Consider the following 71,875-nt stretch of genomic DNA (forward strand, 5'->3'; position numbering starts at 1 on the left):
ATAAAATGAAAGGGAGATTCCCCCTGCCGTTGAAGGAGGGGTGAGCAAGCACTTCTTGGCAGTGGGCTCATTTTAGAATTTGTAAACTGCAAATCCCCTTCACCTAGCCAGCTCTGCAGCTCCCTGGGGAATCAACTGGGCCCACAGAAAGTGCAAAGCCAAGTTGATATGATGTATGGAAGTACAGCCTTGGAAATAACAAGTGTATCCTAACTGTCAGACCCTGGATCCCTTTCAGCAGGCTTTGCAGTGCTGGGTTTCCAACATTCAGATCATTAAGAAGGAAGGAACAGATTGACTGATATGCCAACTGATGAGTAATCTAAGATCTAGAATCGGTACCAGCCATACTCATTTCACCATGATGCCCTGGGTTCCTGAAAGGGCTGTGTCATTTTATAAGCTGCTTTACCTCCACAATTTTCTTTCTCTTGTAGGGGCAGGGAAACCTTTTTGTCTGCCAGGGGCCATTTGGATACCTATAACATCATTCACAGGCCATACAAAATTATCAACTTAAAAGTATTAGGCTTAAAAAATAGGTGAAAAAAATTAGATTCCTTCAACTTCGATTCCAATCTGTGGTTGCCTTGGCAGGGCCAGAAAAAAAAATTGTTTTGTGGAAGTTATTTGGGTCATGGGCGAGACATTCCCAATCCCAGTGATTTAAAGGATGGTAATGAAAGGCAGCATTGATTTTCAACCTCACACTTCTTTGTAAAGTTCAATCTTTTTTAAAAAAAAATTTTGTTAGAGTGCTCCTCCAGTTTTCATGAAACAATGGATTCTGTTTTGCCAATTGTAGCCATCATGAAGGCATTACTACTTCCTCTAACATTCTCTCCAAATGGCAACTATCTCTAAAAGGAGTCTTGCAGTTCTGAGAATGAACTAAGAAGCACTTCCAGGCTAAATATCAATGTTTGCAGTAAAAAAGAATGACTTGGTACCTTTCTGGGAAAAGAGCACTTATCAAAATGTGCTGTTTCTCATTTAACATTTCAAGGTAGATATAACTTCATTGCTAGCAGCATCATTGCCAGTTTTGTAAGTGAATACAATTCCTATCATCCCCAAGGTTATTCCAGTTTTTAAGTTGAAGATTTTTACTAGCTATCATTGGCATCATATAATTTTGAAACAAACCTAAAGGAAAGTTGGAAACATAATACAGATAAATTCCTCCATAAATGATATTTGCTGTTGTTTATGTTAAGGTTTCTTTTTTAAGGCAAAGTGGACAAGGAGAGAGAGAAAGAAAGAAAGAGAGAAAGGAGAGAAAGGAGAGAGAAAGAGAGAGAATCTGTCTGTTAGTCTGCTCCCCAGCCAGCTGGGGTTATAATTCCATCCAGATCTACCATTTGGGTAGCTGGGACCCAAAAACGTGGACAATGTTTAGCTGCTTCTCTTGCTGCATTGGCAGCAAGTTGGATCAAAATCAAAGAAGCTGGGACTTGATGCGTTGCTCTGATTTGGGATACCAGCATTGCAGACGGCAGTTTAAGTCACAACACTGCCCACCTCACAAATGATTTGAAAGTATCCACCCTCACTCTAGAATATACCTATAAAGATCATTGTCTAACATCAGAACAACACAACCAACAAAAACCCTCAAATAATAACACTGTCATTCCACCATCATGCTCAGTTTTTCTGGGTGTCACAATAATTTCCTTAATAACAAAAAAATCAAATTCATAATTATTCATTTTGACTCTTCACAATGGAATTTATGTGAGCTTCTAAAAAATGTTTCATTTATCTTGTCAAACTATGGGAACTATGACATTTCACAGACATCTAGCTAGACAATTCTGTATCTTGACATTTGAACCAAGATGTTGTTGAAATCTAAGAAACTAAGCAAGACCTAGGTCTGCTAATAAGAGAGCTGGAAAAAAAAAAGCTTAAAGTGGTGGAGGACCAACACTTGGTGCTGAGATAAATCACTGTGAAACAAGTTATCTGGTTGGCTTTGGGATAAAATGCACATCAGTGTGTGCATGGGCAGTTTTAGAAGTGTCAATGCCAATCAGAATTCAGAAGATTTAGGATCTCAAACAGAAGATGCCAAACATAGGACTGGCATATGTCTCATGTGTTTCTGAACTCCTATCACCCCACACAGAGCACAGCACATATGGATTTACACCCATGATGTGTTAAGGTGCATATACATAAAGATACAGCTAATGTATATTAAAATAATGTCATATAAATTCTTGGTGAGCATGCGTCTAAATTTTGTTTTAACCCGGCTACAATTTCTAACAAGTCCACTGCAAATAATTCTTTGCTGTTGGGAATGGTTTTTTTGTTTTTGTTCTTGTTTTTTGTTTGTTTGTTTTTGCAGAAAAGGAATCTATTGAAGAAACAATGATAGATTAAGTTCAAAAACGAAATACTTTTCAAAGGTAGCTAAGTTCCTCACAGGACAAATGGCCGAATGTTCAGGCTGGCTCTCAGTTTGTCAGGAAATCACTCAACTCTGTTATCAGAAATGGTACTTCCCAGAAGAACATAATTATCACGTCAAACAGCAAACTTCTGACCAAGATTACCATGTTTTAGGCACATCTTTCTCTCAGGGTTGCAAGCTTAACAATTGTCAAGTTCAAAAAATAAATAAATAAAATAAAACAATAGCAAGTTAGCGGGAAGAAGTTACAGTGCTACTGGGGGAAAGTTAAGGCACAGAGATGCTAAAATGCTATCTAAATAGGACCTGAATGGAGTGACACAAATTGCAGTGGCAAAGCTTGGTGTCAGAAAATCTTACAAAAAGAGATGGCGTTTATAATAGCTGGCTATGAAGGCTAGTGGTGGAGAGTGGAAGTTTGCCAATGTTCACTTTGCTCATTTGAGCTGATCAAGTTGATGAAATCCAAATGTGTAAGGCTGAGATTAGTGAGTGGCAGAAAGATGGTGTCATTGTCACATAGATTGTTCTCTCACTCATACTATATTATATGGTCCTCTATTTCTGCCATATTTTATCCAGACTATCCTAGACTTTGACTCCCCAGCCTGTCTCTGCCTCCCCTCACACCCCACACCACACACACACACAGAGTTACCTTATAACCGAAATAGTTTCTGTTTATCAGAGTCTAGACTCAGGAGGAAGGGGTAAAGGATCAGAGGAAGAACTGGTGAGAAATAAATCACCTTCTCTCATTTATGTGGCTTCTCATTCACCAGCAGCCCCTAATCCCAAGCAGCACAGACGTTGGAAAGGAAGATGAAAGAAAGGCATCACGAGGATCGGATGCAAAAATAGAAAGTTAGGCAAGGATAGTGGCATTGTGGAGATCAAATTCAGGAGAACCCTCCAGTGAATTCTGTTATTATTGATTTCTTTTTTATGATTTATTAACTTTTATTTAAAAGTTACAAGGAGAAGGAGAGATAAAGAGATCTTCCATCCCCTGTTCCCTCCCCAAATGGCTGCAATGGATGGAGCTAAACTGGTCAGAAACTGGGAGTCTGAGCTTCTGGGTACAGGGACCCGAGGACTTCTGCCATCGTCCACTTTCACTGCTTTCCCAAACACATCAATAGAGATCTGGATTGGAAATGGAGCAGCCAAGACTTGAACCTATGCCTATATGGGATGCCGGTGGCTCAAGTAGAGGCTTCACATAACCACACCAAGCACAAGCCCCTTATTATTGCTTTCAAGCAATAAACCATTGGTGCTCCAAGACACGCTTGGCACAGTGAGTATGAGAGTGCATATTGGAGGACAAAAGTTTAAAAAAAAAAGTCTCTCTAATAAAACAAAAGGTTCATGAATGATGATAAAATAATGTTGAGGAATACGTGCAGAGAAGGAATTAATATAGAATGAAACGAGGTGCTTCGGCAGAGAAACTCAATTACAACTTCAACGAAATATAAAACCTCTTTTGCAAATACTTATTATTTGTAATTTGTTTTAAAATACTAAGCCATCTCCCCAGCATCCCACAAAACTTGAGTAAAATTCTCAACCCTTTTTCGTGCATTTTGGAATTGAAAAAATTCTGAGGATGTGTTACAGCCTTATTTATGATTTGAGGACAAGCAGGAAGCATGTTTAGTCCAGGAATTTCATGCTTTCTGTCTCAGCTGCTACTGACCTCTTGATTATTTCATTGTCCATTCACATCCTCACTAGGGATGTGCAAGAAAGTGAATTTTGAATGAAAGAATTTTACTTCCATCAAATACTGACAGAACACCTGCCATGAAGTAAAACATTAAGTCAGAATTCAGTTAGAGATATTAAAAGTGAAGACACAGTCCTCCCAGGATGCTCATCATCTACTCAAAGAGCCAAAAAAATGGGTACTTGAGGGGGCCTGGCATAGTGGTTGAAGTCCTCGCCTTGCACGCCTGGGATCCCATATGATTGCTGGTTCTAATCCCAGCGGCCCCTAATCCAGCTCCCTGCCTATGGCCTGGGAAAGCAGTCGAGGACAGCCCAAAGCCTTGGGACCCTGCACCTGCGTGGGAGACCCAGAAGAGCTCCTGGCTTTGAATTGGCTCAGCTCCAGTCATTGCGACCACTTGGGGAGTGAACCATCAGATGGAAGATCTTCCTCTCTGTATATCTGCCTTTCCAATAAAAATAAATAAATCTTAAAAATAAAAAAAAAGAAAAGAAATGGGTACTTGAAAGGGGATCTGACTGCTCGTTTCTGCACAGATCCCTTGCATGATCAAGCTTGCCCTGCCCAATGCAGCTGGCACCACATGAAAGCAGCCTCACTCTCTCATCTCCTCTAGAGGAGCCATGTGCTCAGCTGTGTACTCTCAGAACCCAGATCTGAAGAGTGGAGACATCTTCACAATCTTGGACGCCAGGGTCACGAGCAAGGTGAAGCCAGCTGATCTGTTGTTTACATCTGTGATATTCTGTTAGGTTTAGTCAGAGATTCGTCCAGGTTTTTGGTGGCCTGATTCTTTCTGTCCTTTACCTCTTAGACATGGACCTGAGATGTCCACCTAAGGTCCCTCAATTTAATTTTAAAAAGAGACTTTCATTTACTGTTTCAAAGATAGCAAATGAGAGAGAGAGTGAGTGAGCAAGAGAGAGATCTTCCATCCACTGGATCACTGCCCAAATGGCCACAACAACAAAAACTAGGTCAGGCCAAAGTCAGGAACCAGCAGCTTCAGCTGCGTTTCCCATGTGGGTGACAAGGGCTCAAGCACTTGGAGCATTTTCCACTGCTTTCCCAGGCACATAGCAGAGTTAGATCAGAAGTGGAGACAGAGGCCCGGTGCGGTGGCCAAGAAATTTGAACGTGCTGAGATCCCATATGGGCGCCGGTTCTAATCCCGGCAGCCCTGCTTCCCATCCAGCTCCCAAAAACTTGAGACCCTGAACCGACGTGGGAGACCTGGAAGAGCTCCTGGCTCCTGGCTTTGGATTAACGCAGCTCTGGTTGTTGCAGCCACCTGAGGAGTGAATCAGATCATCCTGTCTCTCTCTCCTCCTATCTGTATCTCTGGCTTTCCAATAAAAATAAATAAACCTTTTTTAAAAAAAGATTGAAGTGGAGACAGGACTCTAAACAGTACCTGTAAACAGCTACACTACAACAAAAACCTTCACAATTTACTTGCTAAACACTCATGCGCCCTTGGGTACATCATTAGGTATCACCCCATTCACAAAATACATGGATCCAGGAACAAGATGTTCTGCCCAGGACCTCGGAGATGTAAAAACAAATGAAGAAGAGCTCTGCTCTCAAAGACTGCAATCTAAATGTGTGACTTGGGTGGCAGGGCCAGAAAGGTTCCCAATGAACTGAAAACACATCAGTCCAATTGATCATTCCCAAGAATAGCTAATAAACTGCTGGAAGACATTCTGGAGCATGTGACTCTTCTATCCTCATTTATCCAGTGGACGGTGGGAGTATTGCCCTGGCAGTAATGCCTGCATTACTGCTTGGCATATGAGAACAGCTTAGGTTCTGCTTCAGTAGGTACTCTGCAAGCAGTGTTCTTCCTCTCAAACTGGTGCTAGTAGAATGCTGCTGCAAATTCTACGAAATCTACAGGTGCATCCTGTTATTGTGGCACCGGGTTGAATTTCTACAGTTTGTAATTTCCACCAGAATTTACTAGATGGGGCACAGGAGTCCTGTGGAAAACCAAAATCCACTATGAATCACATAAACCACCCATGCTCAAATGTCTAGTTCCCAAGGGGCTATTTGACTTGTGAATTACTCTACTCATCGAAACAATGGGACAGAAGAGTTGTTTTGTTTGAATCATAAATAGTCCTCCATCCCTGACAATTTTAAATAGACTTTATCCCCTCCACCCCTACTTTCTGACTGATGGTGACAGATTCGTGTACCCTTTTATGTTTGAGTGCAGAATGTATTTGCTAGATGTGTCCCAGCACCAGCTCCCTCATTTCTATAGATTTAAAATGAGTTTGTCTCTCATACCAGTGATGATGATCAATGGCTGCCCAGAACAAAAATCCCAGGGCTCCAGATGAGCTTAAGGGGCTTCCTCACTTTTTGTTTAAACATCTACAGACCTCCCAGTTGGCCTTCCTGATGCTAATATATCCCCTCATACCGTTTTCCTTTTTAAAAACATTATGAAAGTAGGTGGAGAGAGAGTGTGTGTGTGTGTGTGTCCAATGTTCTGGCCCACTGCCAAAATGTCTATAATGGCCCTGGCTTAAGCAGGCAAAGTCAGGAGCCAGGAATTCAATGTAGGCCTGCAACATGGGTAGAAGAGACCTAACACCCCCGGTGCCTTCCAGGGTTCATATTACAGGAAGCTAGAATCAGAATTTGGAGCTCGATTTCAAATCCAGGCACTCTGATGCCCACACGGGCATCATAATTGATGCCTTAACCAGCAAGTTAAGCACTTTCCCATTGCCTCCAATTTAATCCACTGGTGTTTTGCCTTTTCTTATCTGAAACTTAGAGTTTTAGGAATTTCATAGTGTCTTTTAAGTGAAGCACAAATGCCTTCAAGATCTTTCATAATCTGCCCTACCCTACCACTTCAACATGGATATTCAACTGATTTTCTTCATGTTGTCTTTCTTACCATACCAAACTAAACACATACATAACGCAATATAGTAAAACTCTTTAACTATTCATTATTCACCAAATATGAGTTCCTTTTTGTATTCCATGTTGAATTTATACCTCCAGTCTGATTTACATCTTCAGATCTATCTTAGGGGCCAGTTGTAATCCATCTCCCTGCTAACGCACCTAGGAAAGCAGTAGAGGATACCCAAGTGAGAGCCACTCACACGGAAGACCTGGAACAAGTTCGGAGCTCATATCTTTGGCCTGGCCCAGCCTCAGCCATTGCAGCCATCACAGAAATCAACCCGTGGGTGTAATGTACCTCTCTCCATCTTTCCACCTCTTTCTCTGTCACTGCTGCCTTGCAAATAAATTAAATAAAGCTTAGAAACTAAAGTCCAGCTCAAATTCTATCTCCTAAAAGAAGTCAACTTATCCCTCCATCTGAAAGCGCTCTCTTTCCTTCGAACCTTATCAGCAGTTCAGTAATAGTGAAAATAATCACTAGCATGGATGAAACACATACTGCGTGGCAGGCACTGTGTTGATCATTTGGTATGTATTATTTCACTGACTTCTCACAGCAATCTGATAAGGCAGATATACTATCACAATTTCCATGTTACACATGAAGACATCGCGTCTCCTTGTGGTTGTAAAACACCCACACATAATTCATTAGGACTGGTGTCGTGTCTAGGTCTCAGGTCTAACTAAACTTTAAACATACCACTATTCCATCAGCAGCAGGGCACTTGCCAATTTGTGAAGGTGTTTTAGCTCTCCAGAGACACACATCCTCATTACAACTAGACTCTATGTCTCATTAAAGAAAGAATGTGCCTCTTAGTCATCCTTTTATTCCCTAGCACAAAAGAGATACTCCCTAAGTATCTGTTGACTGAATTGTATAGAAAACCCTTTGCAGAGTGTAGCTTTGAGATATGTAATGAAAAGGATGTTAACCTTAACTCTATTTCATCAAGTTTTTTACTTTAAGGAACTGAATATGAGGGGTGGGGGGAAACTCCATGAATGCCTGAGTCTAGACTCAATAATCATGCAATATGTTGGAAAAGGCTTGACTGAAGCTCTCCACGGAGATGCGTATTTGGCAAAGCAGTTAGGACATTTCTTGGGCCATCAGCATCCCATAACATGGGCTCTGGCATCTTGTTCCAGTTTTGCCTCCAGATCTAACATTTTAGGGAGAAGAAGATGGTGGTTCAAGTTCTTGCATCCCTGCCACTCACATGATTTCTATCTGCTCTGTAATCCTGGCTTCAGCCTGGCCTAACCCCAGCTATTTTGAGCATCTAGGGAGTTAACTGGTGGATGGAAGAATTCTGTCAAAAAAAAATTAAATTCAAAAACATTAAATTTTTTAAAAGTCTTCAGTATCAATCGATAACAGTTGTCAGTAGGATCAACCATGAATCCAAGGACTTGGATGCTATTGACCTGATGGTGCAGATTTATTTAGGAACACAGTGTGTTGCTTTCTTTGACTCTGAATTTGGCTCTTTTTAAGATCAGACTGGCCCCAGGAAGAGAAATGGGCAGAATTTGTCACCAGTTTCACAGGAAAGGGGCAGGTGAGGAGCTACAGTATTTCACTTCTTCCTCATTTTAAGCTCTGGTAAACTTTTATCTATCCATAAAAATTCAGCTTTTGCCACATACTTCTAGTGTGATTTGATGAAACAAAAACAAAACAGGGACTTTCTGGGTAACGAGGTCAGGGTATTGTTTCATAACAGGCAAATTTTTTCGCATGACAGCTGGAGGATTAAAATAGAACAAAAGAGCAAGCCACCTGTCAGTAGGCCTGAAGAACCCAGAGTGACATTATCAAGTGGTTAAATTCATGGAATCCAAGTATCTGTTTCATCAGACGTGACCAGATAGATATTAACAATACCTTGAATTGACGAAATTAGTTTTTTCTGAGAAGTCTGAAAGTTTTTAAGTTGAGTGCGCTCATCTTTTTTCCTCCCCAACCCTTTGGCCGTTTCTTGTTAAAAGATGAAGAGATTAGGCCCTGTGAGACTACATGTGTTTCATCCATGGTGGAGACGGGACATATTTCTAGTTCTCTCCTCTATTTTTTTTTTTTTAAAAACTCATCCTTCTGTTATGACCCATATCTTCCCATGTTAGTGATCTGTGTGCTGATGTTACACAAATCCTCTTCTGCTGCAGTGATCATGGGTATACTATTACCACCATTTGTTGATTACCTACTCTGTGCAAGATATACAAGCACTGGTGCTAGTGAGAACAAGGCAAAACCTCCACCATGAATGTGACCGTTAGTTGGGGTGAGACAGCCAGCCAGTAAGCAATGAAATAATAGTGTAAGGTTTCATGTTAACGAGTGTTAAAAAGAGAAATTATGCAGATAACAGAGCATATCTGTAAAGGAGTGGAATGGATGCACTGTCGGGTGGGGAAGGTAGAAAAACCTTCTCTGAAGGATTTTTTTAAACAGAGATCCGGATGATGTAAGGGAAGAGGCAGGTCACTATGTGGAAAAAGGTGTGCATGCCTGAGCTGGGAGTGAGCTCAGTGTCTGAGAAAGAGGGAGCCTGCTGGCGGAGTGGAGGCACCGGGGTTAAGTAGGAGGTACAGGTTGGAAAAGTAAGCAGGTCAGAACATTGGGATTTTGTTCTGGGTTGATGGGAAAGCTGTAGGAAGGTTCTGCGCAGAGGAATAAAGCACTTGCACTTGGTTCTTTCAAGTGTCCACATGATAGGTGTGTGATCTGAGCTACAGCTGTGGAAATGATGGCTACTTAGAGATTTATCTTAACAACAGAGTCCAAAGAACTTGCTTGATTGATTGAATTATGGATGTAAGGAAAAGAAAAGTATAGAGACTGTCTACATATTTGGCTGGACTATTCAGATTTTTCTGGTTAGGAAAAAATAGGAAAAATCAGTAGAATTTAGCTTGTGATATGAGATGTCATTAAGAATTGTATTGGGGAACCAGAATTTTGATGTATCAGGTTGACCCACATCCTGGGATGTTTGCATTCCATATGAATGCTACTTCAAATCCCAGCTCCCTGCTAATGTAGCCGGGAAAGCAGCAGAAGATGGCCCAAGTATCACTGCAACCATTTGGGGAGTGAACTCATGGATAGCATATCTCTGTCTCTCCTTCTCTCTGATTTTCAAATAAAATGAATGAATGAATGAATATATAAATATATATTTTTTAAAAATATGTTTTGGCCATTGTAATTGGAATATAAGTGGAGATATTATTTAGATGTTGAAGAAATATCTCATTTGAGGAACTGCTATAAAGGAAAGCAGAAAATATACAAGTAAGGCAGGAGCATCAATGAGGAGTTGTGAGCAACTAGCAGAGTTTTGAAAAATGGATTTCCTTGGGGACCGATGCCGCAGCACAATGGGTTATGCTGCAGATTGGAGTGCTGACTTGAGTCCTGTTCTTATTCGGCTTCCTGATAATGCACCTGGGAAAGCAACAGAAGACAGGAGATGAAAATGGAACTCCTAGCTCCTAGCTTTGACCTAGCAGAGTCCTTGCTGCACTGGACCTGAAGATCAGCTGGGAAGGAGGCAGCTCACCATGCTTAGTGGCAGTAGCAGGGAGGAAGAGCAGGTCAAAGGAGACCGAGAGTAAGCCAGTGGAGTAAAGATCTCTCTATCACTTTCTGCCTTTCAAATAAATAAATAAAATGTGATAAATTTTCTTTCCAGAGTATCTTAGGTACACAGTAAACTTGAGTGAAAGATAGATTTCTTACATCCCGCCTGCCCCCACATATGCATAGCTCCACCATTACTGACATCCTGCCACTTGGTACAATCCATGAGCCTACATGGACATAACATCATCAACAAAGAGCTACAGTTTACATCAGTAACAGACATTTACATTGATGTCAGACATTCTATGGGCTTGAATAAATGCACAAATGACCTGTATCCACCACTACGGAATCATGCAGTTTCACTACCCTAAAATTCTCCCGTGCTCTGCTTTTTCACCCCTTTTCCTTTCAACCCCCTAAGAAAAAAAGATGACATCTTGAAATGTTTTCCAAGCTTTTGAAAAATAAAGTTTACAGAAAAAATGAGGTAGAGGGAGAGACTTAGAGAGAAGTCCTTCACCCACTGGCTCACTTTCCAAATGGTTGCAATGGCCTGGACTGGGCCAAGTCAAAGCCAGGAGTCAAGAACCTCTTCTACTTCTCCCACATGGGCCATCTTCCACTGCTCTCCCAGGTGCATGAAGATGGAGCTGAATCAGATGTAGAGCAGCTGAGACTGCAACCAACACTCATATGGGATGAGGCAGGCAGTGGCTTTACCCACTACACTAAAATGCTGGTTTCTGATGTTTATTAATTTTTGTTTGCTTGCTTGCTTATTTTCTATGAAGGGAATTATTACGGCATCGTGACATACTGATGAGAATTCTGGAGAAAATCAAGGAAAAATTTCAAGATCAAAATATTTGAGGAAGGGCCCGGCGCTGTGGCGCAAGTGGTTAAGGTCCTCGCCTTGCACGCCCGGGATCCCATATGGGCGCCGGTTCTAATCCCGCAGCCCCGCTTCCCATCCAGCTCCCTGTCTGTGGCCCGGGAAAGCAGCAGAGGACGGCCCAAAGACTTGGGACCCTGCACCCGCGTGGGAGACCCGGAAGAGGCTCCTGGCTTCAGATCGGCATAGCATCGGCCGTTGCGCTCACTTGGGGAATGAATCATCGGACGGAAGATCTTCCTCTCTGTCTCTCCTCTCTGTATATCTGCCTTTCCAATAAAGAAAATAAAAAATAAAACTTTAAAAAAATATATTTGAGGAAGACTCCAGAGGCTGAGATCATCCTTCTCCTGTGGCAGGTGGAAAGGCATTGCTCCCTCCTACTCATACCATAGAAATAGGCTGAACAGAAGTGTTGGTGGGAGGTGAGATGATTCTTTTCTGATTTCTTAATTTCCTCAGTAAGGTGAAAGTCAAGGTGGGATCTCATCCAGAAAGTTCATTGAGCAACTGCTAAGTGGCCAGTCACCATTTTGGGGTTCAAGGAAATAGCAAAGAACAAGATCATGCCCTCATTTTTATGAAATTTAGTTCTAAGGAGGTAGAGATGTGGTTACTAATTTTTCTGCAGTCACTACCAGTTCCAAAGCTTATGTGACTTACAACTGAAAAAAGCTTATTTCTCACTCCTACTTTGTGTGAACTGAGGATCTAGAGCTCTATACTGAGCATGAGACTGTGCAACTTAGACTAAAATTTCAACAACTCGGGCTTCTTAATTCTCAGTTTCCAAATAAGAAAAGACAGTCTTTGTCTAGCATATGTCAGCCTTGTGACCCAAGGAATTGAGCTTGAGAATTCAAGGAAACAAACAGCACTCATATCACTGCTTGATTTAGCAAATCCCATTCCATTCCACTAAGTGAAACAAGTCACGTGGCTCAGCAGGTCACCAATAGGTGGACAAATAAACTCATCCGACAGGAAGTATTGGAACTGAGCGTTGCCAGTTAAGTCACCACCTGCAGCATTCCATGTGGATGCCAGTTTGAGTCCTGGCTGCTCCACTTCTGATCCAGCTCCCTATTATTGTGCATGGGAAAGCAGTGGATGATGTCCTATGTGCTGTTCCCACATGGGAGACAGGAGAAGTTCCTGGCTTCAACCTGGCACAGCTCCAGTCATTGTGGCCATTTGGGGAGCAGAAGTTCTCTCTCTCTCTCTCTCTCTCTCTCTCTCTCATACATACACACACTTTGAAATTAAATAAAATATTTTTTAAAAGAAGAAATATAAAATGAAAGTAATCATCATGTGTGGAAGGAAAAGTGTGAAATATACAGATACCTGAGAACTGGCTGACCAGGGACTTGGAAGGGAAAATATTGAATAATTGGAGACAAAGTGCTTTGAAGTAAGGTGCGTGGGTAGGCAAATGGAAATGGATAAAATGTATGAAGATTTAAACAACCAAGCAGACAAAATGACTCAGCTACCTTTGCCATTAGGCTACCTGAAAATGGCTAAGTGGACTCACCAGCACAGACTCCACTTTCAGAATTCTCTGAATATTCCATCAGCCTGCTGTAGAGAGCAGTGCTGAAGACAGCAAAAAGCTGCTTCCCAAGTTAAGGGCCCACATGTCTAAGGGACCACAGGTTATTCAGAAGACAACGAAAGAATGCATCCTTTTATTTGGAGTTTGTTTTTTACAATTGCCTAGTACAAGGCCCATGCCACAACCACTTCCCAGATCTTGCAAATCCTCAAGGCGCAGTAGGACCCTTGCGATCTAACACCGTCAGGCATTTGCGTTCTCTCCCTCCTCCTCCTCTTATCGTTCTTACAGAGAGAAGACACAGTGGCTAATTTACTTTATAATAACCACTTTTCATATTTGTTTAAAACTACAGCACTCTCCCAAAACCACAGAGACATTTTATGCTCCCTTCTTTCCATCCTTGGCTTTATCCCACTCTGAATCCTTGGCACCACCATTCTCTGCTCTTATCCAAAAAATCCATTTCATATTCTCCCCTCTTGATTTGACCGTTCTTGATTCTTGTTCCCCAAGTGTTTCTCACATCACCATTGACCTCATCCTGGTCAGCGTTGAAGACCAGCTCCATGGGCAGACATCGAGTATAATAGCACAGGGTCCTGTGATCTAAAGGGGCTCTGCAAGTGAGCTCTAATGTTCTGTGGAGATACTGTTAATTTCTTAGTGAAGTCTTGGGGGACCATGGAACAGTACCCAGGGACCTGGTTCCTAAACTCATACATGGCCCTGCTTTCTGCTACAGACTACTGGACCAGTGTCGGTGGCCTGGCCACTCTGCCTCCAGTGGAGGCTTGGACCCTTTGAAGAAATGGGAAAGAGCTGCACACATGTGTTCTGTTTGGCAATTCACAGGAAGTGTCTGTATTAAGCCAGCAAATATCCTCCTCTTTATCTCTCTCTTTTTTTCTGAAACTGCCTTCTTTAAAAAAATGAATAAATCCTTTAAAAAGTAGGCAGGGGGTTGTGGTGCAGTGCAGTGGCTTAAACTTCCACCAGCAATGCTGGCATCCCATATGGGCACTGAATCAAGACTGCCCAGCTGCCCAGCTGCTTCAGTTCTAATCCAGCTCCTGGACAACTTGCCTGGGAAAGCAACAGAAGGGAGCCTAAGTGCTTGGATCTCTGTCACTCATGTGAGACACATGAATGAAACTCCGGATTTCAAATTGGCCTAACCCTGGGAGAGACAGCCATTTGATAAGTGAATCAGCAGATAAAAGTTCTCCTTCTTTCGCTCTATCCTCTTCCTGGTAACCACCTTTCAAATAAAATAAATAGGTATCTTTTTTTAAAGGACATTGAAAATGACCTCATTGCAATTTGAAGAACTCCTAGTAATAGCTAAAAGACTTGATAATTAATCAACAAGGGGATACACTACATGTCCACATTCAGTGTTATCTTTGTGTAGAGTAGTAAGCAACAAGGCTACAAATCACTTTTCCCATAATGACCCTATGATATAAAACTTACTCTCTCTTAATACACAGTAAATATCTCCCTTGCCCATGGCTGAGGTTTCCTTGTTTGCCATTGCAGTTCACTTAAGAAGTCATGTTAACTGAGGTCTTCCCAGCATGGATAGCATCCTGACTTAGGCCCCTGCAGGCTTCAAACCCACATGTGTAAAAGGAAGAATAAGAATTGAAGAAATGAAAAAACTGGAGTTTGTGGCACTATCAGCAACTCTTGATAATATATTTGACAAATTTTTTAGAGTTATTTTATAATCTCTCCTTTCAGTAAATTATCTTGAGCAAAAAAAAAAAAAAAAAAAAAACTTAGACTAACTGGATAAGCAAAATAAGAACACAGAATCAAAACTATAAAATATCATATTTATACATACATTACAAACCCCACACATTTCCCTGCTAGACACACATGTGCGAGAGCATGTGATTTTGGTGTTTTTTTTTGTATATATATATTTTTTATTTTAACAATCGTTACATGGTTAATTTGAGCAAAGGATCAAGGGCTACAGGAAAGTGGGTAAGACTATTATTTCCAAATTGTTTCCTTCATATATCTGAGGTAGAGGGGGATATTGAGGGAGAAGCCCCACCTGGTTTCCCACCCACCCCAAGTCCCGCATGTGGGGCATACTCCGAGATACTCGTTGAAGTGGTTTCAATAGGTCACCAGTTTTGAAATTACTGCCAATCTTGCCTCTCCAAACACGATGAGGTTGTTGAAAAACCAATTAATTGACATTGTCCATCATAGCGTCTCTATTTGCCCGGTATTTTGTTGCCAACCTATAGCTGAGGTGGTTGAATAACTTGTTCCATCTTCCGTCCCTTCATGGTTAGGGTTCTGAGTCTGGCATTTCAATTGGGGAGATCACCAAAGAAACTTCGTCTGAGGTGTTCCCAAGCCAGATACTTGTATGCACCAGCAAGCACAGGGCCCAGCACAGTCCACCACCAGGTCAGCTGGTAGTTTCAATTGCTGGGTTGGTTCCGTTTTCAGCCCCGCCTTCTACTGGAACCAATGGGTGTTGCAGTCCAGCCTGGTTCTGCACAGCACATACTCGGTCTTCACCTAAACCAGTGGGAGCTGCATCCTGATGAGAGCGGCCCACAATAACCCCCACCAGGCCAACCCCCTACCCTGGTTTGCCAATATGTGTGGCCAGGGTCGCGCTCCACCCCAATCCCATCCGCCGCCCAATGAGAGCGGCGGGTGGGCCTGCCTAGCCCGGCTCCAGAGACCTCCCCCCTCGGTCGGTGTACTCACCCCGAAGGAAGCAGCCTTGGAACCCGGGCAGGCCCAAGCCCAGGTCACCATATACCCATGATGGCAGGCATATGGGATCTGGGCATGAGACGCCCTGTCCCGGGACCCACCCGCTGCCGAGAGGCGATGGGAAGTGTAACCTCAGAGCATGTGATTTTGACATGGGGCCTAGAGTAGCCCAGGAATTAGGGGAAAACGAGCTGGAAGTTACTCCCACAGTTTGTGTCTCTAGTCCTACACCTTAACCCTACCCCTTAAATGACAATCCAGTGCTCCCACTTTCCGTGATGCACCTGTGTCCCTCTCTCTGGGAAGGAGGCAGTGCCATAATGGACTTAGGTGAGCTCACATCCACACAGAGATGCTGTGAAGCTCCCAGCAAACCTCACCCCACCAAGTCCAACCCAAACTGCACTCCAGTAGTATATTCAATTAGGGTACCAGTTCTAGCCCATAAGGGAACCACTGGAATTGGTGACGTTCCTTTTGTAGTCTTCTCTCACATTGTCTTCCTGAATAGTTCTCTTCAGAGCTGCTCACATCTGAGCGTATACTAATGTCCTGAATTTACCCAAGTCCTGCTCTCATTGTTGCACATTTTGTAAGCCTCTGCTTTGAATTCTTGATTCATGTGGAGACAGGCATTCAGAATAAAAATGAAGCGCGTTCCTACCACACTTGTATGATGACACTTGTTTCTGTTTTGTATTTCATGTTCCCCTGTGCTTTTCTACATATTTCTTCCCTACTCCAGCCTGCCAATGGGTAATAAAACTTGAAACTTTTGCTAAGCACATGTAACAGTCACACAGTTTTAAGGGTAACTTCCTTAAAAACCCTGAGAAAGTTGAGGTGCGTGAAACAAGAATAGAAACTGATGAAACCCATATTAATAAAAAACAAAGTCAAATCAGAAGTCACTTTCTACAGTCTCAGGATATGGAATTAACTTGCAGTTACTGCTCAATATATATTTGTTGGAATAAATTGATCTTCCTTAGCTCTTTGGCGTGTGAGAAGCAGAGAGATAAAAAAAATAAGACTCATCATCCATTCTGCTCTGCTATTTTTCTAGAGGAGGGGACAAATTTGAAGATCTTTTCAATGATGCTAATGACCAGGCCAGTGTTGCTTTGGACATATGGTACTTGTCCCACCTTCGGAACAAGCCTAAAACTTCCCAGACAAACTTGTATGCCAATTACTTAGTTCAGTGGGTTTCAAGCATTGTTTAAAACAAGAAAACTTTCTTCCTCTTTACTATTTTGATCATTTCACTTGGTGAAAAACGCAGAACCAGCTGCCTGAAGATAAGTCAGTACCAAAGATTACAAGACAGCACTGAGAAGCCACACCCAATTCTAAAAAGCAGGCCTGATGAGAAAGAAGTAGGGAGGCTGGTGGCATGAGAAGACATGCATATGCTTGAACATGTATCGCTCCAAGAACAGAAGCAGTCAGGAAATATTCGGGTAGCAATAAAATCCATATTCATAATATAAATGGTAATATAAATTGTGAAGCATAGATACAATTGCAGATGGAGAAAAATCTTTCAGAAATTTTATTGTTTATTTTTATTTTAAGATTTATTTGTTTTTAGAGAGGGACGTCCAGCTTCCCAGGGTTGACCTTTTGGGCATGGAGGACGACCAGCACAAACCTCAAAAATGGGTGATGTTGAGAAAGGCAAGAAGATTTTGTGCAGAAGTGTGCCCAGTGTCACACCATGGAAAAAGGAGGCAAGCACAAGACCGGTCTCTTTGGGTGAAAGACTGGGCAAGCCGCCGACTTCTCTTACACAGATGCCAACAAGAACAAAGGCATCACCTGGGGGGAGGACACTCTGATGCAGTACCTGGAGAATCCCAACAAGTACATCCCGGACACCAAGATGATCTTTGCTGGCATTAAGAAGAATGAGAGGGCAGACTTGATAGCTTATCTCAAAAAAAGCCACTAAAGAGTAATGCTTGGCCACTGCCTTATTTATTACAAAACAGAAATGTCTCATGACTTTTTTACTGTCCGCTGTGATTTAATTCTCCTATACCAGAATTCAGATCATGAATGGCTGACAGAATATTTTTGTTCGGCAGTCCTGATTTTAAATAAGATTGCCTTGTGTGGTTAAATAAAAAAGCGATTGGGTTTGCTGAACAATAAAAAAAAAAAAAAGATTTATTTGTTTTCACTTCAAAGTCATAATGACACAGAGAGATGGACAGATGCAAAGGGCTCCTTCCGTCTGCTGATTTGCTTCCCAAATATCTGCAACCACTAGGCCTGGGACAAGCTAAAGTCAGGAGTCACAAAACCCATCCTGAGCCCCCAAATGTATGGTAAGGTCCTTAGATCTTTGGTCATCATCTGCTCTCTCCCCAGCTGTGGCAAAAGAAAGCTGGATCTGAGACAGAGCAACTGGGGCTCAAACTTGCATTCCTATAAGATGTCTTGGAATCATTCGGTGGCAGCTTAACCAACTGTGCCACAATGCCAGCCCCGGATTATTCAATTTTTACAATGAGATAAATGGTGCAATCCTCCACCTCTCAAGTTTGAGCTTCAAACTTCAAAATTTATCCTAATCACCTAACAGGTGAATTAAAACCACCCATGCCCAGGTCCAATGCCGAGTCACAAGTTCCTTGCATGTGGCATGTGGCACACCTTAGACTTTCATGTTTGCTACATTTTCTTCAAGTTCTCAAAGGATGCTCAGGCAGCTGGTCCAGGGACTTCACTTTGGGAATATCTTGTGCTATACAATTCCAGAAGAGAAAAAAATGAGTTAAGATAGGAGTAGCAAAAATATTTCCTCTTTTTTTTCAGAGGCTTTTTTGTTATAATTTTAGTCTTGTATAATACCATACCTGTCACAGTGTTATCTGTTGTAAAGCTCAAGATAGTGAATGGGCTCAAAACTGTTCATTTGCGCACCTATATATGTTCAGTTGAGAGAAGAAGAGCTGAGATAAAATGTTATTTATTTATTTATTTATTTGAAAGGCATAGTTATAGAGAGGGACACATGCCCAGAGAGAGATGTCTTCCGTCTGCTGTTTCACTTCCCAAATGGTATGATGGCTGGAGCTTGGCTAAAACCAGGAGCCAGGAGTTTTTTCTAGGTCTCCTAAGTGGGTGCAGGGACCCAAAGACTCAAACCATCCTCTGCTGCTTTCCCAAGCTATTAGCAGGGAACTGAATTAAAAATGGAGCACTCAGGACTTGAACTAGCACCCATTTGTTGCTGCAACTTAACCTACTATGCCATGGTGCTGCCTGCCGCCTTCTTCTCCCCAATTCCACCCTGGATTTCCCTTTCATTTAAAGAATTTTCCAGATGTGTCAACTGTCCAGATATGGATAGCTCCTGGAAAATGTGTCTGACTGCTAAACTATGAAGTAGCAGTTATCACCTTCTCTCCCTTTTCATTGGCTTTTTCTCAAGAGGAAACCATGATCACCAGGCTAGTGAGATAGCAAGAGTCCAGTGAATGTTGGTCCCCAATTCTCTCTTCAATCAGGAGACTATGCGGAGAGTAGCCTGCAGGCTCTGTGCCCTGAAAGGATATAGTCAGGCCACTGCCTCCATAGAACATCAGAGCGAGATCTTATCTGCCAACCAACTCTCTCCATGTAGATTTCAGGCCGAGGTTGGGTTCAAACCTCAGATTCATCATGTATTCCAACCTGGCTGTATCAACACTAACATTAATATTTCAGTCACTATGCTGTTTCTCCTTTATTTCTCAACAGCTTCAAAGCTCAGACAGGAAAGAGAGAGGACTGTTTAGTGCCTTGAAGGCTCCATATTGTGGGTGTAATAGGAAAGATTTAAGCATTATGTAAGGTGATGTGCCTACAGTTCCTTTCAGCCTAAGGTTATAACATTGTGTAGGGGTTATTCCGTTTCATCCCCTTCTCTCCTTAAAAAACAAAAAAAGCATAGAATTACTCAGGTCCATCATCTCTGAGTTTTTACAGGGAGAGGACCCAGAGAGGGGTTGGAGGAAGTTGTTTCAGATCTGCTTTCTTTTCTGAGATGACATTCAGGTCTAGATAAGCAACATTTCTGACTTTAGAGCAAGGAAAACTATCATAGAAAAGGCTATGGGTAGACACATTTAAATTTTTTTAATAGGTGTACTTATTTTTTCTCAAAGAAATGTTTGATTTAAAAAAGGAAGGAAAAAAGATTATCTGTGTCGGGGACAGCAGTAATAAAAAAAAAAAGAATTCTCTAGCACTTTTTGTACTGTTTCTCTGAAGGTCACGATCGCAGATGTTTTGATAAAGACATCTTCTGTAGTGAGTGTGGTCTTTTTGCATGGCATAAAGTTGGCACTTTTGGCCACGGATCCCTGAAATGCAGTGGCAGGGAGGAAGTATGGAAGCAGAGGCAGTTTTCGTTTCCCACTTGTGTGGGAGACCTGGCTTCAGAGTGGTCTAATCATGGCTATTGTAGGCATTAGAAAATTAAATGAACCAGCAGACTGAAGATACCTCTGTCTCTCTTTCTTCCCATCTTTGAAATAAAATGGAAATCAACAAATGAGACCTCCCCCCCCCAAAAAAAAATATATTGTCATCTGAGGTCAGACAAAGTCGTTAGAAACTTGATGGAGACCAATGTCGCTGTGTCCTTCATCTCAGGGATCTGCAAAGTATAGCCTGGGGTCAGATCTGATCTATTTCCTACTTTCATAGCTTTTGGGCTAGCAGTTCTTATATTTTTTAATGGCTGAGAAAAATCCGAAGAATGACATATTTTAATAAGTGAAAATTATATGCGACTCAAGTTTCAGTGTCCATAAGCTGTATTCAAACTCAGAAGTGTTCACTCCTGCAGATTGTCTATAATTGCTTTTGTGCTACTATGGCAAAGTTGAATCAAAGTTGTAACAAAGACTATATGACTCAGAAAGCCTAACATCTTTACCAATTTCTCCTTTAGATCCTTAAACATGGCACTAATTTTTGTTGTCCTCAATAAGTGAGATAGGATACCATGTTTGATGCTCTATCTTGGTTTTTTTAGGAGGGAGCCCCAGAATCTTCTTTGTAATCTTTCCCAACTATGGTACCACCACACCAAAGGCCAAGGATTCCTGCTGGGGAATGCGTGCATTCTCAAGAACACTGATTTTGATGGAACCTTCAGAAACTGCAAAAATGAACCAATAGCTAAGTTCATGTCAGCTATAGCTAAGTTCATATCACCTAAACGCTGGCAAGGACTCTGTTTTACTATCTGCCTGCTTATGCCTCCACTGTATCAAAGAGGCCATGGTGACAAATTTGGTCTAAAGATATCCATGATTAAAATAATTCTTAATTTTCTTGGTTATCATCTCTTTCACTGATGCAGTTGCCCAAACAATAAGCCACAGGCTTCTTGGTCAAATGACTGAGGGGAATTTTTATTAGGTAAGCGTCTATTTGTGTTTAGATACCTGCCTCCTGGGTAGAAAGAGGCTCTTCTTTTGTAAATGGATTCTGGGGCTGACAACAACTTTAGATGGGAATCATGATTTTAATTGGCATGACTTCCCTGAGCCATCTGGTCAACATCCTTCATCTGAAAAATGGGACAGTCAGACAAGGACCTTTTTTCTCTGCCCACAGAAATCTGTTGATAAAATGGAGATGATAGTTTTGAAATGGGTGCCAGGTGGCAGCTCTGACTCACCGAGAGACAGGGGAATTCAGTGACCACAGTGAATAGCAGTATCACTGAGTGAGTGTCATGGCTTGACCTGTAAAGATAAATATTTTATCCTCCAGTGCCCAAATCCTTGGCTTGGTCATGCTGTTTCCCCACCCTAGTAACAAGCCTAATGGCCTGGCCCAGCGCAATAGGCTAGTGGCTAAAGTCCCTGCCTGGCATGCACCGGAACCCCATATGGGTACTAGTTCATATCCTGGCTGCTCTGCTTTCCTTCCAGCTCCCTGCTTGTGATGTGAGAAAGCAACAGAGGACAGCCTGAGATCTTGGGACCCTATTCCCACATGAGAGACCCAGAAGAAGCTCCTGGTTTCGGATTGGTTCAGCTCCAGCTGTTGTGGCCACTTAGGGAACGAACCGGCGGATGGAAGTGCTTTCTCTCTGTCTCTGCTTCTCTCTGCAAATCTTTCAACAAAAATAACTAAATAAAACACACACACACACACACACTTTATTTAAAAAAAAAAAAAAGTCTAATGGCCCCAGGAGATAGATGGGAGAAGATTCTGTATAGCCCCTATTGTCTTTCTGGATAAAAAGCCTTTGTATCATCTTAAAACAAGGGGCAATGGCAGCTGCTCAGTTTTCAGCTATGCCCAACTATGTGTTAAATAGAAAAGAGCCCTTCTGCAAGCTACTGGGGAATTCCTCAGACTCTCAACTTTCAGTGGCCTGCCTCACACCTGTAGTCTTTGATCTTGTTGTTATAGAGTGTTGGTGGAACTTAGCAATAGCCATCTGTTTTTAGTCTGTTTTCGGTTGCTATAACAGAATTCCTAAGACATGGTAACTCACAAAGAAGACAAGCTTATTATGGCTCTGCAAGCTGGGAAGTCCAAGATTGTAGTGCCAACATCTCCTTGGCTTCTGATGAGGGATTCAATGTGGAGAAGTGGGCGTGTGTTGTGAGAAAGTGCACCAAGTTTGTAAAGCATCCACAGTCACAGTAACCAAGTCAGCCACTCAGATACAAAGAACGGAGCCCCCAACCTACTTACCTCTTAAAGATCTCACCAAATTTCAACACCGTTACACAGGGAACTAACATGAATATTAATGGTGACAAACGGCATCTAAACCATAGCACCCTCCAACCCTTTTGCCCTTATGAATTAGGATTTTCCCTGTACATCTCCAATACCTAATACACTAGCTAGTGAATCCCTTTCCACTCATTCCTTTACTGATTCACCTAAAATGGCTTCTACCATTAACTGTCATGGCCATTCAAGTTTGCCATCCAGAACTTCCTGTGTCTTCAGCTGCGTCTATTTTCTGAGGTGCTTCTTTTCCAGAGCTCTACTCTCATTGGCCGAGTCCTATAGCCTCACTCTCACCTCCTTTTCCTGCCGCATCTTCACTTAAATCTCTGTTTTGAACATTATTTTATAGAGTGTTGCTTCATTACATTGAAGAAAACATAGGGGTCAGGGTTGTGGCAGAGTGCGTTAAGCCCCTTCTTGCAATACCCACATCCTGTATCTACATGCCAGTTCAAGCTCCAGCTGCTCCACTCCTGATTCTGCTCCCTGCCACTGAGCCTGGGAAAGCAGTGGACGGCAGCCTAAGTGTTTGGACTCCTGCCACCCACGTGAAAGGCCCAGATGAAGCTCCAGGCTCCATAGCCCTTTGTGGCCATTTGAGGAGTGAAACAGCAGATGGGAGATCTCTCTCTCTCTCTGTGTACCTCTCTGTCCCAGTGCCTTTCAAATAAATAGAATACAAAACAAATAGAAAATCATAATAGTAGACCTGATTCTAATTTTGCCTGTTCATTGCCATTTATTTCTTCCCCCTTCTATTTTGGCCTCTGCATGCAGCACAATTTTGTGTTGATTTATTTGTTGGGAGTGGCATTTGTTATTTTTGTAGATAATCAAAGAGTCAAGTTCTCCCTAAAAACATTGGTTACAGAGGGCATGGGTAGAGACTGTAGAAGAAATTCTTAGAGGCATCTCATGCATGAGTCTGTTCTTAGAACCTTTATTTCAATCCAACCACTGCTATAAGAGGACTCACGCTGTAGTTTCTCTCCATACAGGTCTGCTGCCTACAGAAGTGTGTTCCTCGGTCACCCCCTTCTCCTGCAGGGGCACACCACAGGTCCACGGCTCAAACACAGGGATGCTGTGTTCTTGTGTCTGAGGAGTTCAGCTGCACGAAGCATTGTCCTGTTCTGCTTTTCTTGTCCCTCACGCAGTAACTCTTCCAGCTCAAAATCAGAGATAAATGGTGGCTAGAGGTAGAGTCTGCACTTCTACTTCTTATCTGTAGCTTCAGTTGACATCTGAGAAGGTAGAAATGTCACACCTAAGGGGCTTGTTATATTCTGGTTATGATGCTCAATGACAAATCAGGATGACAAATCTCTGTAACACTATAGAGGTACTTCTGCAATAACTGTAATATGGAGCTAGCATGAGTTTCTAAGAAACTTGACTCAGAAAATCCAATATGGCATCCAATGAAACCTAAAGAATTGTTGCAAATGTCACAGTGAGCCTGGTCCTTACGAATATTTCATCAAGTTGGAGTAAGTGTTCTAAGAGGACTCACTCTGGAACTATGGAGCTCTGAGCTCAGAAACTTACACCTTTGGACAAATAGCTTCTCTAAGCTGTTCCTCCATCATACATGAGGTAGATCACAGCTACCACACACAACCCTGGGGAAGAATCAATTACATAAATTTGTAAGTCATACCCCAGCACCTGCAGAGTGCCTGGCATATTTGCCAGTCGACTAACGGGAGAGTTCCAGTGGCACTGGGGAGACCAAACTGCCCAGTCCAGCACAAGAACTCATCCAAAAGCAGCTGCTTCCTAGTTGTGTGACTTCAACAAAATCCCTACCTTCTCTGAGCCTCAGCTTCCTGTTCTGAAGAACAAGCATGATAACACCTGATTCACGGAGTAACTGGGGAAGGGATGAGATTGTGCACGTTAAGCTTCCTTGCATATGCTTGGGTGGTCATTCTCTCCTACCGTTCCAGGACTGTTTAACCTCTATGCTGAGATATTGTCACTGTTTTTGTTTTTTGCTCTTTTTTTGCAACATTTTCGCGCCATGGTAAAAGAGAGCAGCTATTAATTCTTTGTAACCCTCAGATCATAGTGATGCCACATAAGCCAATGATCTGGTTTGGCTGATCTGCTCATACAGTTGAGGGCCACATTCAGGTTGTGACTCAAAGTGGAATTCCTGATCAAACCACTGCAGCAAGGCTTACGTCAGCCCTTTCTCTAGAGTTGCACTAGAAGACACAATGGAGGGACCTGGCTTGGTAGCCCAGCGGCTAAAGTCCTCATCTTGCATGCACTGGGAACCCATATGGATTCCAGTTCTAATCCCAGTGGCACCATTTCACATCCAGCTCCCTGCTTGTGGCCTGGGAGGGCAGTCGAGGACGGCCCAAAGCCTTGGGACCCTGCACCCATGTGGGAGACCCGGAAGAGGTTCTGGGCTTCTGGCTTCGGATTGGTGGAGCTCCAGCCACTGCAGCCACTTGGGGAAGTGAATCAGTGGATGGGAGATCTTCCTCTCTGTATATCTGATTTTCTAATAAAAATAAAGCAAATCTTAAAAAAAGAAGAAGAAGAAGACACAATGGAAGGAAAACAGCTCACAATAGAGGCAGAGTCAAGCTCTTGGTTTCAGTGCCTAAAAAGAGGGAATCTCCCAGTTGGAAAGAGATGGCCATATGTCAATTTGGTGTTTAAAAAATATCCACACAAGAACCTGGCACCATGGCTTCAAATGGCTAGATATTACTTTGCAAGTGCCAGAAACTCTAAGGGTACTGATTCATATCCAGGCTGCTCCACTTCCTATCCAGCTCCCTGCTTGTGGCATAGGAAAGCAAAAGAGGATGGTCCAATGTCTTGCGACCCTACATCCACATGGGAGACCCAGAAGAAGCTCCTGACTCCTAACTTCGGAGCAGATCAGCTCTGGCCATTGCTCTATTTGCGGAATGAACCAACAGATGAAAGACCTTTCTGTCTCTTCCCTGTAAATCTGATTTGCCTTTCCAGGAAAAAAAAAAAAAAAAGAAAAATATTTAAACCATTTTTTAAAAGTATCCAAATAAAAGGCATAAAACATACATAAAATTTAAGTATTTATATACTTACTCTGTGTCCGTTTAAAATGAAATATATTTATAAAACAAAAAGAAAAAACACAAAAAGTAAATTCCTTAGTAAAAAATTTAATTTTCAACTAAGTTAAGAAATTTTAAATCTTAATGAAAAACTTGCAGCACAAACAGAACACAGACTAGCTAATGGAAAACTGACAAAATTCAGAAAATTTTCTACATGCAAGGTGTCCATCAACAGGAAACTGGAGTGGGTGGAGCTGGGACCTAAACCCAGGTGCTTCCATATAGGATGCAACATCTTCAGAGCTACATGCAAAGTCCGGATTTCTGAGTTTTGACTAGTTCCATCCTCCACCTCCCGCACTCCTCCCTCCAGGCTGTTGAGCCCTGCAGGAGAAAATGCCGACTGGCCTGTCTGTCCAGGGGTTGCACTGCATCCTTGCTCTCCAGCCCCGCTTAGTTCTTAGTGTCTCTTGTCTTGTCCCTCTGCCTGCCTTTCTTGGACCTGCTGCCTGAGATGGGCAGGGGTCTGGTTACGTTCCTCCACTAAGTGGAGCCTCAAATTCTTGATTTGTAAGACACAGGTAACATTTGCTACTCTTAAAAGCAAGAGTGAGGGGCCCGGCGGTGTGGCCAAGTGGCTAAAGTCCTCACCTTGAACGTGCTGGGACCTCATATGGGCGCCGGTTCTAATCCCAGCAGCTCCACTTCCCATCCAGCTCCCTGCTTGTGGCCTGGGAAAGCAGTCCAGAACGGCCCAAAGCTTTGGGACTCTGAACCCGTGTGGGAGACCTGGAGGAAGTTCCTGGCTCCTGGCTCCGGATCGGCATAGCACCAGCCGTTGCACTCACCTGGGGAGTGAATCATCAGATGGAAGATCTTCCTCTCTGTCTCTCCTCCTCTCTGTATATCTGACTTTGTAATGAACTAAATAAATAAATCTTAAAAAAAAAAAAAAAACAAGAGTGGGGCTTCTATGTTTTAGCAGATGAAGGAAGCCAGATTTCCCCCTGAGAATGACACCAGAAAATTCCAAACAATGGGTGTGATTGAACATTATTGTCAACGTTACAAAAATCATTCAGTAGACCGAAAAAAAAAATGGGGCATGAATACACAGAAGCCCGCCCAAAAATAGACGAGAAGAGCAAATAGGCTTCACAGCTCAGACTGCCGATGGATCAGGGAGAGTGGGTGGATGGCAGCTTCACCTTGGAGGGCGACTCTAAGGCCCCGGGGCACAGTCAGACCTTCGCACACCCACCTGGGCTTTGATCCGGGGGTGGGACAGAACCCAGTCTAGACACCTTCTATCTTTGCTCTTCAATCATTTTTTGTTTACGCAGCACTAAGTTCTGCTTCTTCCTTTATAAATTATTTCCTTCTGCTCTTTAAATTTTTATTTTGTTCTGTATCTGGCTTCCTTCACAAGCGCCTCGTTCATTTAACTAATTTTTATTTTTAAATTAATACAAAAAGTAAATGCACGAGCTTTTCTCTTAATGCCATTTTACCTACCTTGTGTGATTCCTGATGCCATTTTCATTCTTTTGTAAGTATTGTGCTATTTGATTTAGTTTTCCTTTTTTTTTTTTTAATTCAAACATTGGTTAGGCATTTACAATTTCCCAAGGAGTGGGAATTTTTGATTTGCTCTTTTATCACTAATCTCCAGTTTTGAATTGTGATCAAATCATGTTACTCAGTGGCTCTACTTACTGAATGTGGAGCCTTTTCTCTGTGGCTAACAGTATGGCCAATCGTTATGAATGTCCCGTAAGTCCTTGGAAACTTACAGTCTGCATTTCAAGGCACAGAATTTGAGCTATTAGATTTCTCTCATTAATTATATTTGGAGGTCTTCTCGATCCGCATTTATTCCTTGTGTGAGGACTGGACTGATTTTCTCTGTATTCATTTACTCTTGTTTATTCATTTACTCGTGTGATGTGACGTGTTTCATAGATTTCCCTTTTCTGTTTTCCTGGTGGATCGTGTTTTTTTTATAAAAAAAAAAAAAAACTCCTTTAAAATTTAATCTAAATATTTTGCCCCCAAGGCAGCCTTAAGTTCTTGGGGAGCCCTGATTGCTTTATGTTAGCATATTTCTGATATATCGTTTCTAGTCTTGCGCATCTGAACATTCAGAAACACTTCATTGGAGCACTTTCCTGTCTACAGCTTAGAGCTACACGGTGGTTTGTGCTCCAATCTGATTGTTGCTTTTTATTATTATTTTTTAAGTTTATATTTATTTTTATTGGAAAGGCAGATATATAGAGAGGAGGAAAGACAGAGAGGAAGATCTTCTGTCCGATGGTTCACTCCCCATACGGCCACAATGGCTGGAGCTGAGCCAATCTGAAACCAGGAGTTCTTCTAGGTCCCCGATGTGGGTGCAGGGTCCCAAGGCCTTGGGCTGTCCTGGACTGCTTCTCTGGCCCACAAACAGGGAGCTGGATGGGAAGCGGGGCCACCGGGATTAGAACCGGCGCCCATATGGGATCCTGGCACGTTTAAGGCAAAGACTTTAACCGCTATTCTATTGTGCCAGGCCCGATTGTTGCTTTTTACATAGTGAACTTAGGTAACTTACATTTATTCATGTGAGCTATTTGGTCTTAGTTTTATCATATTGTTGTGTAATTTTTTTTTTTTAGATATTTCATGTTTCATTTTGTTGTTGTGTCTGTATTCTCCTGCTTACTGGAAAAGTGTTCATTTTTGTTCTGAGTTACCACATTAATATATCACTACATGAAGTCCCGAACCCTCTATTTATTTTGTTTGTTCTTTTAAAGATGTGCATTAAGATAAAGAGAACATATTTTACGCAGTTCATAGGTAAATTCTATAGAAATAACCCTGATGATTTCCTTCCCTCCTTCTACCCTTCTTTCCTCCCTTCCTTCCTTTTTTCTTTAATTGTTGCAAATATATAATTTTGGTCCACTATATAATCATAGGATTAATGGACCAGTATCATAACATTACACAAGAAAAAGTATAGAGACCAGGGTTCCCCAAGAGCATAAACAAGAGCTAAACCAATCACATCACAAGATGGCTGGCTCATCCTAGACACGTTTTTCTGTATCCTATATTAACTACTACATATTAGCAAAGACGCGCCTTTTTGGAACTTGTTATTTCACCAAGGGTAGTGCATTTCCGGTAGCATACATTTTGTTTCAAAAGACAAGCTTTCATTCTGTTAGTGGCTGAGTAGTATGCCATCGCGTATGCATATGGTGCTTTCTTTATCCAGTTATCAGCTGATGCGCGTCTGTGCTGAGTCCATGTCTTAGATAATGTGCCTTGCGCTGCAATAAAAATGGAGATGCAAGTAACTCCTTCATATAGTAATTTCACTTCCTTTGAGTAAATTTTCAGGAGCCATATGGTAGGCCTATTTTCAAATTTCTGAAAAAAAAAAAACCTCGATATTGTCTTCCATAACGTTTGTACTACTTTACATTTCCATCAATAGAGTATCCTTGCTGGCATTTATTATTTTCTGATTTTTGCATGGCAGTCATTCTAACTGTAGTAAAGTGAAACCTCACTGTAGTTTTTCTTCGCTTTTCCTAACGGCTAGTAATCCTGCACATTGTTTTTTTCATGTGTCGTTGGCCATTTCTATCTCATCCTTTCAAAAATGCCTGTTTATGCCCTTTGCACATTTCTTAACTGCATTGTTTGTTGTGTTGCTATTCAGTTTCTTGAGCTCCTTACGGATTCTGTATAGCAATCCTTTACCAATCGTATAGTTGCAAATATTCTCTCCCTTTCTGTTGGCTGCCTCCTCTTTGTCACTTCTTCTGCAATGCAGAAGCTTCTTAGCTTGGTGCCATCCCATTTGTCGATTTTTACTTTTGTTGCCTATGCTTCTGGTGTAGTTTCCAAGAAGTCTTCAACTCTACCAGTGTCTTGCAGAGTTTACTCCAGTAATTTGATTGTTGTCTCATTTTGAATCCCCTTCCTTGGGTTGTATATTACCTCCCCACTGCACTTCTCATTTCCTGCATTCCCTCCAGTGGCCTAATCATCAGCTTATAATAACTATATGAGTATTCATGAATTTCAGAAATCGGTGTTCACTATAACAGAATTAAAAAATTATTCGCTCCAAACTGGCTTCTCAATTCTATTTTCCGTGAGACTTTTGAAGTAACTTTGTATTACCATTCTTGGTATGTTTCTTTGGAATAAGATGGCTGTTTAAATGTCTACTATTTGATTAAGAATCTTGAAATATTTTTGACACTCAAAAAGATGTGAAAATTATACTCACATGAAGTTCTGTTTCATCTTTCCCTGGTTTTTAAATTGATATCATTTTTAAATCAGAAGCTTTGTAAGCTTTACCTATATTCTATTATAGATAAAACTATTATATTTCTATTATATAGTATTTATATATTTATATGTATCATATATATATATCTTACATATATTGAAAGGAGTGAGAGAGACCTTCCATCCAGTGAGTCACTGCTCAAATGCTGTAATCCTGGATGATGGGCCAGGCCAAGCCAGGAGCCGGGAACCAGGAGCTCCACCCAGGTCTCCCCGGTGGGAGGCAGGGGCCCAAGTTCTTGAATGATCAGCTATTGCCTCCCAAGGCGCACCTTAGCAAGCAGCTGGGATGGGGGGAGTGGGGACTCCAAACCCGGCGTTCCTGTATGGGCCACAGAAATTCCAAACTGCGTCTCAGTCACTGTGCCACCCACCCACCCACACACACACACACACACACACACACACACTAATGCTCAGCTTGGGTTCTTGGTTTTACATTTAATTCAGTGCTCTGAGTTTTATATTTAATTCAATTGCCACTCGTGGTATCTCACCTATGGAAATTTATTTTCAAGTTTTTAAATTTGCTTATTCACATATAAAAGACTGATTTTCAATGGATGAGAACGTGGGATGGAGTGCAGTTCTCCCCTCCTCACAGACTAGCAGGCCAAGCTTGGCACCATTTTTTTTTTTAAGATTTATTTTAATTTTTATTGGAAAGGCAGATATACAGAGAGCAGGAAAGACAGAGAGAAAGATCTGTCTGATGATTTACTCTCCAAGTGAGCGCAACAACCGGAGCTGAGTCAATCCTAAACCAGGCGCCTTTTCTGGGTCTCCCACATGGGTGCCGGGTCCCATCCTTGACTGCCCTCCCAGGCCACAAGAAGGGAGCTGGACGGGAAGCGAGGCCGCCGAGATTAGAACTGGCGCCCGTATGGGATCCATCAGGGACAGGCGAGGACTTTAGCCTGCGAGGCTACGGGCTCCGCACCATTTCTGAGGTCCACGCTCCCCAAGCCTGGCGCCGCGGCGACACCTGCTGGTGCAAGAAGAGGACGCGCGCGTGGAGGAGACCCTGCAGTGCAGTCCTCCTGCCGGCGGGGGGCAGTGAGCCGACGCTCCCGCGCCGCGCGCGCACTCTCGGGCGCGCCTTCCCGTCGGCCCCCGCTCCCGACCCCGCGCCGCGGAGCGCCCAGCGTCTTGGGCTGCGGGTGGGCGGCCGCCGTGGTGGGCTCGCGGCTGCAGGCGTCCTCGGAGTGCGGCCCGGCTCCGCGCTGCCCCCGGGGCGGCTCATGGGCAGAGTCGGCGCGGCCGGCTGGGTGAGTGGCTGCCCTCGCGGGCCGGGAGGCGCTGGACGCGAGGCCGCGGCGGCTGTAGGCCGGGCCGGGAGGTGGAGGGGGGTTCGGCCTGGCCAGCCCGAGCCGCGGGTGTGTGTGTGTGTGTGCGACCCTGGACCCTGCTCCGGGTGTGTGTGTGCGACCCCGGCCCCTGCTCCGGGTGTGTATGCGTGCGACCCCAGCACCTGCTCCGCGCCCTGGTCCGCCACCCTCGTCCCCCCAGCCTTTTCCGTGTATGCCTCGGCCTCTTTGGAACTCCTTGTCCTGACCAGGTTGTCCGCTCTGAGGGTGTCACCCCCACCAGGCTGGCCTCCTGGACCCCGAGATTGGGAGTGGCAGGTGCCGGCATCTATGGAAGCGGGCAGCTCACCCGGAGAGGTGACGGCAGCCTCCCTGAGGGGTGTGAGCGTCTCCTCTGGCTGCAGCTTGAAGGAGATGGTCCTTGGTCGCCTGGAAATCCACCCAGCTGGATCGAGCCGGGGTCTGGCGAGGCGCACACCAGGTCCTCCAGGTGTCTTGTTGCATGTGCGAGGTGAGGACGAGGTTCCTCGGGCAGGGAATGGGGTGCGCAGTCTGCAGGGGCCAGCCCCTGGCGCATGCTGGAGACGGCCAGGAGAGCAGCAGGTCTGGCGCCCATATGGGAGATCAGAAGCGTCTATGGGCGCTCTTGGCAAGGTCCTGTTGGCCAGAACCGGGCCTAGGATGGAAAATGGAATAGACGAGAGACCAAGGTGATGAGTAGAGAAGTCTGCCTTGCTCTTCAACAGCGTTCCCACGTTGTTGGTGGTTGTAGGCTGCCGGCATTTTGAGTAGACTGGCTTACAGGGAATGTGAGGCGAACAAGATAGGAACCGACACTGGGAGCATTTTATTTTCATCATTCGTGCAGCAGTCTGCCGCGTGCTGTGTAGCTGAGAACGGAGTGGAGTGTTAGCGTGGCTGTAAGGTGTGCAGAAGTGGTGACAGAGAGCCGTTTCCTCGTGGAGTTCTAGGGAACCTAAACACCTCCTTTACGGAGAATGTTGAGAAAGGTGTACACCCCCAAAAGTGTTGACAGTGGATTTCCTTTATAACCTTTCTGTTTTTTCCTGGACACGCGTTTTCCAACCTTTCGCTGCTCCTGGCAGGGAACAGGGGATCCAGTTGTTGTGGACCTCAGAGGTAACAGCAGGACCAGCTCTTAAACCGCTGGATCACACGGTTGGGCTTTGCACTGCACTGCGCTCCGTGGTGTTCTGCTGGTACAGAGCGTGAGGATGAGAGTGGCGTATTGAACTGATGAAAACCAAGTTGTTGCAGATGTAATACAGGGGACACATGGCGATTACAGCTTCTGCGTTTGGGGACATCGAAGTGCATGACCCTGACTGCCCGCTGTTTCTGTGCAGCTTGACAAAGCCAGATTCAGTGAGGCAGCTTTCATTTCTCATTGGATTTCTGCTTACTGATCTCAAGGTTCTATTTAAGCCTGCTGTTTGAGAGGCCAGAACTCAGGCCCTGCCTTGTTATTGGTTGTATGGTGGTGGTTTTTCCTCTGATTCATTTGGGTTTGCAATTTTAATTTTTCCTTTCTTACATCACATTCCACTTGCCTTATGTCCTTAAAGAGCAGGTCTGCCAATTTAATTTCTTGATAATGTGATTTAAGTAATGCATTCATTTTCCACCAATTCAACTGATAAAATCTTGAAATTTTGTTTTTCTTCTTTAAGATTTATTTGAAAGAGTTACAGAGAGATATCTTCCGTCTGCTGGGACACTCTCCAAGTGGCCACGCTGGCCAGAGCTGAGCTAGGAGCTTCATCTGCATCTCTCATGGATAGTGGAGTCTATATACTTGGGCCACCCCCTGCTCTTTTTCCTAAGCCATTAGCAGGGAGCTGCATTGGAAGTGGAGCAACTGGGATACACATCAACTCCTATATGGGACACTCGTGTTGCAGATGGCAGCTTTACCTGCAATGGCACAATACCAGCTGCTAGAAAAATATTTATAGACTTCTTACTGTGTTCCAGGCATATTGCAAAGCCAGAGATTAAAAATGAAGCCAAAAACACTGTAAGAGGTATTTGTTTATCTTGACAGTTGGAGGCAGCATAACAGGTTGCTAATAATCCCAGTAAATTTAGTATATGTAGTGGGAGCAAATTGGGGGTAGCTTTGGCATGGGAACAGTAGTTACAAAGGCTTCTACGATACGTAAGTGAAAGACAAGTGGGTAGGAAGTTTCTGAGACATCGTACACGTTCTTCTTCATGCTAATAGTACTTATGTAAAAACAATACTCCACACGAGTGGGCATCTGCTTACTGGGGGGTGTGATGCTTGCATTCCATGACACAGTACTGCTGACTGCAGCTTCTGGTCAGTGCAGGCCCTGGATAGCTGTAGTAATAATTCAAGTGGTCAGGTGTCTGCCTGCCACCCGGGGGACCTGTGTTCAGCTGGCGCCCAGCCTCAGCTGTTGGCAAGCGTTTGGGGAATGAACCAGCAGATGGAGCTTTCTCTTTCTGAGTCTTCAAAAAAAAAAAAAAAGCTCTGCAGCTTTGTGCAGTCTCGAAAATTCACTATTCTTCCTTCCAGCAGAATCATGTTTATTGTGTTCTTAATATATAAAGGAAGGTTGATCAAAGGCTGCTGTTGATATAATGGACTTCATGGCAAATATATTAAGGAAGTTAGAAATACCAGCTGTTGATATTTGCTTTGGATCCTGTCTGCTTATGATATTTCTAAATGTTAGAAAATGCTGATTTTTATTCATCAACTGGAGCCAGACTTTATGAAATGAATGTCTTATATGTTATCCAGGTACTATCCTCAACACTAAATCTGTTAAATGTGAGTATTGACAGAGCCTTGGTAAGGCACTTGTTAAATATGTTTCATTGCCATGGGGAGAATTAATAAACTGGGACAAAAATGAAAGTTGCAAGCACCTTTTAAAGAAGAGCTGTGTTAAGACTGTAAACACAGGGTGGGCATTTTACGTGGTGGTTTAGACGTAGCTTAGGACACAGGCATGCTTGTCAGTGTCCTGGTTTAGCGCTCAACTCCAGTTTCTTGCAGGTGGGTACCCTGGGAGGCAGCAGATAATGATGCCGTTAGCACTTGGATCCCTGATGGGAAAAGCAGACTGAGTTCCAGGCTGCTAGCTTTGGCCTGGCCTAGCCATGACTGCCGCAGGCAATGGAGAGGGGGCCAGCAGATGAGATACACACCTACCTCTTCCCCCACTCTCCCTCACCACCTTTCAGATAAGCAAATAACTTCTAAACATCATTTGAATAAATTTGTTTGAAAAGACAGCAAGGAAATAATAAGGCAAATGGGATTCAGAGAAAGTCAGGTGAATGGCTTGGGGGCAGGGCATGTGATTAGGTATGATTTCTTGTCCAGATCCTGTCTTATTTAGAATGGTAAATTCACAAGTGCTTGTAGCATTATAACTAAGTAAGGGCAAGTGATACATGCATGAGTGGATTAGAACAATGTATTGCTGCAGTGATTAATACAGTTTTGTGAACTTCAGTGAAAGTGAAAAAATGAAAACATCTGTGTTTACTGGGATTCACAGATTTGATTTTATAAGCTCTTATAGCAAACTGGCAGAAACTGGTAAGATGACATTAGTTTCTAATACTTAAAATGTGTTTTAGAGGTTTGGGAAAACAAGTGAGGAACTTTAGTTGAATGCAAGATTTTTCTGCATAAATGACCGTAAAGCTTTCAGAGCAAGGCAGTCCAAAGGGGTTGTCAGCCACCTGCAATTTAGACATGAAATGGAAGAGAGGAGCGTGGCCTCATAAACCTCATAACTCAGCTAGGAAGTGTTAACATGTTAGACCGCTAAGTGTGGAGTCATGTTGGAAACAGATCCTCAGTCGGGCTTGAGTTTTACCCAGAATGCTGAGGCGTGTCTCCGTCCGCTGCAGTGTTCCAGCTGGGGAGGTGCGCTAGTGCTCAGGGTCACTCAGCATGCTGTCCCCCGCCACTGCCTCTTACTCTTTTCTTTTTGAACTTATGATTGTATTGTGAAATGTCCTAAATATAAAACTTCAGGATTTTGCCATTCAGTAAGCACTGGGTTCTGTGCAGGCATCCCCACTGTCCTTCTCTGGGTCCTGTTGCCTGTGTACTTTGCAGTGGAGCCTGTTAACATTGCTTAGTTTGTGTTGATTTATGTGGCTACAATTTAGAATTTGTATTGCATTAAACAATTTAATAAATGTTAATTAAATTTCTACTCCATATTAAGACATTGGAGATTCAAGAATGAATAAGCTGATCTCCCTATTCTCCATTATGTGAGAGAGTATTTGGTTATCTTATTTGCTTTTTTACATATTTGGAAGATCTCTAAAGCAGTTCTCAAGTTTCTTACAAAGTGATATTGAGAGAAATAAACATCTAAAGTAGTGTTTAACTTCAGTTCGTAAGATTGAAGAAAACAAATGAACTTGTAGTTTATGAAGCTGGAGATAGCATGCTTGGTCATTTCTGACTGAAAACTAATACTTTCCTGAGGACCATGGGGCTAGGATGAACTCGCTTGCTTTTTTCGCTTCTGCTTTTACTGAGTCCTCCCACGTTAGAGTTCAAGCATATGTGTGTCTAAGTAAGAATGAGGAGTTTGGAATTCCAGGTGAACTATGAGAAAAGTGCAGAAAAGCCACTGAGCACAGTGTTCTTTAGAGCCGAAGTGTTGCTGCCCAGAATTCCTGAATAGATGGCATGGAAGGGCTTTGCAACTAGACCTTTAACGCTGTCTGACCTCATTTCCTACCTAGCTTTGGGCTGAGCATTGATCTGTAGTAAAGAATGGTGTAAGTTGGGTCTAGCTTTTTGTAGTGTACGATAGAGTGGGTTAGCCTGCCAGGTGAGTGCCAGGTTCGTGAGCCCTGGGGGTTGGGGATCAGCAAGGCTTGGGTTGCCTGGCCCGGGTCCTGAGGCCCACATGCAAGGTGGATTCTGGGTTTGTGAGCCCTGGGGACGTGGGGATCCAGTAGGGCTTGGGTCACTTGGCTCTGGTCCTTCAAACTGCCAGTGAGTAAAAAAGGTGGAACTGTGGACACAGACCCTGGCACACATGGGGACTATGGCGGTACTGTCACAGAAGAAAGAACAGAGCAACCTGGACAACTACCCCAGCAAATGATGACAGCGAAAATCTGTGAATGGAGACTTGAGGTCAGCTATGTCAGCCAACAGATATTGGGAGGGTTGCCTTATCCTTGGATCGGCAAAATCGACAGCATTTCAGAACTATCCAAATTGCTTGATCAGACCCCTCAGAACATACACTACAGCCGGACCGTGAGTTGATACTGGGTGATGGTTCTCCATCCCTGGTTACTGGGACATTTCAGAGGCTGGGTGTGGCTTCCCCCTTCATCTATCCCCTTCCCCCAGAGACAGAAAGAAAGAAAGAAATTGAAAACAGTGATTCCACCCACTTTTCCCTGACCCTCAGTATCCTTCCCACTCTGGTCAATCATGTAATAATCATCAAAAATAAATAAATATAAAATAAAACAGAAGCAATAGAATGGGTTAAAATAGGTTCTGCAGTGTATCCTAAGAGGGTTTTTTTGCAAAACTTTGAAGAAGTGGACCAGTTCTCAGTCATCCTTGTTAAGCAATGAAGTTTATTGTTCTTGATTTGGCATCCATGCATGCATCGTGATTACGATACAAGGTATCACCTTCTGAGTCAGTTTGACTTTGTGCTGTTGCATGTGCTGCTGTCAGCAGTGCCCATGGGTTGCCTCCCAGGAAGGCGTATGTGGGAAGAGATTCTGTAAACCAACTTCCACTTCTTTGTGTCTGTTGGAGCAATCAGACACCAATACCCTAGGGCTCTGCTTTTAGAAACCCTCCTTCTTCATGGCCTTGGGGACCTTTGATTTTAAAAATTAAAAAAAGGAAAGCTTTCAAGTACGGAGAAGTGAAGCTGCTGTGAAGAGCTGCAACCTGTTGGTGGTAACGGCTTCAGGCAGGGCCTAATTGCAGGAGAGCAGAGCGGCTGTTCTGAGATGGGTGTTGGTGTCCGCTCAGTACCCCACCCCATGTGGTGTGCAGCCGAGGGCAGCTGAGGTGTGGGGTGGCAGGGTCTTACCATACTAGGAAGGCTGAGAGGAAAGAATGCACTGAAGTTAAAATTAAAAGGATTTTCCCTGAGTCAAACCTGGGGTGAGGAATTTAAATATTTTCCTTCTGAGTCAGAACACAAATGGAATAGGATTTGGTATAAAGTGGTTTCTTTTTTATTATTTTTTATGATTACATGGTTGATTAGGGTGGGAAGGATCGAGATTTAGGAAAAACTGGGTGAACTCATTGTTTACAGTTTTGCTATTCCTTGTTTCTGGGGAAAAGGGAGAGAGAAAAGGGGGAAGCCACAGACAACTTTCCACGCATCTCAGGACCCAAGGACGAGGAACTGCCACCTCATGTCAGCCCAGAGTCTCACTGTGTACATATTCTGAGGGTTCCGTTCAAGTGGTTTGGATAGTTCTGGAATGCTGCTGGTTTCACCGATCCAAGGATGATGTCACCCTCCCAGTGTCCACTGACTGATATAGTAAGTTTCAAGTCTCCATTCACCAAGGTTTTTTGCTGTCATCGTTTGGCTGGGGTAGTTTTCCAGTTTGTTCTGTTGTTCTACTACAACGCCAAATGACCTGCCATATTCCCCTTTTACAAAAACAGGGCCTGTGCCCACTGTTCTGCCGTTTTCATTAAATAGGATGCTTTCTTGCACGTGAGTCCAATGAGCTGGGCCAGGTGTCCAAGCCAGATCCCCCACTCCTGGGGCTCACCAGCCCAGCACCCACCTAGTAGGCAGGCCCCAGGACCTGGGCCTGGCAACCCAAGCCCCCACATCAAGTAGTTTCTATGGGAAAATGCTTTCTGGGCCCTCTGGGAAGTGACAGGCTTGGAATGTGTAGAAGTTGGAAACGACCGTATTAAGCATTTACTTATCATTTGTGGAATTCAGCTTAATTGTTTTTTCTGTAAGAAAGATCTCTTATTTTGAGAAGAAGAATGTTTGCAGGTTTCAGAATGTTGAAGGTGTTTGCTTGTTTGAAGGTAGCAGTTGGGGTTTACTGGCATGGTCTCAGTGTGACTGGCTTGCAAGGGGCTTCTCATTGCGCTCTGGCAGATTGACCCCCAGATCTCGTTTGCCTCAGCTATAAACCGCAGGGCTTTGAGTTGGTACATGTGGCAGTTAACTTCGAGCCCGAATGGACAAGCATAGTTCCTGTTAACTCTTAACTTTTTGTTGTTACGTATTCGTCTACACTCACGAGGATATTGTATGTTGCTGTCACATGTAGGTGGTGATTATTTCTTTATAATCAAAGATTAAGATTACAAATCTCTATTTAATACGTTATGAGGAAGTCAGAGCACCTTTCTACTCCCCTTTTGACAATCATATTTATAAAATTAGAGCATCTCTGAGGTGCTCTATATTTTCTCTTAAGAGTATTTTCATTTTCTTCTCGCTGCAAATCATACTTAATTATGCTGTTAACTCTGGTAATTGACATTTTTGAAGAGCATCTACTTTTTCCCATTATAAGTGGAATTTAAATTAAAAAAAAAAAAACGGATATGTGTGCGACTGGCATTGTGCAGTAGGTTAAGCTGCCGCCTGTGCTGCCTGTATCCCATATGTGTGCTAGTTGCTCACTTTCTGATCCAGCTCCCTGCTGACGTGCCTGAGAAAGCAGCAGACACTGCTTTGGGCATCTTCTGCCCAGTGCTTGGGCACCTGCTAGCCCAAGGGAGGCCCAGGTAGAGGTCAAAGCTCCTGGCTTCAGCCTGGCCCGTCCTTTGCTGATGCAGACATTTGGGAAGTGAACCAGCAGGTGGAACCGCCATCTCTGTATCCAACTCCCCACTCCCTTCTGTAACTCTTTGAAATAAACAATTTTTAAAAATCAGATAGGTATAATTATGCCCCAAATCTAGAACATCTTCCTCTTTTCTTATCAAATACTATAAGACCAAGGGATTTCACTTTGAATCACTTGGCCACATGATCTTATAGGTGGGAAAAATTAGTTCTGGAAATTTATTTCTGATATATGTCACAAACATAATTTCATATATTGAAGGATGCTGGATCCTACATTCCATGATGTTAAAGGAAGACTGTGAAATCTTTGTTGCATTTTGCATTCTTTAATCTTGACCCCTCTTGCCTTTCAGCACTAAACTGAAAAGATGTCCTTGTACGATGACCTAGGAGTGGAGACCAGTGACTCGAAAACAGAAGGCTGGTCCAAAAACTTCAAACTCCTGCAGTCTCAGCTTCAGGTGAAGAAGGCAGCTCTCACACAAGCAAAGGTAAGGGCGTGCTCAGGCTCTCGAACAGGTGTCTGCAGGGTGGGCTCCTCCCAGGGTTACAGGTAATGTGGTTTTAGCTTGTTCTTCTGCCTTTTACTGAGTAAATGGTGTTAAACATGAAGTCTACTGCTGGTTAGTTCTTTGCAATGTAAATATTTCTTGGAGAAGTAAAGTGGTGCTGTCAACTTCCAGTAGTGAGTCTGAGTTTTAAACTTCCGTATATCTGAGACTGAATATAGTGTGTTTAAAATGCTGATTTTGTAGCCATAGCCCCAATATTCTGGTAATTTCTGGCTCTGGGCTGGGGCCCCAGAATAAATTTGTTTGTTTGTTTGTTTTTTAGATTTATTTATTTTTATTGGAAAGGCAGATATACAGAGAGGAGGAGAGACAGATAGGAAGATCCTCTGTGCAATGGTTCACACCCCAAGCGGCTGTCATGGCTGGAACTGAGCCAATCCAAAGCCAGGAGGCAGAAGCCTCAAGCCTCCTCCAGGTTTCCCATGTAAGTGCAGGGTCCCCTTTGGTCCGTCCTGGACTGCTTTCCCAGGTCACAAGCAGGGAGCTGGATGGGAAGCAGGGCAGCCAAAACTAGAACCAGCACCCCTATGGAATCCCAGTATGTTCAAGGCGAGGACTTTAACCACTATACTATTGTGCCAGGCCCTGTTTGCTTATTTTAAGGGTAAATTATGAGGCCAGTGTTGTGGCACAATGGGATAAGCTGCTAGTGCCAGCATCATATGGGTGTTTGCATCCTAGCTCATCCACTTCCCATCCAGCTCCTGGTTATGGCCTGGGAAAGCAGGGGAGGATGACCCAGTGCCTGAGGACCCTATATCTGCATGAGTGACCCGAAAGGACTCAGAGTTTCTGGCTTTGGATCACCTCAGCTCCAGCCATTGGCATCCATTTGGGGAGAGAGCCTAGTGGATGGAAGATCTTTCTCTGACTCTTTCTGTAAATCTGCCTTCTCGATAAAAATAAATAACTCTTAAGGGAAAAAAGATAAAACAATTTTGAGATATGTCCTTTCTGTAGCCTATAACAGTTGGTTTTTTTGTTTGTTTTTTGTTTTTTTTTTTTCCTTTATTCTAAATAAATATTGACTTTTACTGAATGAGACATTCTGTGTCTGGGAAAATACCATATGATTGTTATCCTTCATTCTGTTGATGTCAGGTATCGTGTTGGTTTGTGTGTGTTGAACCATGTGTCTCTGGGGCACATTCCCTCCAATCGTGGTGAAAATTTTTGTGCTATTGCATTAGAATTGCACGAATCGTGCAGAGGAGGTGTTTTATGTGTTCATCAAGGATATTGAACTGTGGTGTTCTTTTTGTTGTAGCCTTGATACAAGGCGGCGCTGGCTTTGTAGAAGGAATTTAAAAGTCTATTTTCAGTTTTTGTTTTGTTTGTTTGGGGGTTTTTTGTTTGTTTTTTGACCAGCTGGAGAAGAATTAGTCTCTTTGTTTTATACATTTGATAATTGAGTGAACTTTGGTTCACTTAAGTTGATTAATATTGTTACATTCAAGAGATGAAGCTTATTCTAACCATTTTGTAGTGGTAGTAATGAAGTACCACTTTAAATTACCAAAAGGGAGAGCCTGGCACAGTGGCCTAGCAGCTAAAGTCCTCTCCATGCATGTACCAGGATCCCATATGGGCACCAGTCCTAATCCCGGCAGCGCTGCTTCCCATCCAGCTCTCTGCTTGTGGTCTAGGAAAGCAGTCGAGGATAATACATGGGAGACCCAGAAGAGCTTCTGGCCTCAGATCAGCTTAGCTCCAGCCGTTGCGGTCACTTGAACGAAAGGTCTTCCTCTCTGTCTCTCCTCTTCTCCTGTGATGAGCCTCAGCGTTGCTGATGGACAGCCTGCTCTGTGCCTCTTGCGTGATCCCAGCTGTGGAGATCGTCTGACAGCGTCACCCTGAGCTGATTCCATTCGTTCCCTTCAGTTAATTGCAGTACAGAAAGAATAAGTTAAACTAGATCGCTAGGAAGTTATTGAGCAGAATTAGAATATGTAGCGTTTTACAAGACAGTGTTTGTAAATAAGAGAAGGAAATGAAAATTATTGGTTATAGTGCAAGGAAGCAAGACTATTTTGTTCTAAATCAAGACACTTAGAAAATAAATGTGTTTTCAGGAGCTTTGGTAGGACCCTGATTTTTTGTTTGTTTGTTTGTTTGTTTGATTTTGGTTTTTGTTTTTTGTTTAATCAGCTACTTAAAAGATATTTTGGGAACAACTTAGAAATTACTGAATTATTGATTTTGTTAGATGTGGTAATATGGTAAGGTGAGGGAATGTCCTGAGTTTTAGGAAACTGGTGTAAGATGTCATGCTGTAACCAATTTTCAAATGATTCAGGAAAAAAAAAAAAGGTGTAGGTTAAAGAAAATATGGTAAAACATAAGTAGTGATCACATTTTATGAATAATTTCTCCAATTTTTTTTTCTATAGGTTCCTAATGAAAGAGCAGGGTTGTATTTCCTAATAGCAGGGAAAATGACCTTCATCCTCAAGTGTCACCTGTCCAGGAAATGAAAACAGACCCATTCCTTGTCATACAAGTTAAACTGTAATGTGCTGACAGATGTGACCTGTGATCGAAGGAAAATCCAGTGTAAAGCTTTTCTCCCCATATTACTTTTCTTATTTCTGGTCATTTTAGAGCCAAAGGACGAAACAAAGTACAGTGCTTGCCCCAGTCATTGACCTAAAGCGGGGCGGCTCCTCGGATGATCGACAGATTGTGGACACACCTCCACATGTAGCAGCTGGACTGAAGGTAAGCCCACACTTCACCTGTGACGCTGATGCATGTTCCTGCTTTGTTTACTTTTTAAATTATTAATTATTTTTATTTTTGATGACTCTTACATAGTTGATTGGAGTCAAGGGCTACAGGAAGGTGGGTGAGATCGCCATTTCCACATTCTCTTTTTTTTCCTTCCTGTATCTGGGAGAATGGGGGAGATAAAGGGAGAAGCTATACCCACCCTTCCAAACACCTCTGCACTCTGGGATGGAGGACAGCCAGCCGACACCACCCAAGGGTCCCCGATGTGGGGCATGCTCTGAGGGTCCTGAGATTTCAGTAGTCAACAGTTCCTAATTACTACCTATCTCCCCACTCCCAGCATGATGAAATCTCTCCAGAATCCACTGGCTGACATAGTTTACCTTAGCGTCTCCTTTGCCCAGTTATTCACTACCAACATTTGCTGGGGTAGTTGATCGATTTGTTCTGTCCTCCATCCTCTGTTGTACTAGATGTCCTTTGCAAACTCCAACATACTTCCATATCCTCCATGTGCACCTGGATATGCTGTCCATTGCTCCACCTAAGCCACTGACGAGGCGCAGCTCTGACACATACACTCCACGATCAGACCGTGGAACCTGCAATTCTCTCCATGGTTGGGGTTCTGAGTCCAGCAATTCAGTTGGGGGGATCCCCATAGAAACTTCATCTGAGGCGATCCCAGACCTGATTCTTGTATGTGCTTGCCAGTACAGGGTCCAGCACTAGCTTTCACATGGACTGGCATGTGGTGGTCAGTAATATTCCGTGCTAACAAGCCCAACTCCAGATTCCCATGTGGGCTGCTGTGTAAGTCTGACCGTACAGATCTGCCAGTCTCCCCCTCCAAACCACCAAGTCTCAGTCCTCTTGCTTACCTGCAAGTACATTGACCCTGTTGTTGAGTATCCCTCAGGAGTCATTCCTCACCTACATGTACTGTGGCCTTATCCATGGATGTTCTTAGGCAGTAATTCCAGACCCCCAAGACCTCAGAGTTCACCACAGTGCAGCCAAAGGGCAAAGCCCAAGATTCGCCCACCACTTGGCAGCGGCGGATGGGGAGCTAGGATCCCCAGCAGCAAGCCTGGCCCTCCATGGGTTCTCCCAGCCTCGTGGCTCTGGCTGAGAGATTCAGACACCTGCACGTCCGAGCAGACTTACCTGGACCCTGCCCCCGCAAATGGGGGTGGTGTGCGGAGCCATGATCCTGAGCATGCCCAGAGCCGTGCCTGAGATTGGCTGCAGGATGATCGCTGTGGACAGAGGAAGTTCTCAGACCTGAGGCTTGGACAAGCCCGGGATTCACCCACTGCTTGGCAGCAGCAAACAGGGAACTAGGATCCCAGCAGGAAGCCTGGCTCTTCATGGGTTCTCCCAGGCACAGCATGCGGCTGGGAGATTCAGACACCCCACCTCTGAGCCGACTTACCTGGACTCCCCATGTTCCTGCCTAGTATAAAATGTTTTATGTGTATGTAGCTCTTTAATAGGTCATGGCATTAGGCCTTTGAGTTCTAGTCAGTATTATTTCCAGCTTGATTTTTGCTGGTATCAATTTTAAAACTTGTGTGTATTAAAAATAGTTGTTATAGAAAAATAAGAAACAAAATGTACACAAAGAAAACATTGAGTCCTGCCCATCTCCCGCAACATTAAAAGCTTTATATTTTAGAAAATCTTTCTGTTCTGTGGTTCCTCTCCTTCTGTACGAGATACGAGTTTCTGATATTTTTCTATCATAAATAGTGTTATTGCTTATTATTTTATTGTGGATTCATACAGGGTTTAAAAACAATAATACTTCTCCCACCCTAACCTTTATTATCCCAGTGATTTTACCTATGCCTCAAAAGAGACATGGCCAACTCCAAACTTGGTTAACTTGGATGAGGAAGATTTGTAAAAGGATAACTCAAAATCATAGTATATATACTATTATGTATAATTGAATTTAATATAAATTAAAATTGCACTCACAGTTTAGGTGTCTGCTTATCTTTCCACAAATGGCATTCCAATAAGAAGATTGTGGTAAACAATTCCATGAGTATAAAAAATTTGAAATACTCCAAAGCTTAAGGAATAGTGCTGCTATTGTCAACTATTAGCAAAGATGCACGGTCTCAGCTGCATGCTCACTCCCTTTTTTTGTTTTCTTCGTTCTTGGGGTTTTGACTTTTCTGCTTCTGGGTTTTGTTCTGAGGCAGACTGCAGCTCTTGGAAACTTTGGTCAGAGGTACCCGTGCTAACAGTTTCTGAAACGGGAAGGTACCCCAAAGTGGGAAGGCTTCTATGTTGGCGATTCAACAGTTTATCTCCATAAATCTGCGACCTATTTTTTTCCTTGCTAAATCCAGTCAGACACTAGTTGATCATCTTCTGTTAATTGATTCTCCTATATATAATGTTCTCTCCCACCCATTTGATCTGTAAATAGGTTTGTTGTCATGTAGTTCTCATGATCAGTTTTTAATTACGAAAGATTCCCATTGATCGAGTGAATGCATCCTAATTTACACAAATATTTCCTAACTGTCCAACCATCTGGATTTTACATATTGCACTTGTATTGCAAGTGTTAACAACACCCTAATGGACAGTTCTTACAGAAAGCACTGTATGCTTTTAGAGCTTTCTTGGGATAGCTTCCCTGAGGTTACTTTAACAAATCAGGCCTTGTTTTGGCCAGTTTTTAAAATTAATTTATTTCAATTTTAATTAGGTTTTAATGGATTCAGTGTGGTGTGCAGATAAAATTCCTTTAGTTTTACTGCCAGCTTGTTCTAGCAATATGTAACACCACCATTGCTTCAGGCCATGCTTACAGCATTTAAAGAAAGATGATTCATTGTCAAGTTTAACAGGATTTATACAGTGAAGTTCTGGTTTTTTAAATAAGAAACACAACTTTTTTGTTTCAAAGATTTATTTCACATTTATTGGAAAGTCAGATTTACAGAGGAGAAGAGACAGAGGAAGATCTTCTGTCCGTTGATTCACTCCCCAAACAGTTGCAACGGCCAGAGCTGCGACGATCCAAAGCTAGGAGCCAGGAGCTTCTTGCGGGTCTCACGCACAGTGCGGGTTCCCAAGGCTTTGAGCCATCCTCAACTGCTTTCCCAGGCCACAACAGGGGGCCAAGTGGGAAGTGGGGTTGCCAGGATTAGACCTGGCAGCCATATGGGATCCAGGCTTGTGCAAGGCGAGAACTTAAGCCGCTAGGCTACCGTGCCGGGCCCACAAAAGCAACTTTCATGTTAATTGTTTGTGTCTTAGAAATACTAAAATGAAGGTATTTTACAAATTGAGTGGCTCTGATCTTGTCTCTCTAATATAAAGAAGTGTTATTTGTGTACTCTTATTTTTTTTTTTTTAATTCATAACTACTGGGCCTGGTACGATAGCCTAGCAGCTAAAATCTTCACTTTGCACGCGCCAGGATCCTGTATGGGTGCCAGTTCGTGTCCCAGCTGCCCCGCTTCCCTTCCAGCTCCCTGTCTTTGGCATAGGAAATCACTAGAGGACGGCCCAAAGCCTTGGGACTCTTTTGGGAGCTCCATGTTAAATAAATTTCCCAGCAATAGGGTTTGGGATACGTTTGCAGTTAGCGTTTATGCTTGTTTTTATTCATTGAATCATAGGCATTTCTGATTTTTAATCATAAGGAAATAGCGAAGGATTTATTTTATAATGCAAATGTTAAATCTCACAGAATACAGGAAGTGTTGGATTTAAATATATTAAAAATAAGCTGTATTGATCCTATCATCTGTGTTCAAACTGGAATACATTTTACAAATGACCTTCTCACCTTTGATACTGTTGGCAGTGCACTTCCTGGTAAGTGCTAACTAGGCACACTAGCCTTGACTGAGTTCTTGTTTGCGGTATCTGAATGTACCAGGGAGGGAATCTTAATCTTTACAAGTCATTTGGAAAAGTTATGCTGAGAAAGCTGCAGGAGGAAGTGCAGAGGCTTGGGGAAGTTGGGTCATGGCTCAGAGCATCAAGGCTACAAATCCAGGTCACAGCCCGTTTCTAACGATGTGCTTCCTGTTTTCCCTTAGGCTGTACTCTGGCTCCTCCTCCTTTTCTTTTCTTTTTCTTTCCTTTTTTTTTTTTTTAAGATTGCTTTATTTTTGTTGGAAAGGTGGATATACAGAAAGGAGGAGAGAGAGAAGGATCTTCTTTTGCTGATTCACTCCACAAGTGGCCACAATGACCAGAACTGAACCAATTCGAAGCCAGGAGCCAGAAGATTCTTCGGGTCTGCTAAGCGGGTGCGGCTCCCAAGGCTTTGGGCCGTCGTTGACTGCTTTCCCAGGCCACAAGCAGGGAGCTGGAAGGGAAGCGAAACAGCAAAAACATGAACCAGCACCCATATGGATCCCAGCGCTTTCAAGAGAAGGATTTAGCCAATTGAACCAACACACCCACCCCTTTTCTGATTATTTTTGTAAGATTACCTCTTTCTCTCGAAGAGTAGATGGTGTTTCTAAAAATATAGAAGAGAAAATACAAAAGTTTTTTTGTTTGTTTGTTTTGCGGACTTTAAATTACACTGATGGGAGTGGCATTGCATTCATCTGTGCTGACTCAAGGCCTGGGCAGAGATTTGTGTTCAAAGGGATTTAAAAAAGAAAAAAGTTATAATTAAGAAAATGTTCCTGAGCCTGGTGTGGTAGCATGGTGGCTAAAATCCTCACCTTGTATTCACCATTATCCCATATGGGCGCCAGTTCTGGTATCTGCGGCCCCACTTCCCATCCAGCTCCCTGCTTATGGCCTAAGAAAACAGTCTAGGACTGCCCAAAGCTTTGGGACCCTGCATCCCTGTGTGAGACCCGCAAGAAGCTCCTGGCTCCTGGCTTCAGATTGTCGCAGCTCTGGCTGTTACAGTCAAGTGGGGAGTGAATCAACAGACAGGTGATCTTCCTCTATGTCTCTCCTCTGTAAATCTGACTTTCTAATAAAAGTGAAATGAATCATAAAAAAAAATTTTAAAGCTTTAAAAAAAAAGTCATTTTAAAAAGAAAGAATGTTCCCAATCATAATGCATTGTTTTGTCAGTAAATAAGAATCTGAAGTTATTCTAAATGATGACTACAAAAATGATTGTGTCGTCTGTGACTTAGTTTGCTGGTTCAAGTTTTCTCAGAGTTTATAAAAGCAGAAGTGTTCATTGTGTTGCTGTTATTAATCAAAAGTTTTGCTTCAAAATACTAATGTGTTAAATTTTGTTTGGTGGTGGCTTGTTGAAATTGTGCAGCGTGCCATGGGATAGTGGGGGAGTACACTGCTAAACTCAAAGTAGAAATTCGTTGTCGTGACTGATGCCGCCTGAGCATGCGTCGTCATATAAGGTGTGAAGACAGTACTCTGATGATTTTTTCTTTCCTAGGACCCTGTTCCCAGTGGCTTTTCCGCAGGGGAAGTTCTGATTCCTTTAGCTGATGAATATGATCCTATGTTTCCTAATGATTACGAGAAAGTAGTGAAGCGCCAAAGAGAGGAACGACAGAGGCAGCGGGAGCTGGAAAGGCAGAAGGAAATAGAAGAGAGGGAAAAGTAAGGCTTTCACTGGATGGGGGGTTTGCAATTGAAGTGTTTACTAGAGTATCAGTGCATGAACTTCAGCATTTAAGAGTGAAATTGTTGTGGTATGTTTGAACAATTAAGTAAAGGAATCTTTTGTTTGTTTGCTTGCCTTTTTTTTTTTTTTCAAAAATTTGTAGTTAGATCCCAGGATAGGAACAGGCTTGAATAAATTTCATTATAGATTCTGATAACCTGAAATACGAATTTTGAGTTTTTTGTTAGAAAAATAATCCAGAAACCTGGTCATGAAATTTTTTTCCTGTGTGATTGCCAGTATTTAAACATTTATAACTACTGCTTTTCAGCCAGGTGGGTTTTTTTAAACTTACATGCATCTTTTTAAAAAATATATGAGTGCAGGATTTGTTCTAATATTAAATAAATGTAAATTAAATGCTATATTGCTAACTTATTGAACCATTTCACAAATAAGAACATGTGTTCTAGATCATTGAAGTTATTGAATTATAACTATTGATGCACTTTATAATGGAAGCGGTAAATATTGAGGGAACTTTATTGCTAGTTATGCTCAATGTACCTATTAAATTTGTTTAGTCTTACCTTTTGAGGTTTTCTTAGTTTTCCTGTTTTAGCTAAATTTAATCTTAAAGCAGTTGTGTCTCCTTGTGTGCATCTGTTGTCTTCCCCCCCTACCCCAAAAATACATAATAATTTAGTATGAAAGAGAGGATTTGTATGTTTTCCATCCACGAGGACAGTCAAGATGCCATCCCAGCTTGTTATCCCCACAGTGGTTCACTTATAATGGATATCATTTCTTTTCTTGTCATAGGAGACGTAAAGATAGACATGAAGCTAGTGGGTTTTCAAGGAGACCTGACCCAGATTCTGATGAGGATGAAGATTATGAGCGAGAAAGGAGGAAAAGAAGTAAGTTGTGAATATTTTCTGTTTCAGACATGCTGCAGTCCCACTATGTACTTTTTATACTCTTTGAAAAGCTGATTTGAAGTTGATTTAGATGATTTTTCTCACATGTAGTCTCTTGTGAGCTTCTAAGTGCAGTTGCGTTTCTAGTCAGCACTAAAGGGTCCAGACACTCCCACTCATGTTCCTGACACACATAGACCTGAGGAATTCATTCGGGTTTTCTGGATGTAATTTCTTTCCATTATCACATGGGAGAGTGGGAAGGCAGGGTTTGGAACTAGGTGCTTGTAAGGGGCATTCTTTCTCTGTACTTGATGAGTAGAATTGTAATTCTGTTGGAGAAATCTTTTTTTAAATTATTTGAAAGCTCCCATCTACTAGTTGACTCCTCAGGTGTCCCAGTGGCCGGGAATGAGGCCCCAGGCAGGGAGATAGGAACCTAGTCAGTCAGTCATGCTGCCTGCCAGGGTCTGTGCTAGCAGGAAGCTAGAGTCGGGAGTCAGGAGTGGGAACCGAGGATCACACCCAGACGCTGGAACAGGGATGTGGACACCAGCCGCTCGGTCAGATGTCCTATTCAGGATACATTCTTAATGATGCTAACCGTGTTACAATGGACATGGAAAGAGTGGATGGAGGGTGCTCCTTAGTTTAGCTTCTGTAAAGCCCCATTGTCTTCCTGTTTTAAGGTTGAAAAGACTAAAAGACATAGAAGCATTTGTGTTTACCCTTTTCCATCCAGTAAACATGAATGGGAACTGTGACAGCATGTGGTGGCCTCTTCCAGAGCCAGAAGGACTCCCACTTCCAAAATGGGGTTTAGTTCTAGGAAAGGCTTCAGGGTGCCTGTGACAGAGAACTGAGTGTATTCCTTATGTGCCAGTTCATCTGTAAACTGGAAACAATAACCTATTTCTATTTTAAGGATTTATTTATTTTTAGTAGAAAGGTGGATAAATAGAGGAGGAGAGGCAGAGAGGAAGATCTGCCATCCAATGATTTACTCCCCAAGTGACCTCAAAGTCCGGTACTTGCTGATCAGGAGCCAGGAGCTCTTCCGGGTCTCCCACGCGGGTGCAGGGTCCCAAGGCTTTGAGCCATCCTCTACTGCCTTCCCAGGCCACAAGCAGGAAGCTGGATGGAAAGTCAGGCTACCAGGATTAGAACTGGCGACCATATGGGATCCTGGCGTGTGCAAGGCGAAGACTTTAACCATTACACTATCGTGCCAGGCCTACCAATAACCTATTTCAAAGGTTTATTATAAAGCCTAGATGAGATCATGCATATGAGAATGCCTGAAGGGTTAACACATGCTCTGTAAACTGTTTTGCCTTAAAATTCGCTTTGACTACATTCTGGGGTTCTTGAATGGCTTTTGTGAAGAAACAGTTTCGCCTGTGTAGATGTTTTCACTTTTCTTCATTCCTTTGTAAATTTGTAGTTATTTGAGGAATAGAGCTCCCACAACCTGGGCTGCTCCCCGAATGCCCACAGTGGCCTGACTGTGGGCAGAAGCTTGGAGCCAAGATTTCCGTGCAGGTCTGCCATGTGATGGCAGAGAGCATCACTGCTGCTTCCTAGGAGTCAGAGCCGGAAGCTGAGATGAGGTGCCATGGCTGGGGTGTGAGTGCTGGTCCACTGACTGACTCTGGGCATCCTGACCAGCATTGTAACTGCTCAGCCAAGTAGCTCTTCCCAGATTTCTGCATTTTTAATTCTAGCTTCAAATGGATCTTCAGTTAATTGTATATTAGCAAAGAAGATGAAGTCCCAGGTCTTTACCTTTCCCCTCGCTTAGGGGTATGTTGATAGAAAGAATAAAGCCTGTTAAAGTCCCTTGAGAGGGCGGCATTGGAAACATTTTCTTTCCCTCCTTTAACCCATGTGTTTGTTTTTGCAGGTATGGGCGGAGCTGCCATTGCCCCACCTACTTCTCTTGTAGAGAAAGACAAAGAGTGTATGTAGATCTGTTTTTTCCCCTTCTATTCTGTTACAGTCATGACCTTAACTATGAGTTGTATCTCAATGCCTGAGTTCACAGAAAACAGCCTGGAAACCCATCTTCTGGCTCTGACTCTGAGGGAAAAGCTGGGCCAGAGCTGCTGCTGTCTTTCCTTCTGGGTATCTTTAACCCTTTGTCTGGCAGGATCTTAGGCGTAGGTTTTCATGCAGTGAGAGCAATCCTCCCCACCATCCCCTGTCAATTTGGTTTGTGTTCTCCAACACGTCACTAAGTTCCTTTGTTTTATTTACAGCCCTCCACAAGGGGGCAATGCATTCATTGGTTATTTGTTTTCTCCTGAAGGTACTGTTTCTTCTTCCAATGAGCTATTTCACATTTGGGCTTTGCAACTGAAATGTGAAAGACCATTTTCCATTGCTCTGCATTGATCACATCTCAGTATCCCAAGAAAACATTGTTATACAAGGACTGTTCATACCTGTTGCAATATTTGGGTTTGTTTGTTTTTTTTTTTTTTTTTTTTTGGTTGTTGTTGTTAAGATGATTTTTTGTTTGTTTGTTTTTGTGTTTTAGTATACCTGTTATGAATAAAAGCTGAGAACACATTCCAGTTGAAACCGATGTCAGAGAGTAGGGTCCAGGCTTCGGGATAGTTCTCAAGCTTGTGTTTGGTTTAATGAGCATCTGCTGTCAGAGGCCTTTGTGGCCTATGAAACTGAGGAGAAAGAAGGTTTAGTCTTAAGTCAGGTCTGTAGACACGTGAGAATCAGAAGAGATGTATTTTCCTTGGAACATACAGAAAATCTAAGAATTCATGCTAGGATTGTCTCTTTAGGAGTGTTTTAAAGGGTAAATGATGCTTCAGTAACATGCTAAAAGGACGTGTGGTGAAATACAGATAGTAGAAGCACTGTTAGAATCAGTGATCAGTGTTCCCCATTTGTTCTTTGGAAAAGATTTACTTCTTACGGTAAACCAGAAGTGTATTTTAAATTACTTTTAAGTCATCGATATAGGTGTGGTTTGACAGTTTCCTTCCTAGTGTTTTGTGAGCCTGGTTTGTTTTTCTCCCCCAGTGCCCCGAGATTTTCCGTATGAAGAAGACTCCAGACCTCGATCCCAGTCTTCCAAAGCCGCCATTCCTCCCCCCGTGTACGAGGAGCAGGACAGACCGAGGTCTCCAACAGGGCCTAGCAACTCCTTCCTTGCTAATATGGGGTAATGATTTTAAGTGCTGTTATGTTAGAAAATGTAAAAGTGGCTTGAGAAAACACATGAAATGTTGGTAGCTCAGATGAGTAGACACAGCTTGACTGCACACAAGGGCCTTCAGGACTGACCACAGGGAGATACTGGCCAGTTCAGTCAGTGCCTTTCTCAAAGAATCCGTGCCCAAGATGACATTGATCTCATATGAGTTTTGAATGTCTTAGATGTTGAACATTATTTCTCTAGATAAGAATGCTTTCTGATAATTATTTATATTTATTTTCATAACATTTGCAAATAAAATAGTATAGGAATTAGAGTTGAGTTAGACTGTGGCCAAAGGGTAAGTAACTTTTTTTTTTTCCCTCTCTAGTAGGTCATTTGCTTTGGTCATTCTTAGTATAATCAGACATTTGGATGGGGCTCATGGACTGGTGTGTTTTCATGCCTACTGTCATTTGTTAGGGACTGTCAAATGAAACAGCATCACACCAAGGGCTCAGCTGTGTGGTGTTTAGCAAGATGCTGCCTTTTGTACAAGGGCAGCCAGTGAGGCCCTGGAGCTGCCACGCTTACTCACCTCCACTGGTCACACACGGAATAGATGGGTGAGGTTCATGCACACCAGAAGTGTTTTGAGTTTCTGTTTTTTATTTATTTATTTATTTTTTATTGTTGTTTACATTGTATTATGTGGTACAGTTTTATAGGCGCTGGGGATTCTCCCCACCCCTCCCATACCCCTCCCCCCATGGTGGATTCCTCCACCTTGGTGTTTTGAGTTTCTGACTCTGGGTACCCATATCCTAATTTGCCTGACTCTTCATGGTAGCTGTTTGCCGAAGTAACTGATATTAATTTGAAATTTAAAAAATGTAAGTCTAGTTCCTCAGGCACACTAATAAATTTCAAGAACTCAGTAGCCACATGTAGCTAATGGTGATCATGTTTGACACTGTAGATAGAAAGGATTTCCATTATAAGTTATAAATTTTATTGGGACAGTGCTTACCTAGAATGTATGCTGGAGATTTGCCTTTTTTTTTTATACTGCTTACTGGTAAAAGTTGATATTTTACTGACTTCCATTTTAAACAGGAACCATGTTTAACTTATGCATAAGAAAGATGTAATGTGGTACAATTGAAAAAACTTTATGGTTCAGTTTTAAGCAACATGATCACCTCGGGGAGCCTTTGAGATTAATGTGGCACCCCACGATTGAGTGTGAAAGCCTGATGCTATTGTAAAAAAAAAAAAAAAAAACAGTGGACTAGCAGGCAAGACTCATGATTTCATTATGCCTTAATTAACACCCATAGAAATAATTCCTGAATGTTGTGACTTCTTTAGTTCCATTCAGACAGTAAGTCTATCACCTAATGTTTGTTAAATAGATGATCTCCAAGCGGTCGTTGATTTAAAAGTCTTTCATTGGACCTCTGTGCTAGTTAGAAAAATGCAGTTATTGTTGTTTGAAACTTGGTGCTTATTTTTTGACAGGCTGCTCTTTGCACAAAACTGGTCCTAAACTCTGTAGCATTGCAGTTCTGGGAACACACACCGATGAGAGAAGTAGAAATAACAGATTATCTGGATTGCAGTTGTTAGCTTAGAATATTCATTTCATCCAGTTTCCCTCTAAAGACTCGTTAATTATCTGTGATTTCATTGAAATCCTTGTGGAATGTACACTGTTTCCCTGGAAAGAGATCGTAGTGATATAAAATTGAACTTCGAGATGATAATGTCAAATGTAAGGAATATTTTCCATTCTCCTCCTAGTGGCACAGTAGCACATAAGATCATGCAGAAGTATGGCTTCCGAGAAGGCCAGGGTCTGGGAAAGCATGAGCAGGGGCTGAGTACCGCATTGTCGGTGGAGAAGACCAGCAAGCGGGGCGGCAAGATCATTGTGGGTGATGCCATGGAGAAGGGTGAAGCCCAGGGTAAGTGTACCAAGAAGCATTGCTGCCACAGCGCAGCTGGAAAGGCTGGTGGGCTGTGATGTGGCAATTCTGTGTTCATGATGCATTTCTGCTTCTATTTGTGAGATGAAGAATCCTAAAGTTTGTATTGTAGAGACATAAAAGTCTCGTGGGACAAAGAGACAGTGAGGCTTCGACAGGAAATGAACAGTCTTGAGGAAAGTTACTTTGTAATACCTGCTTAGGGCAGAGAATCTTGTTTTCTTCCTAAAATAATATTTATATTTTTATAGAATGAAGGACAGAACCATGTATAGAATACTAGTTATTTTACATGATAGATCTTTACTTTCTTCAGGACATCTTGGGTACTTTTTGTCCTTTTTCTATACTCTGAGATGTGGTTTCTAATTTTCTTAGAGTTTGCTTACTCTGTGAAATATAATGTGCAGTCTGTTGGTAGATGATTTTATTTTCATTTGAGTTTCACAGTCTGTACTGAGAGTGTATAGGAATGAGAGAGGTGTATCATAGCACTTCAATTGGGAAAGTTGAGTTAGTTTTGAGGCAGCTTAGCTGAACTCCCTTTCTTAAAATAAAAAGAAAACTTTTCAGGCAGCCGTATTGATGTACAACTCAGAACGCAGCTAGTTAATGTAGCATTAACATGGTGGTTCTGTGAATTGGTGAGAATATGTTGAGTTAGCCAGCTGTAATTAACTACATGTTACTCTGGGCTAATGACCTTAGGCTGTTTGTTAGACCAAGCCACCTCTCACCTGTCATTGCTGTGGCCCATCTGATCTGTCAGCCTATCAGAAAGTGAAAGTGAAATGGGTAAAGGTTGCAGGTAATGATGAAAGTTAAAATTTTTCCGTAATAGTCATAAAAACATAAAGCAGGCACTTTCATTGCAGGTAAGCCAATTTTTTTTGCTCAGAAACTGATTGTATACATGCTTTTAGATGATTCTAGGACATAAATGGTGAAAATAGCTCTTGAAATTGGTTGCTTTAAGTAGGACTCCTGCCGTGACATGTCTGATGCTATATTTTATACAGATGCATCGAAGAAGTCGGATTCAAATCCATTAACTGAAATACTTAAGTGTCCTACTAAAGTCGTCCTACTAAGGGTGAGAAGCAAAAGAAGCCAGTCTGTCCCCTGTGGTTTTTATTACCCCATCCTAGACCCTGCCCCTCCTGCTTCCACACTCCCTGCCCCTTGCTAACAGTTAAAACTAAAATAATACATTTGTGTAGATCCTGTGTAAGTTTGACTTCAGATTTCCTATTAGTAGTATGTAAAACTATAGTGAGTAATTACTTTGAAATATTTGAAATTTCTAAGACTTGATCTGAGTTTAAACATTTTAGTGCTTATATAAATGCTCTTATAGCTCTTCCAAATTTAATGTATGTTTTGGTGTTTTAAGAAGTACCAGTGACAGAGTTTTTTGTTGTGTCGTTTGGGATTGAATACATTTGCTGTTATGAATAAAACTCATTTCTTTGTTATGTATTTGTAAATTATACTCAGCTCTTGAATTTTTTGTTTGTAGAACATGGTTGGTGCAGGAGAGGTAGATGAAGACTTGGAAGTTGAGACCAAGGAAGAATGTGAAAAATATGGCAAAGTTGGAAAATGTGTGATATTTGAAGTAAGGGTTGTTTTGTTTAATGTTTATAACCTAAGTTGTAATTAACAGATCATAAAACATTTCTTGCACGTAGAGAATATTACTATAAGTAAATGAATGTATGCCAAAAGTGGGACAGTAGTTCCACTTCTTAGTGTAACAGTTTTAAACATGCAAACAAAAATTACTTCAAATGTGATTTGAAGTTAGACATTTTTAAAATTCATTTATTCAAAGGGAAGAATTAAGAAGAAACAGATCTTTCATCTGCTGGTTTACCTTCCAGGCAGCTACAACTACAGGGCCTATGCTATTCTGAAACCTGGAGACAGGAGCTTCCCTCTGGGTGGCAGGGCCCCTAGCACTGGGGCCACGTTCTGCTGCTTTCCCAGACACGTTGCAAGGAGCTGGCTATGACGCTGGAGCCCAGACTTGAGCTGGCACTCATATGAAATGCCAGCTTTTCAGATAGTGGTTCTACCCAGTATACCGTGACTCTGGCCTCCAGAAATATTCATTCCATTGCTGAGGCTCAGTATAGTGATTAAATACTTTGATTATAATGTGCTGAAATAACTGAGCTAATTAAACATGCCTTTGGTTTCAGTCATGTGCCAGGTATTTATTTAGTGCCTCTCGTAGGCTCTATATTGAGAGCATTTGGGACACAAGGAACCATTCTGTGCTCTGGTATGTTCAGTTGAAGGATAAACACAGGTAAACTAGCTAGAGAATATTGAGCTGCTGAACTTGGCTTGTGTCACCTATAACTATAGAAGGTAATATGATTAAATTAGAAAAACAGTGGGGCTTTGAATGATGTCAGATAGGAGCTTAGCTTTGAAATGAGTAAGTTGAGTTTGTTGGGGAGGGACTGGGAGAAGGGAGTTTATATTAGGAAAAAGCTTCTGGGAGTCAGATGGAATGGGTATGAGGCATTGGCAGGAGACATGTTTATATAAATGGAAGAGTCACAGTGTAGAGGGCTTCGAAAACTAGACAGTCAAAATTGAGATCTAAAATCAAAAGCAATTAGAGCGCAAATCTAAAATGTCTGCTTTCATGATTTTGTTTTCCTTTGTCATGTTGCTATTTGTGAATTACATAATTGTTTGCTTGTCCATCGGTTGGCATAGGACTTCTTAAAGCTCAGAGACTTCCTTTCTTAGCTATGTGTTCCTATCACCCAACTTGGTGGCTTTTACGAAACAGACATTCAGTACCGTCTTTCATGACAAACAACTTAAACTTACTTGATTTGTTTTGGACAAATATTGTCTGTGTGTGCTGGTGAGTAGAAAGTTTTCTCTAACACAAATCATTTAAAGGAGAAAGCTCAGTCAGTGCTAACTTAAATGTTGCTCTTGCTCATTGTCATATCTTTTCCAGATTCCCGGTGCTCCTGATGATGAAGCAGTACGGATATTTTTGGAATTTGAGAGAGTTGAGTCTGCAATTAAAGGTAATCTTACATATGAAGAATACAATTGAATTTGTGACCTTAGCTTTCATGAATGAGAAGTTACCATTTACAGTGAATGCTGTTGTGATGTCTCACAGGATCCCTGTACTTACTGACTGGGTTTTTTTGTTTGTTTGCCTTTTAGCTGTTGTTGATCTGAATGGGAGGTATTTTGGTGGACGTGTGGTAAAAGCATGCTTCTACAATTTGGATAAATTTAGGGTGTTGGATTTGGCAGAACAAGTTTGATTTTACGACTCGAGCGCAGGTCATCTCCAGGATGACCACCGTCCATTGAATGAACTGCAGACTGAGCAGAGGAGAAGGAATGACAGAGGCCTCCATGGATAGAGACTTGGAAGGACTTCCTAAGATATATGTTGGTTATCCCTTTTTTTATTTTGTGGTTTTTTAATATAGCATAAAAATCCTTTAAAAAAAAAAACAACAATCTGTGTGCCTCTCTGTTTCTCTTTTTTATTTATTATTACTTCTGAGGTGATCACTTTTTACCCAGATTTCATGATAATTCTCAAGCACTTTGATGATGCAGCATATCTTGCACTTAAAATAAGTAGGGAGTTTGGGGAAGTGGGGTTGTATTAAGTTATCCTTTGTTTTTCTTTCTCTTCTCCCCTCTTTAATAAAGCCTTCAAGTTAATAAAGTAGCTTCATAAATTCTGTGATAAAGTATGACCTTGGCAGTCAGCCAAACATAAAAAGGCCTGCTTTCTCGGATAGAGATTGCTTTTTAGTGACTCCAATCAGAAAAAATTCCACAGCCTGAAGTAAGACTGAAAATTTGTGAACCTACTATGACCTGTTTGGATGAATAATTTGTCATTAAGTTAAGTCAAACTGTGGGGTTTGTGGTGGATTCACGGAACTTGTGGGTAGAGAAATCATGAATCATTTGTTTTCAGAGATTCAGTTTATTCTTTAGGGCAGATAAGAACTGACAAGTTGACTCAGAGCCTGGCCAGTACATTGAAAACGTGTGCCCGGTGATGTTTGGGAGGTGACAGTTCAATGGGGTCATGTTTCTACTGGCAGAAATCCAGCAATGTTAGCGTTATTGTATCATTTTAAAATTTAGACAAAGCAGCTACTACAAATTGATGTGGTTTCTGAAATTATGAAAAATTGTACCACTGAACTTTCATCATTGATACGTGTGTCTGAAAAATTTAGCAGGACCACAAAAAGAAAATAAAACATTCATTACTGAGGCTCATTCCCAGGGCAGCAGATGTTTGCATCAAGTACTCAAGCTTATGGTCTGTTCCTTGCTTTTGCCCTAATACTCCATGTGACTTTGTTTGAAATGGCGACTAGACATGAACCTATGTTGTCTTTTTAGGTTATTATAAATGCAGGTATATTGTGAGCTTTGGGTGACAAAGCTCAACATTTCTTTGTGTCCATGGACTTGGTTTGGACACAAATATTCTGACCCTTTTTATAAAAGGACTTGTTCATGTTTCTATCGAACATAAATAAAGGAGGAGTAACACTTGACTGAAGTTCTCTGATTAAAGTGCATATATTGTGCGAAGGAAGTTGGGTCAGAGAATACAAGGTAAAAGGAACTAAATATGGGCCCGGTATAGCAGCTAAAGTCCTCACCTTGAATGTGCCGGGATCCCATATGGCTACCAGTTCTAATCCTAGTGGCCCTGCTTCCCATTCAGCTCCCTGCTTGTGGCCTGGGAAAGCAGGCGAGGATGACCCAAAGCATTGGGATTCTGTACCCGCGCAGGAGACCCAGAAGAAGTTCCTGGCTCCTGGCCTCAGATCAGCTCAGCTCCAGCCATTGTGGCCACTTGGGGAGTGAATCATCTTCCGATCTTCCTCTCTGTCTCTCCTCCTCTCTGTATATCTGACTTTGCAGTAAAAATAAATAAATCTTTAAAAACAAAACAACTACATAATTTGATGTTTTTGCTTTTTTTTTTTTAAGATTTTATTATCTTTTATTACAGAGTCAGATTTACTGCTTGACTGCTTTCCAGGGCCAGGGAGCTGAAGGGATGTGGAGCAGCCAGGATACGAAGTGGCACCCACATGGGATCCTGGCACATGCAAAGCAAGGATTTTAGCCACTAGGCTACCGTGCCAGGTCCTACATAATTGGAGGTTTAAGCAGTCTGAAACTTTTGAACATTTGAACTTAGAAGTATCTAGATGCCAGATATTCTGATGGCTAGTGTAATTTGTATGTCTATTTTAGGAATCATCCAAATCTTAATTAGTCACTTAGTACATTCTGTGTCATGAGTAAGAACATTGTTTGATTGTACAGTGCATGAATAATAGGATTGTGATAATTTCAAGATCTGCAAGTTAGTCTTGAGAAATTTTAGTGTAAACTGACTTTAAATTGCAATATAACATTTTCATAAAAACTTTCATGTAACTAGCAATGTTTACTGTGGTAGGCATTTGTAATTCATCTGGATTTCATAAAAATGTTAAGAAAGAATCCGAAGGAGACACAGAGAGAGCTTCCACCCACTACCCGAATGTCTGCCATAGCTAGGTTGGGCCAGACTGAAGTGAGGAGCCTGGAACTCTCCCAGGCCTCCTACATGGGTGGCAGGGGTCTCAGTGCCGGGGCCGTATTCCACTGCTTTTGCATTTGCATTAGAAGGAAGCCCAATCAGAAGTGTGACAGCTGAGAGCCAAACGCGTGCTCAGGTGGAATGCTTGTGTCACAGGCAGCAGCTTAATGTGCTGTGCCACAACACCAGCCTCTCCCTGAAACTTTTTGTGAAGCATCAGTGATTTTGTACTCCTCCACCCAAACTTCACAATAAGTTTAATGTTTATTTTTGCTTCAGTTTAAGCAGAATATGAGCCACTGATGTTAGTGCGTCACTCTGTCCTGTTCAGACATGTTACCGCAAGGTAACGTGAATACATTTATGTGCAGAAGAATTGAGGTCTGTGCAGAGTTTTTTCATCATCCCAAAAGGGAAACGGGAATGCTGCCATGTGTTAGTCACATCTTAGGCAGCTGTAACCAGACCAGACAATTCAAATCAGTCTACAGCTTAAGTGTGACCAGCCGCTTCACTTGAACATGCCAGTTAGAATTAAGTCACATGTTGTCTGTTACAGTCTGAAATGCTGTAATAAAACAACATAAACTCACTATTTTACGAACAACAGATATTTATGTATTATAGTTCTGGAGGTAGAAAGGACGAGATCGAGGCAAGAACAGTTTCAGTTTCAGATTCACTTTGGTTCACAGATGATTGTCTTCACCCTGTGTTTCTGATATTTCCACATTCATTTGACACATTCTACATTGCATCAGAGTCCCCCAGCCTCCTAAGTAATTGTTTTTAATTTCTCAGCATTAAAGTTTATTTGGTGTTCTGCAAAGCTCAGAGTATTGGCATGTTTAACATTGTGTTCACCCACCACTAAGGTATCATACAGAATAGTTGCACTGCTCTTGCAATCCTCTGTGCTTTGAAGTTACCTCTTTTTTTCAAATCTCACCCTATCTCCATCCCTGGCACCTGCTGAACATTTGCCATGTATAGCTTTTCCTTTTCTAAAATGTCATTACTGGAATCATAATTGATTCAGGGTTTGGGGGGGTTTTTTGTTTGCTTGTTTTACAGTGACTTTTTTAGTAATGTGTGTTTAAGATTCATCCATATCTTTGTGGCTCAAACTCATTTATTGTTTTTTTTTTTTAATGATGAATAATTCTTTTGTGGATGCATGAGTTTATTCACTCATCTGTTGAAAAGCATATTCTAACCCACAGCAGTTAGAGTGAAACTGCTGTAAACACCCATGAGCACGTTGTTTGTGAGCATTAGTTGGGTAAATATTTATGAGTGCGGTCACTGAAGTGCATGGAGAGAACTACTTTTGTCTCCCATATTTACAAACTCTCCATCTGCTAGCATATAAACATACTCAAATTTCTCCCTCCTTAGGGTTGAAAAAGAGGGTCAGTTCCTTGAATTTTTAAATCACCCTGTTTTCATAGCCAGGCTTCTTCAAGAGTCACCTGCTTCGTGTGGCCACCTCCTGACACTCTGGTTACCTCTTCCATTCAAGCTGCACTCGCAGAATGAGGGTTGTATTGGATCACAAATGAGACTTCTGCTCCCGCCAGGTCCCCTACATTGTAGTTTAGATCAGTGTGACCAAGGTATAATGGACGCTGTTGTCTTACTCTTGGTGGCTTTTCACAGCAGTTCTTTAGAACTGAGTGATCACTGTTCTGATGTTCCCCTTTGTCAGCGTTCATCCTCTTAAGTGAAGCCTCACCTGTTCATCTAAATCAGAAACCTAGCAACCTTCTGAATTCTCCCTTCTATTCCAACCCAGTGTGCTGGTGTTATTTGTTTTCCGTCTTTTGCTTTGACCCAGTGGAATTCAGTTATTTCAGATCCTCAGATCTCTTGTCTGGAACAGGCTGCTGGCTTCAGCTGAGCTCTGCTATGCTTTTCATTGCTCTGATCTGCCAAGGCAGTACCTCAGCAGTTCAGTCTCCTATTCTGCGTAAAACTCTTTATCAGTCTGCTTGGCGGGGTCTGGATTCAGGCTAGCAAGCTGGGGAATGAATTGTCACCACCCTTGTTCATGGTCTTACCTCACCACACCACCTCATGGTCCAGGAGAGAGAAGCAAGGCCAATTGCTTTTGTTAATGTTCATCTCGGCACTGTTCTTTCCTCCATCTTTCCATCGGTTACCCTGCGCTTAGCGAGCATGCTAGGTTATCAGCAGCACCTGCCTGAAAATGAAAAGCAGCAGTTCTCCACTGTACCTCTGACATAGTAACTGGTTGTTACTTGGATTGCTTCTCATCTCTGCCTCCGTATTTTTCAAGACATCTTTTTTAGAGCATAACATGTATTCATTTCAAAAGGGGCAAAGATTTTCCATCTGTTAGTTCACTCCGCAAATACTTGAAAGAGCCAGGGTTAGTCCAGACTGAAACCAGGAGCCCAGAACTCAGTCTCATGTGGGAAGCAGGACTCAACTCCTTGCTACTCACACCAACACCTACTGCTTGAGAAGGTGCACTTGGGTAGGAAGCTCTAATCAGAACTAGAGCTGAAATTCAAAGCCAGGCACTCAGATAAGGTGTGTGAATGTCCCAAATGCTGTTAATGGTTGTGCCAATCACCCATACATCTTTACAAAGCTGCTTCCTTCATAGGTAGACATTTCCGAAATGGGCTATACTTAATCTCCACCATTATAATGTGCATACATATGACTCCACCTACTATAAGTCAAGTAAATTTAGAAAATGGTAACACTGCTCAAGGAGAGTGCAATGCAAGAGAGAAGAAAAGTAGTTCTCAAGAAAATACTGAAGGGAAGTCTTGATCCAGTAACTGCAGAGGCCTAGAGACCCATCAGTCCATGGAGAACATAACAAGGAAGGAAGGATTCTATGAGCGATGAGAAGAACTAGGGTACGCCATACTCTGACTTAATTCAGGAAAAGCATTAAGTTGTGTAATAATGAGGAACATGGTGTGCAAGTAGCTTGGCTAGAAGTAATGTAGTGTCATAAATACTGATCCTTTTTCGGTGTAGCCTTACAACTAACTTGAACAAATGGGAAGGTAGGAGGAGATATTTGTGAATTTTCCACCTGAGAATTAATATCCTTTATTTTGGAATTTTTTCTTATATTGCTTTGATGACTTCCTCCCTTTTATTGCATCGATATTTTAGAATTTTTGTTTATTTCTTTTATTTTTTTAAAGATATAGTTATTTTTATTGGAAAGTCAGATATACCAAGAAGAGACAGGCAGATTCTGTTTGTTGATTCACTCCCCCAAGTGGCCACAAAAGCCGGAGCTGAGCTGAGCTGATCCGGAGCCAGGATCCTCCACCAGGTCTCCCAAGTGGACACAGGGTCCCAGGACTTTGGGCCGTCCTCAACTGCTTTCCAGGCCACAAGCGGGGAGCTGGATGGGAAGCAGGGGGACCTGGACCCAACCCGGCACCCATATGGGATCCTGGTGCATGCAAGGCAAGGACCTTAGCTGCTAGGCTACCACGCTGGGCGCATTAGTTTATTTCTGAATCGGTCTTCTGTCTGTTTTCCCTTGTCTGACCCTCTTCTGAGGCAAAAGTGATTGAGCCCTAGACCAGAGCATTATGAGTCTGAATTATGTAAATGGTGAAGTCAAATGTGTTATTTTTAAATGATATTTTAAACATTTTAAATTTTGTTCAACAATAACCGATTTAATGCTGGCATTCAACATCAATGCATGTATTAATTGTATGAGGATATTAACTATTTCTAAAGTCTATTCCTCTTAATACTCAACTGTTGTTTAGAATTTTCCATTAGTATGTAATATTTGCATATTTTTATAGGCTTCATTTTTTTTTTTTTAAGTGTAGTTGGGAACTTGGGTTTGGTGTCTCAGGGAGTCGTGTTCCAGTCCTGACAATCCATGGCTGGTTGATTGGTTTATTTTAAGATTTATTTATTTGACAGTGTTGCCAAAAGAAATCCCTTATCCCCAGATGTCCACATGCACGGGACCAGCCAGAAAAAGGAACCAGGAGCCTCTGATCTCCCATGCAGCTGACAGGGGCTCAAGTACTTGGGCCTCTGCTGCTGCTTTTCCCAGGCCATAGCCGGGAGCGAGATCAGGTGGATACAAACCAGCCTCCTTAAGGGATGCCAGCATCGTGGCTTGACCTGAACGCCAACCCCCAGCGTAATACTTCAGCGCATAAAACTAGCTTGAACTGATGAGATTATTGGATCTTCGGTTTCCCTATCAGTTTTTGTTAGGAACTTTTGCACCCCTCCCTCTCCTTTTATACAAACACACGCACGTTCCACACTCCACTGTGCTGTGCGGCATTAGAGTTTATTCTTTCTAGCTTTTGTGTTAGCCCATCCTCACCCCACCTCTGGTCAGCGTGAGCCTGGCTTCAGATCAACTTTCCCTGGTTTCCACGCAGGGCAGAGAGCATGTGGTGTCGGTCTTTTCTGTGTCTGGCCTGTTTCACGTAATAGGAAGTTCTCCAGCTCCAGCCATTTTGCAGAAAGTGACAGAATTTGAGTCTAAGGGCTACATACATCGTTATCATCCATGGCAGACATCTTGGTTGACCCTGTATCTGTGCTCTTGTAGAGGGTGTTGTGAGAAACACGAGGGTACAGGTATCAATTTGATAACATTGATCTCATTTCTTTCGCACATTTACCCGGAAGTTGAATAGCTGTTTTTGGATTTTTTGTGGAACCTGCCTACTCTGTATTTCAGTCAACTGTGTGTGTGGGTTTCCTTTTCTCTATATCCTTACTGGCATCCTTTGTTTTTTGTGGGTTTTTTTTTTTTTTTTTGTCTCCTTGGTAACAACTACTCTAACTGGAGTATAAATTATACCTCTTTATGGATTCTAGCTGCACTCTCTTTTGAATCAGTCCTCAATCATTTTGTTAGAGTTGTTAGTTGCTAAATGAAGAACAACACCTAGCCACTATTCAGTGAATGCTAAGCTCCCTTTGTTTCAGTTTTCAGACATTCACAAAAGAAAAACTATTTTTTAAAAAGTAATCAAGGGCCCGGAACTATACCCTAGTGGCTAAAGTCCTCGCCTCGCACGGGTCAGGATCCCATATGAGCGCCGGTTCCACTCCCGGCAGCCCACTTCCCATCCAGCTCCCTGTTTGTGGCCTGGGAAAGCAGTCAAGAATGGTCCAAAGCCTTGGGATCCTGTACCCGTATAGGAGACCTAGAAGAGGCTTTGGGCTCCTGGCTTCAGATTGGCTCAGCTCCAGCCATCATGGCCGCTTGGGGATTGAATCATCAGATGGAAGATCTTCTCTCTATCTGACTGTCCAATTAAAAAAAAAAAAAAACCTTAAAAAAATAATCTAAAGGTATTTCAAGTGTGAGAAGGGCAACAACTAGAGGAATAATTTTGTGTCCAATGCCTTGGATTCCTGGAACTGGCATAACAAAAACAATGCTGCTGTGTTAATGTCCCTTTAAAAGTTAGAAGAGCTGCTGTTTTTCAGAGATGTTTTCGTGGTACCAGCAACTTCCGGACCTGCTAACAGCTGGATCTTTTCTTTTAGTAACCAGCTTTTCCTCCCTCCTCTGTACTCTCACATGATATTAAAAATACCTCTTGTTGAATCTCTATCATCCTGTCCTCTTCCTGTTGTGTTCTTACCCCACAGCTTATGTCTGCTATCCTACGTTTTCCATTTCGGGAAAGCTAAGCTGTCTGCTGTCTGCCCCTGGATAAGGCCTGTGACAAACTCATGTGAGTCCCTGGCTTGCTGAACCAAATATTACAAAAAGGGAAGGAAATGAGTTAAGAATGGCATTGCTAAGAGACCTTCCTTACTGATTTCTCTTAGAAAAGCAGAAGGAGGGCCCGGCATGGTGGCCTAGCGGCTAAATTCCTCACCTTGAATGCATCAGGATCCCACATGGGCACCAGCTCTAATCCGAGCAGCCCCACTTCCCATCTAGCTCCCTGCTTGTGGCCTGGAAAAGCAGTCCAGGACAGCCCAAAGCCTTGGGACTCTACACCTGCATGAGAGACCTGGAAGAGCTCCTGGCTTTGGCTTCAGATCAGCGCAGCACCAGCTGTTGTAGTCACTTGGGGAGTGAATCATCGAATGGAAGATCTTCCTCTCTGTATATCTGATTTTGCAATAAAAATAAATTAAAAAAAAAAAAAACCTTAAGAAGCAGAAGGAACAAATGGAATGAAGTGCAATAATTTATCTGAAATAAAGATATTCTTTGCAGTTACAGTTACTGAGGGTCAGATCAGGAAGTAAAAATCAGGCTGATTTTTATTTTTTTTTAAAGATTTATTTTTTTATTTTTATTGGAAAGGCGGATATACAGAGAGGAGAGACAGAGAGGAAGATCTTCTGTCCAATGATTCACTCCCCAAGTGAGCGCAACGGTCGATGCTATGCCGATCCGAAGCCAGGAGCCTCTTCCTGGTCTCCCACACGGGTGCAGGGTCCCAAAGCTTTGGGCCGTCCTCAACTGCTTTCCCAGGCCACAAGCAGGAAGCTGGATGGGAAGAGGGGCTGCCGCGATTAGAACCGGCGCCCATATGGGATCCCGGGCGTGCAAGGCAAGGACCTTAACCACTGTGCCACCACGCCGGGCCCCAGGCTGATTTTTAAAGCCATATTCACTATTGCATGATGATTTTTCACTATGATCTAATAGCGAAATAGCCATTTTCTGTTATAGCTGAGTTTGCCTAGGTTAACTATAATCTCCCAGTTCTTTAAAAATTGTTTAGTTGATGTATCTTAATTTTTCTTTTAAAAGATTTATTTATTTGAGAAGCAGAACAATGGAGGAGGGAGGAAGAAAGAGAGCAAAGTCTTTCCTCTGCTGGTTCACTTTCCCAAATGGCTGCAATAGTCAGGTCTCAGTGAAGCTCAAGCCAGGTGCCTGGGGCTCCACCCAGACTTCTCACATGGGTATAGTGGCCCAAGCATGTGGGCCATTTTCTGTTGCCTTCCCAGGCGCATTAGCAGGGAGGAGAGTCGGGTGGGAAGTGGAGCACCCAGGAAAAGCAGCACTCCCATGTGGGATGCTGCTGTCGCAAGCAGCCACTTAACCACTGTGCTGCAATGCTAGCCCTTAAACTTTTCTCATTATTTCACTGATTTTTATCTGCCATTAATTATTTCCCCCAGAACACCAGGTATATTCTCTTTTAGCTTTGTATTTTCCCTCAAGACCTCTCAGTTTTCATGATGTCATGGCCCATGTTCTTCCTATAATAGAATACACCCCCCCCCAGGAGTTTCATTGTGTCCTTTTTAGTTGTGGCATGTCTAAAAATGGCAATATTTGATCCCTACCATTGACTTTTATCTGTGTACGGATGGCTGGGTTCTAAGTTATGTTCCAACAGACTTCTAAGCAGTTTTTCCTTGTGCTTTATCTATTTGAAGACACTAACGAAGTTATTTTATTGTACTATTAGCAATAAATATTTACTGAGTAAGTACACACCATACGGTGGTCTGAGACTCATACATGACCAAGACCACCCAACCAAACACTTGCCAGTCTCCTATCTTGACATTCAGTTCCTTCTCATTAGAAATAGGCCTCTAAATTTCAGCCAGATACTAAGGTGTCTGTAAAAGATTACACACATTCAGGCCAGCATTGTGGCATAGTAAATGAAACCACTGCCTGCATTTGGCTTTCCTTGTTAGCATGGGTTCATGTTCCAGCTGCTTCAGTTTCAGCTCAGCTCCCAGCAAATGGCCAGAAAAGCAGAACATGGCCCTGCTACTTAGGCCCTTGCTGTTCATGTGGGAGACACAAATTTAATTATCGTGTCTTCTAAAGAAGTCCTGGTTATAGTAGCCATTTGGTGAGTGAGCCAGCAGACAGAAGGTCTCTCTCCTTCTCCCTCTTTATCTGTCACTTTGCCTTCTAAGAAGTAAAATAAAACTAAAGTGTGTATATATATGTGTGTGTGTGTGTATACATATAGATACTTAAAGATTTATTTATTTTTATTGGACGGGCAGATATACAGAGAGAAGGAATACAGAAAGATCTTCCATCTGCTGGTTCACCTCCCAAGTGGCTGCAACAGCCAGAACTGAGCTGATCCAAAGCCAGGAGTTTCTTCTGGGTCTTTCATGCAGGTGCAAGGTCCTGAGGTTTTGTGCCATCCTCCATTGCTTCCCAGGCCACAGGCAGGGAGCTGAATGGGAAGTGGAACAGCCAGGATTAGAACCAGTACTCACATGGGCATGCAAAGTTAAGACCTTAGCCACTAGGCAACTGCACCAGACCCTAAAACATATTTTTATAATTTGTACTGTGAAATTTGTTGTTGGAATGACTCATGGATTACTTATCTTAAAAGGATAGGGTAGATAGTGAGGGTGAGAACTGAGGAAGGAAGGCAGAACAAAAAACCTATATTTGGAAGGAAGCTCTGAGTAATCTTATCAATCAGTTGGTTTATCACTCTACTGACCTTAGGTTACATATTTATCACACACTTGACCCCTGGGAGGTGTTAGAGGCAGGGGCTGGCAGAGGTAGGGTGAGGTTGCTGGTGGCTGGCCTTATCAACTAGGAATTCAGAGCCTGGTGGAATAAGCATTGTATTTTGTATGCTTCCCTTGCAAAGGTGAGACTTGTGAGATTTCCTATCACAATGACAAAATCTAACAGTAGCTCTGTGAGTTTCCTCCATCTGCAGTAACAAAATCCTCCAAAATGGGGAGCTTAAAATGACAGAAATGTATTTTCATAGTTTTAGAAGCTACATGTCTAAAAGTGTTGTCAGGAAACCCTTTCCCTGGCCTGAGGCCTCAAGGGCAGGGTCCTCCCTTGTTACTGGCTATCCTTGGTTACAGATACTCTCTCTTCCAGCATCACACTGCACTCTTCCCCCCTCTCTCAAGTAAATGAATGAATGAATGAATATATAAATCATTTTAAATGTATTTATGGGTCCCATCGCAATAGCCTAGCGGCTAAAGTCTTCACCTTGTATGTGCCAGGATCCCATATGGGCGCTGGTCCGTGTCCCTGTGGCCCCATTTCCCATCCAGCTCCCTGCTTGTGGCCTGGGAAAGCAGTCGAGGACGGCCCAAAGCCATGGGACCCTACACCCATGTGGGAGACCCAGAAGAAGCTCCTGGTTCCTGGCTTTGGATCTGATCAGCTCTGGCTGTTGTGGCCACCTGGGGAATGAATCATCAGACAGAAGATCTTCCTCTCTCTCTTTCCTCCTCTGTAAATCTGACTTTGCAATAAAAATAAATCTTCTTTTTAAAAAAAATGCATTCCTGGTCTGACTTTTCTTTGTATATATAGAAGATAGAGAATGCAGGACAGGGATTGTCACCCAAACTCTGTTTCATGCCCCAAATGAGCCACCACAGCCAGGGCAGGAACACTCAGAAGCCGGGAACTCCTGTTGGAGACAGGGAAGAACGCAGGTACCACAGTCAGCACCTGCTGCCTCCCAGGGTGGCCTTCAGCAGGAAGCTGGAATCAGGCGCAGAGCCTGGACTGGAACCAATCCACCCGCCATGGGTGTGTTCCAAGTAGCCCCCAATTTCTGAGTCCAGCACCGGCTCCTGAACTGATGTTTATAAAAATGACATTCTATATTCCTTTAACAGCTCTAAGTGAGTTCTGTACTTGACATACACTGCAAATATAGCTGTGTAACTGAAGCCCACACTTCCACATCCTAAATCCAAAGACACTGTGCACCTTCACTGTCATGTCTGTGGGCAGAGTAGAGTCTTCTCTCAACAGCTCTTCTACCAAGTACACTCTTTCCTGGCCCCTTTCCTGCATTTATTAAGCATGCAGAGCCGTGAAAGAATTTCTGTACCAGTCTCCCAAGTCAAGACGCATGGAGAAGACAGGGAAGTCCCTATTTCTGGTGAAGGACGTTGTGTGTACCACATAGGAGCACAAACCAGAAGCCTTCCAGCCAGTGAACAGCCTTCAGGAGCCTACAGGAGGATGGTCTTCTCCCTTGCCCAGCACTTCACATTGCTCATGGTCCTGTGAGTCATCCTCTTTCATGAAAATTCATGTTCTCTGACTCATTTGGCTCATTGCTCCGCTGAGCAGTCCTGCAGTTCAGGCTGAGCTGACAGCTATACAGAGTGTGTTCTGAGGCTTCAGATTTCTGACTTACCTGCAGCCTCTCTGTTAGGAACATTGCACTACCCAACTGTCTGAGGTGTCTCCCACAGGAGAGGAACCGTGGTCATTTCTCAGCTCCGGGGCTGGTGTCAGGCATTGGGGATGTGCAGCATTGGAATTGGGATGAGCAGATGGAGGCTGTGCAGGAGACAGGGAGACACTGTGACTATTCTGCTTCCCTGTCTTGCTCTGTCTTCTACATTCTGGCCTGGGAATGCGATACACTAACTTGCAGGGCGCACTGCAGATAAACTGCTGCTTGTAATGGCTTCAGATCAAAGAATTCCACCTGGGGAAATGAAACATTCTACTTTCATAAAGAATCCCAGGTTTCCTTTAGACCCCCTTGTGGACAGTTGCTTATAGAACTCATGAATGGGGGCCAGCATTGTAGCTCTTAAGGTTAAGCTGCTGCCTGCCATGCTGGCATCCCATAATGAAGTGCCCATTCACATCCCAGCTGCTCAGCTTCTGATGCAGCTTCCTATTAATGCACCTGGGGGGAGGACAGTGAAAAATAGCCCAAGTTCTTAGACCTCTGCCAGCCACATGGGAGACCTAGACGGAGTACGTGTCTCATGGCTCCAGGCTGACTTGCAGCCATTTGGACAGAGAGCAAGTATAGGGAAGTGCTCTCAGTCTCCTGCCCTCTCCCTCCTTCTGCCACTCTGCATTTCAAATATATAAAATAAATACTAAAAAAAAAAAAACCCCAACCTGATGAATGCAATGACCTGAGCAGTCATTGCTGCCCCTCATCAATTGCTTATTTTTATAACAATGGCTGTGCAGGAATGAAGGCAGCATTTTTCCCTGTGTTAGAACAAAGCATATTTTCTGACAAAAATAAATCTTCACCCTCACATGTCCTCTCAGGCTTCCCACCAGTCACCCACACAGCCTCTCATTCTGAATAGCGAGTCCCCTCCTACTAATGACAACCTTTTGGGCAAACCCAGAAGTTGTTTTCAAAGACAGAAATATCACAACTGTGCCACCAGAATTGTTGGGTTGTTTGACGGCCAGTGGCAAACTATGCTGAAACATCACCTTCCCAGTGTGTCAAGGGGAAGAAAAGGCTGGAGGAAGTGTTTCTCCATTTGTTTATCAAGTGTAATCTCTGCTAATGCTTGCAATCTACTTTGGTCGAGGTTCCTGATGTTGAGACTTGCAAGGGGTGAAGATGGCCATTTAACGTGTCCTCATATAGAGTCAATTGAACAGTCAATGGAGAACCACCTACCCAGCAATACAATCAGCGGCCAAGGTGGTAAAGATGCACTATTTTCTTACTTAAATTATCATTCTAATACTTAATTATCATTGACTTGTGTCCAGGTAAAAGCCAATAGGCTAAAAAGGAGGTTGGGTATAGCACGGAAGACTGGGTGGGGTGAGCATTTAGTCTAACAGATAAGATGCCTGTGTCCCATGTCAGAGTACCTGGTTTCAATTCCTGATGCCAGCTCCCACTCCTGACTTCAGCTTCCTGCTAACGTAGTATCCGGGAGGCAGTCTTGATGGCTCCACTATCTGGGTTCCCGTCACTCATGTAGGAGACCTGCATTGAGGAGTTCCCAGTAAACAACTTCAGCCCCTGGCCCAACCTCAGCCATTGTAGGCATTTGGGGAGTAAACCAGTAAATGGGTCACTCTTTTACTGTCTGCTTCTTGAAAAAGAAAATTAAAAAAAAAAAAGGTTATTAGGCTACATGACCACACTGAGAGGAAGTCCTTGCTATAGTTCCTTGAACATTGACCCAAAGTAGATCCAAAGAACTGATAAAATTTTGAAAGTGATTACATTCACCAAAGAAACCTTTCCACCTGGCAAAGCAGTAGTCCAGAACTGTTCAGTTCCTGAACCCATACCCTCAAGAGGTATATTCTAAATTCCCAGGAAGGCCATTCTTCCCCAATACTCTCC

General features: G+C 42.7%; 1 protein-coding gene and 1 pseudogene across 2 annotated transcripts; both read left to right on the plus strand.

Moving 5' to 3' along the window:
- The first annotated feature begins 17,563 nt into the window (after positions 1-17,563).
- LOC121148033 lies at positions 17,564-17,887 on the plus strand (annotated as a pseudogene).
- A 13,304-nt stretch (positions 17,888-31,191) lies between these two features.
- RBM17 (RNA binding motif protein 17) lies at positions 31,192-58,251 on the plus strand. Of its 2 annotated transcripts, none has more exons than XM_040967865.1 (12): positions 31,192-31,350; positions 39,590-39,727; positions 42,410-42,526; positions 47,946-48,112; positions 48,939-49,036; positions 50,940-50,996; positions 52,079-52,220; positions 53,997-54,148; positions 55,201-55,274; positions 55,701-55,799; positions 57,168-57,240; positions 57,386-58,251. In XM_040967865.1, the coding sequence occupies exons 2-12, from the start codon at positions 39,605-39,607 to the stop codon at positions 57,487-57,489; spliced, it is 1,206 nt and encodes a 401-aa protein (XP_040823799.1). In that variant the 5' UTR covers positions 31,192-31,350; positions 39,590-39,604; the 3' UTR covers positions 57,490-58,251. The 2 variants fall into 2 exon arrangements, with proteins under 2 accessions (XP_040823799.1, XP_040823797.1); XM_040967863.1 differs by having other exon boundaries at positions 31,211-31,350; positions 53,997-54,160; positions 57,386-58,245.
- The last annotated feature ends 13,624 nt before the right edge of the window (positions 58,252-71,875 follow it).

The sequence above is a fragment of the Ochotona curzoniae genome, unplaced genomic scaffold (genome assembly GCF_017591425.1).
Source record: "Ochotona curzoniae isolate NIBS_2020 unplaced genomic scaffold, NIBS_Ocur_1.0 scaffold_4683, whole genome shotgun sequence".
Classification (NCBI taxonomy): Eukaryota; Metazoa; Chordata; class Mammalia; order Lagomorpha; family Ochotonidae; genus Ochotona; species Ochotona curzoniae.

Coding starts and splice junctions, on each gene's coding strand:
- RBM17 (XM_040967863.1), top strand. CDS start 39,605: ATGTCCTTGTACGATGACCTAGGAGTGGAGACCAGTGACTCGAAAACA. Junction 42,527..47,945: donor ATGTAGCAGCTGGACTGAAG/GTAAGCCCACAC, acceptor TTTCTTTCCTAG/GACCCTGTTCCCAGTGGCTT. Junction 55,800..57,167: donor GAAAATGTGTGATATTTGAA/GTAAGGGTTGTT, acceptor TATCTTTTCCAG/ATTCCCGGTGCTCCTGATGA.